We start from the raw sequence: 72089 nt of genomic DNA on the forward strand, positions 1-72089 counted from the left end.
CTTAAAGATGTGAAGAAGCCATTTGTTTACTACAGATTGCCAACAACTGGAAACACGTTTAACTGAAGAAATAGCAATAATGTTGGTCCAGCCTAGCAGAGGACCAATGATGGGGAATAAAACTTGTAATACGAAATAGAATGAAAGTGTTCATATAATTATCAGCATTTGCACTTGTCATAGCATGTGCCTGATTCATGTCTCAAGATAGAAACGTTAGTAAGACCTAAGTTATTTCTACAGTCTGTAAATTTGGTTCTTTCAAACATGAAATATAATCTAAGATAACCAAGTGTGAGCCAATTCTGTTTGGACATATCTGTATTTTCCTTTCCAAGTTTCTGCTTTAATGGTGGTTTAGTAGAGTAATCTTAAAAAGAGAGATATGCACGTCTTCACATGTTCGGAATGGCAGTCGTCAAAGAATCTGACAAAAGCAAATACCCCAGGAGTCCAGATCCTGATCTAACATTAAGTCTGCGTTTTCACCATCAGATGGTGGAAGCTGGGTGGAGCACGGAGGTAAATTGATCCCAGATTTGATGGAAAAGTCCTCTGTTGCTCGCAGGGATCAATCCAATGTCGCCTTTTGAAGATGTAGCAACACTGTTTAGCATTCAAAAAGCAGCTCCCTCTGAGAGAACAGAAGAGTGCAAATAAGAGCGCGCTTCATTTCTATGCCCCCCTAGTAACACAAATGCACCTTATCAAAAAATCCCAGACAAAGGCACAGCGAGAGGGCCTGGGGCGTCAATACCTGTCCCTAAACCTGAACCCAGAGAGGGCTGTCTGGCTGTCTAATTGGCAATCAATCTACACCCACAGAAATATTTCCAGGACCTTCCGTTCCCTTTTTTCCTCGCTCCTCCGTGTGATTGTATTTGGAAAAAAGAGGCGATGCAAAACCAATGAGTACATTGTCAAAACTGTCTTGTGCTAAATAATGTGCGTCACGTATCGTGCGAATAAAGAAGTCAATAAAACATGCTGCTCTCAGCTATGTGCGCTTAGCCACATCAAAAATAATGACACAGATTGTCAAATGCTGTAGGAAATGTGTCATTTTGCATTGATCTGACACCACAATGTCAAACAACTAATCATGCAAAGAGGTGAGGAGAGGCTGCTGGATATTTGGTTGCCTCCAAATTTCAACCAAATACTTAACAAGCCTCAACAGTGAATGTGTTTTTCCCCATCAGGGACCCATGATGAAATGGGAGATAAAAACACAACTTTAATTATATGATATCACTGCCACACACCCAACACCCCATTTCCAGCATTAAAAAAAAAGGATGTTAAGCCAATATGAACCCTCTCTGGATGTGGGCGAAGTTAGCGTAGCCACACATCTGGAGTGGAGTCAGGGGCCCCAGGAGCAGGGCTTAGGAGCAGCATGCCACCTCTGCTCTAAAGCCAGGACGGTACTGATGCTAATGGAGCAGCCCCGCAGCCCACCACCTGCATAATCTCCTCTAATACCCTCACCACCCACGGCTGTTTACTTTTCCATTTGCCTGAGTTATTCCTTCACACATCCACCGCGTTCGTGAGAAGATGCTCTCTGCAGCCACTTGTAGAAGTGAGACATTCCAGCTGTTGACACCGTAGAAGCAAGTTATTGTATTTTATGAGAGAGAAAGAGAGAGGGGGGGGGGATAAACCTAAAGCCACCTGCTCATGATTATGCATTTCTATGTGTGCCAGTGCTGCCAAGTGCTGAAAACCAAATAACTGTACAAAGACTTGTATAGTATTTCAAATCCAGACTGAACAGAGTTTGCATCGCACATGAATCCGTGCTTCAGGCTGCAGACTACAGGACACAGTATTCATCCTAATGTGCAAGCAGTAGCACAGGGAATAGTTAGGGTATTTCTTGCTTTGAAAACTTGAAGATGTCCATAACACTTGAACCAGTCGTAAAAGGTTTAATGGAGGCCACCGTGGTTAATGCAGGACATCTCAGTAATGTGATTGGATCATAAAAAGTCACAAGATACTAAGGTAAGTTAAAGCAGCCAATTAACTTTTCACTTCCACTATTTTGTTTTTATGTCCCCGCAATGTTACTGTTTTAAAACACTCTCTCTGCACTCCTGCCTTATTTTTGGCAGTTTTCAGCTCAAAAACGGTATGCTATACATCACCGAACAGCAGACACAATTAGCAGCTAGCTAGTGAACATAGTAGAGAATTTAACAGATAAAGAGCCAAACGTCCACCTTCAGCAGGTGGTGGGGACCAAAAATGGAGCTAAAGGGCCAGAGAGACACAAATCTTGTATCAAATAAATGTTGCTCCATATCTGCTGGATCATTTTTAAATAAGCAACCGAGTATGTCAGTTCTTTGTCAACAGCTTATTTCCGATTGGCCAGAATCAATAAGTCGTTCTTTACACAATTATTCAACAAAAGTCTTCATGATTGATTAATCATTTATCAAGCAAAATGCCATTTGTTTGTTGCTTTAACTAGTTGTTGCTTTTTTCTGCTTTATGTCATTGGCTTTAAAATATTGGTCATGGGATTCACCTCATAGATCAAGGTCTCATCTTTAAAACATAATCAACAAATGAATTGCTAAAAAACAAAACAATCGTAGCCCTAGTGTTCAAGTCATCACACATGAAAATGTCTGCATGTGTATAGTTTTTGTGCATGAATATTGTCTCTCGTTTCTAGAGGCTGTAGGAGCCATGAGAATGATGTGAAGTTTGTGAAATGAGCCAGATACTGTTCATTACCAAATGGGCAGACCAGGAGCTGTTCCCCTTTCCAAGGTCCACAGTTATTGCAGTCTGTTGTTTAACAGTCAATAGAGCAGGTAAGTGGCAGTGACTTGATGTCGTGGCACAAGCTACGTTCAATCCCAGCTGAGCTATACAACTCCTAATGTCCTCTACACACTTCTCGCCTCACTAAGCTTGTGCAAACATGTGTGTAACATTTTTTTGGCAATTATCCAGATAAAGAAATATGCTCACAACTTAGTTGAGAGGGTTAGTTTCTAAAATAACTCATCCTGCAGAGTCCAAGAAAAGTCTGTAATCGAGCAAATGAGATAAAATGGTTTTGTCCCCAACATCTTTGTTGTAAAACTTAATGCAATAATGAGACACGGAGCTTGTGGCTTTTGGCTTATAAGACACACATGTTGGGCTTGTTTGATGAATATATTTTTAGAGAGATCGAGGTATATAGGTAGGTGGAAAAAACAACAAGAACGGATTTTAATACTGTAGTGCCTTTTTTTATGATTAAAAAAAAAGCATATTCCTCTATTTACACGTCTGGGCCGATCTGCCTGAAGTATGAGTCGAACAAACAGAAAACAACTTCCTCCTTAAATTGAATGATGTTTCATATTCCTTTACTCAAGAAACATTTCCATTTGCTCTCTGCCAAACCCTGTTGTTGGGCAAGCTTTCAAACTGCTGCTGGAGAATCAGTGTGAGAGACGCATTGAGAGAAAATTGCCTCCTCCATGCTGAATTGGTTTTCTCTCATCTTCATCAAAGTAGCAACACATCTAAAGTCCTAGTTCTTCAGCAAACCACAGCAGATTAAAAAAAAGCCTGCTAGCACAAGGTAGGCTATACCAGTGTTTGGACAAAGGGTTGGATTAATATAGATGAGGCCTAAAGCTTCTTCTCAAACCATGCAAGACTTATAAATGAGAGTGACTGATCCAAATTTGCTTCAGCGACAGGAAAAACAAAACCTTGACGAACTTTGAAATGAAAAAACTACATGACTTTAACACAAATAGAAGAAATCTGAGGACAAAAAAGTCAAGCAATAATGTAATGGTCATTTTAAGTAACACCATTTGCAGACTGACCCAGGATACATCTTTAGGTTATGGAGTGGGTCAACAAACAATATCTTATCTGCAGGTTGGCACTATAATGTGGGTATTTGATAAAAGGGTGAATATGGTTATCTTAAATAAAGATTTGGTTATTGTATATTTATTAAAAACTGATACTGGCATCAAGCATTCATTTAGCTGTACTCATCATCACCATTGTTGTGGAATATGTGTGTTAAAGATGGGAGAGGAATTTTCCTTTTGGGTATTGATTCCAAAATACCCTTTCGGCATATTGTTATTCTCGTGGTACCCCAGTGTAGGCATTTTTTGGGAAAAGAACAGCCAATAAGAAAAGCCTCTCTCTGAAATGAACTCTGATTGCCCAAAGTCTCCCGTCACGGGCTAGATTTTCTAAAGCCTGAAAACAGAATCAAGGAGAGGTGCAGAAGTCTAGTTTTCTCTCAGACTTCTTGGATTAGGCCAAAATGTGCTGAGAGGTTATCATGGATATTTTACCCAATGATTTCCCCATTTTTCTTGATAGCATTGGTTATGAATGAATATAACTTTACAATCTTGGGTTTTTCAGAATCATTAGATATTATTCAAAGAAATTCAACCATGCTTTAGAGTTTCTCCAGCCATGTTAGCAGCTCTGTGAGCTTAATGCTCCGTCATCATGCGTACATTCTCACAATGCTAACATGCTGTTGTTTGCCAGGTATAATGTTAATCTTAAATAAAGCATCCAGGCATGCTAACATTTGCTAAATAGCACCAAGCTGAGGTCCTGCAAGGCCCTGTAGATCACTGAGCCTGCTATGTGGAGTTTGTGGCCATGCTGGAATTATGATTGCTGTGTTTTTGATTATCATTTAATGACATTTTAATTACATTTCCATGTCAATGTGTCTCAGTAATTGTCCCAGAGGCTTTCAAAGTATGTGGCCGAGGGCAGAGTCTCTGCAGATATACACACACCCCCACACGCTTGAGTGATGATTTAGAGGGATCATCTTCATATGAAAAAATGAAAATGAATGATTGAAAATCAGCTTTATTTGGTCATGTACACTTACACACATAGTGACATATATACACAAAATTTCTATACAATGTTTTTAAAGCAAAATCCTACTCATTATGCCTTTTCTAGTGTGTGCATGAAATAAGTATTCATTACCGACCACTCATTATGTAAAACACTTACCGATTCTGAAAAGGTGTCATCGCTCATTATATAAAAGATAGCTGATTACAGGCAACGATACAGGCAACATTTTTACATGGGTCAACAAACGTGTCATTTTGAGCGTGGGAGGAAAGAACATCCAAGCTCCTCAACAAAGTGCTAACTAGTAATCTGCTATGATGTCACTGTCTAAATCTCTCAGAAAGCTGACATATAAGTGGACATTTAAAGTGCTCACTCTGGGGCTGTCAGAACTGGCGGACAGAAACAATATGACTGAGCATTGTTGTTTTCCTGCTGTGGTCGAGATTATCAATCACATGTTCAGAGTTTTGTGTGGATTAATAGGTTGTTGACCCCTTTGACTCTGGCACTAAATCCACTGCTGAGATTACTGGCCTCCAATATGTGGCCTCCACTGAGCCACAGTGGAAGATTGCACATAAATCTCTGTGAGGAAATATTAAAGGGCTTCATCTTCTAATCTCAAAGCCTTTCATCCTAGCTCTGAAAAACTCAACCACCCACACAATCGCACATACTTACATACACAGAATCAAGCACCACGATCATGCATGTATGCAGACACACCCTAAATAACACCTACACAAAATGAGATTGAACTTTTACTGCGATACAGTAATCCATGAAGAGATTAGAAATGTATGAATTTCTGTTAAGGTTAAGGTGTGGCAGAAGATTGTCAGGCTTGTAATTCCAAAGGGCTTCAGAGGCCTCAGTGTCAAGTGTACAGATGACAAGTGGCTCTGAAGATGGAGCTGGTTACCAGAGTGCGTCCTCGCAAATGACTGTAGGGTCTTCCGACTGTGAAGAGCCAGAGCTGAACCTGATGCTGTTTTTATTGCCATATCACAGCTGCGCTCATGATCACTGCCTCACACACGCACACACACATGTGCAAAGCTAGCCAATATGGCCACCTGCACCCACATGGATCTCACAACATCACAGCTGCACGCTTCGCAGACGCAAGCCCACACGTGCAAAATTCACACGGGGCTGCACTCATATGCAAACACACACGTTTTATGTAAATTAAGGTATGCTTCGAATGCAAAAGGGCAACCAGTGGTGAAATTGAATTCCAGCCTTTTTCTCCCCCCTGCACTTAATGCACAGCACGTAAAAACCACTCAAAAGTAAAAAAACAAACAATATATATATTTAAGATGAAAAGGCATATGTTGACATAATTCCATGTGAATGCTCTTCCATTTTTTTTTGCATTAATTGCTGATAGTAATATGCTTACTTACAGTGAATGCATGCACATTCATAGATCAATGCATAACAGCTTCCAAACTGAAAAATCTACCTATACAGACGTAGAGTATATATGTCTTTTTCAATACAGGCACAACATTGTTCAAATAGACATGAACAATTTAAATGTAAAAACAACAAAACAATTTCTAAATGGTTGTTCATATTTTAACATTATTAAATACAACACAAAATATTTTATAAGACAGATTGTTTAGTGTACTGAAAAAAGACTATTACCCAAAAACAATGAAAATCCCCCCTCTGTACTTCACCAAAAATGGTGCAGTCTGAATTCCCTCTAAAGTCCATAGGAAGTTTCCACTTCCTGTTTGGCAGTTTGGACCAATGACCAGCAGGTAAGATGGATGGGTGCTCATGCAACAAACTGTTTGTCAATGGAAGAAACATAAAACCAATAAATTATATTTAGTGGAATGTATTATTAAGTTATTTGAGTGGTTATAGCATTAAGAATGTGATTAATAGTGTGCGTACTGAGATGACCAGAAGATGTTTTATTTATATTCCCACATGTGCTTTCCATGCTAGCATAACTCTACACAACTTAATATAGCAAGGACTACAAATCTTTAGAGTTTGCAAGATCGAATAGAACTACAAAAACTAAAATGTGTGCAACCCTACTCTTATAGGTTAACGGGCTAGCTGTGTGACAAATCACTTTTAGTGAGATAAAGAATTGGAGGAAGTCTTCAAAATCAAGAAGCTTGCCCTATAGTATATTTGGCTTTTTTGCATCATTGAAAAAAATGAAAATAAAATATGGTGGGATTTTTGTATGGATCTGTACCAAATAACAATCTTTTCTGAAGTCTGCAGTAAAGGATGTGCAGGCTATATTTAATTCAAAATGGTATTATTACAATGAAAAAAAATATCAAATTGCGATTCATTTGACAGGTGTAGCCCAACCTCGCTACACAGGTAATGCAATCACGATATGATTTGTGACATTTGAGAGATCGATGATTTTTAGATCATCATTCTTATTTTCATTTAAAAGCATATGACAATGATTATGGTGTAATTTTGGCATGGAGCTGTAACAAAAAAAAAGATGTTTTGATAATAGGATATGCAGGTTATATTTAATAAAGAATCGTATTTTGACACATCACATCTTTAATAAATATTGAGCATAGTGCGATTTGAAAATTGCATTGATCCACGTTGCAATTTTGATAAAATTTCGATTAATTGTGCTGCCCTGGATGATTTCCCTCCCTGTCATACAAATACTGAGATAATGTGTGTTTAATTCTGACACACTGTGTGCTGAGAGTTTTTCCCTGAGCTCTATGTAGGTGGAAGTCAATCTGCCCGTCTGAAGCTACCAATCCATTTAATATCAGGGAGGGCATGAAAAATGTGACATTGAGCTACTTCTAAAAATAAGGGGAGCCTATTATAACAGCAGCATATCCGAATGAAATGTGCTCACAGGTGTTAATAATATTTATCTCTGAGCGAGTGTGCGTAGGCCCCTACGTGTCCACATATCGGCATGTGTGTTTTCTAACATCAGCGGCCGCCTCGTTGCTGCCCTCCGGCCCCCGTATATGTGTGCACACAGTCTTTTGGGATCCCACCGAGTCAACAGAGCCAGACGTACCTCCATGCTGTTTGTCTGTCTGCCTGCTAATCCTGGCACTTCCCATCCCTCCCTTCGAGTTAGATATCAAGCATATGAAATGAACACACATCCCCAGTCGATGAACTCCCATTTGAAAGCGCGAGGCATTAATGCGAAGCCCCTTTTGCACTCCTCCCACACTCTAAGGCTGAGGAGAGAGAGAGAGGAGAGAGAGAGAAGGGAGGAAATGACAAGGCATAACTCCCATGAGATTCTACTCAAATGATAGATTTGTAGTGAGAGCAGAAGTTAGGCAGAAGCATAAGGATATATTTCATCACAGAAGAAATGTGTCAAAGTGTTTCATATGCCAAATATGATCCCTGCTGTTTCTTAAATAATGGAGGACCTCCGTAAGGCTTGAATTCCCTCTTGATAATGAAGGATGAAAGAATACTTGAATGGCATTTTCTCACAGTTACTAGAAAGATAAAGAAATGGTATCAAGCACTTTGCAAGTTTGTTTAGCTTTTTCGTTACTTGATGTTTACTTCCAAATGTATAATGTATGTTTTTATATACGGCATATTTGGGGCTCGAAATTACCACTTGCAAACCTGTCTTTGGTTGAGGTGGAATTTAAAGTTGTCTTCTCAGTGGCATCCATTGTCTCTCACCTTTTTAGGTGCATCAAGCCTGGAGTCACACGAGGAAAATGGCTCACCCAATGGAGAGGAGCGAAGGCTTCTATTGGAATTTCGTCGAAATTGGGAACAGCTCATCAGACGGCGCCACAAATACCGGTGTGAAACCAAATGCAGATGAAGTGCCTGTTAGGTGAATTTACATTAGTATGAAATATCGAATTCCGGTCACGTGTTTTTCATGCTTAATGATCCACCTGCTCTCTGTTCCCTCCAGTAAATGGATTGTCTGTGAGCTTCCCTGCAGGGCAGCAACAGGTTCACAACTGAAGCAATAAACCTGGTATGTGCTTTTAAATTTCTCTTTTTCCTGCATTCTTACAATCAGTCGGACCAAGAAGCAGGCTGACCTTTACCGCTTTTACCAGAAACCCATGGACTCCTTACAGATGCTACCTTCTGAGGTCATCAAGCTTACAATGGGAACTGACAGAGCTGACGTATGACACCCACTCAACAATAATAGTGGGCTTAGGTGAGTGACACATTTTTCATTGCACCTCTCACAGGCAAGAGTTCTCTATTCATACAGATTTGTTGTTGTTGTTGTTGTGTGGAAACAGGTGACCAATATATGAGCCCTTATGCTTTAGTCGAGTTGCTTGTTAAAGGTGACATATTATTAAAAAGTGCACATATATTTGAGTATCTGGAGTGGCTTCAAACCCACAAACTGAAACAAGACAATCCTCTCAGTTTTTGTTGGGCTGTCTATATAACATGTGATTTAACAAGCCATTCAGATTTCACATACAGATTCATCAGAATATACCACTTCTCCATCTTAGCATGGCCGATGGCTTGAGAACTACCTTTGCAAAGGTGCGCAAATCTTTTAGGGGCAAACTCAATCAGAGTGTGAATACAGGAATATTCAGGAGAGCAGTATTAGAAAAAAGAATGTGCTTATTGAACATGAAGAAGGTAAACAGTATGAGCCAGAAGATGAGCATAATACGACCCCTTTGATTTAGGCGGATTAGACAAACGGGGAAAATCCATCGTTTGAGGCCTAAAGCATCACACGTTAAATTGGATTATTTACCACATCATTAATGTCCAGTATTGTTTTTATTTATGTAGCAAATCTAAGGGTGGGTAGGAACAAGTAGGGGTTGGCTTTCTAGCAAGACAATCCAAAGTTTACATCCTATCACAGCCCTTGAATCAACCCTTCCTGACCTTATACAATACAATGCATTACTAAAATGATTCTGTCTGTTTATATAATATTTCAGTTATTGTGGATTTTTAAAGTTTTTTTGAACTTATTTATTATTCTTTATCTTTGTTATTACTTATTTACTTAATTATAATACTTGTTTTGATCTTGTTTTTTTACTTATGTCTCTTGTTTTCCAATTTTCCCCGCTGCGGGACTAATAAAGGATTATCTTATTTTATATACTTGAATCAACCCTTCCTGATTATCTTATCTTAACAAATATTTTTGCAATCCATACATTGTTTAGGAATCTTTCCCTAACCTTCACCATAGCTGCCATGCTGTGAAATTGTAAAAACTTAGAATTTGCAAATCCTACACATTGAGCAGTATCCAGGGTTGTGCAGAATTGTTCTATATTGACATTCATGTCTGGCGATGCGGTTGTGTTCTTCAATGCCCTTTTCTCTCCAACCCAAACCGGAGGAAGTGCAGCACTTTTGTCTTGTGTGTATGTGTGTTTGTACTTTGGCATGTTGTGCAGCACATACAGCGTCCCCGAGAAGCTCACAGCAGCTGTTCGTTTTTTTTATCAGAAAGAGCTTGTGGGCAAGACACTTCCAGCTCCGTAGACTGGCTACGTGAAATGGAGGGGGGGGGTTTGCGATGTCCTTATTATGACAACGTTGACATTATTCAAAGCGTTCTGCCAGGAGAATGGTGACTTTAGGGGCTCTGTTCAATGCAACAGCGATAGTAGACATCTGTGTGGAAGTGCCTCGGCCTTGTTCTGTAATCTATCACTATCTGCTGAAATGGAAATGGATCCTTCTGAGGGGTTCATGATGAGTTGCATCACTGGAGAAATTAAGCGGATATTTCTAAGACACCAGATTGCCCCCAATTTACTTCCAATTAGCTGGCGTGTAGTGAAATCCCATATTGTGCATGGAGTCCCTTTTGGTCCAAATTGATTCCGGCACATTTTTTGAGAGGACAAAATCTTAACCCTTTTATGACTCTAGTTGTATTGGATCACGGGGCTCCTTATAGGGTCAGCACTGGGGGAAAAGACATGTCATGATTTACTCAACAAGTACTCATTTCTGCAGTGGTCAGAGGACAATGTTTGTTCACATAGCAGGGTTGTAAGAGTATATGAAATTATACTTAGTGCAAGTTTTATATAGGCCTTTTTCTAACAATATATGGCACATATATTGGACATCATTCCAGACCATCGTGTTTACGATCATAGAGTCTGAGTGACTTAACATATAACCATCATATGTATCTCATAATACCATATAACAGAACATATGCCCTTAATTTAATTGATATGAACAAAACACAACTAAAGAGTAATGAGTCACGTCTGCTTTTTGATAATTGTAGAACTATAATAAAAGCACCAAGGTTGATTATATTTCCCCTGTAACAAGTGCTATGTATATTTTTTCATGTTCTTTATCTGTAACAATGTGATTCAGAGCTGATTCCAGCAACACTCAGTTTCCATCAAAAAGCTTCCTCAGGCAATAAAAGATGAAATTTCTAGATTGTATCAAAGCAAATATTGTGTGTGAATGTGTGTGTGGGTGTGTGTATTTATTTTAAATTAAATCACGTTATTTTTCATTCAAATGAGTGTGAAGTGCTGCGGGGCATCCAGCAGACACATACTGTAAACATTCAAACAAACCAGCGGTGGCAGTGTGAGACAAAAAAAAAAACCGACATAGGATTACGGCGTGTTAAAACAAAGCTTCTTAAATTTGTAAATACTCAAAGCGTTTATCTCGACCACTTTTCCCATATCTGGATTCCAACTGTTCGAAAAGGGGCCTTGCAGAACATTGCAAGAAGAGTTGCTGTTTGAAAGAAAAGGAGAAAGAAAATGAAAGAGAGAGTGAGAGAGAGAGAGAGAGAGAGAGAGAGAGAGAGAGAGAGCGAAAGGCAAATCCCCATCCCTCCCTCCATACCCTGATTAATTAGTTCCAAGTTATCCATGAAAGTAATACACTGATAAGGCCAGGAACAAACAGAAGCCAATTACTAGCGTTTCCCTGCTGAACACCAGCAGCACTGATGGAAAACATTTAAGGCTGGGTCTTGTTGGCTGATTGGACAGGTGTTGCGGGTTGTTTGTGAAAGCTCTGTCTCTTTGCCTGGCAGCCCGCAGCACATCTTTTCATTACCAAGCCAAGTACGCCGCCTTATCAAGCTGTTCCCGTCGATGATGGGGGGCATGAGATCTTGCATAAAACAGTCATCTACAACAACAGCTGGGAATGAAGGGGGTGGACCTGAGGTGTGTCTCGAGGACCAAAAAAAGATGCACAACACACACACACACACACACACACACAGCCAGCAAAGCGAGGCCTGGCTAACATTTCAGAGTAAAAGCTAGTTGTGTTAGAGTGCTTTATTTTGGTGCTGTGATCCTGCTGCTGCAGCCTCATCAATACAATCGATTCCGCTACCGCCATGCTTCACAAGCAGCCTTTGACTCGGGGATAAGAGTTTTACTACAAATAACCCGAACAGCTGGATTCTTCTGCCCACAGCATAATTAAGGATTGATTAGCAGCCGACTTTTCTGATAATGCATCATGCTCAAAACCACGAGGTCGGGAGCTTTCAGCAGGTCTCCATCTCTACTTTCTTGCCTAATTCAGAGCGCTCAGAACCTACAGTAATAAGAATGCGTAGATTTATTTTTGGAAACACTACAGCTACAGCTATATTCCAGTTCACATTCGTTCTTCAGACACTGTTTCCGCTTTTAAATCCTGTCTTAAGACACATTTTTACCGACTCTATTATATTTATTTATTTTTTCAATTGTTGATTTTTCTCTGTTGTGTAACCACTTGATTTTAAGTTTATTAAGCAGTTTTCACCTGTCCTACCGTATGGTTCTAAATGATTAATCTGTCAATGTATTTTAAATGGTATTTTAATTGTGTGCTTGTATTTTTATGTTTTTATTTGAGATTTTGTAATTGTATTGACCTGCAGCCTATAGAAAGCACTTTGTACTCCGAGTTTGAAAAGTGCTATACAAATAAAATTATTATTATTATTATCATTATTATATAAGCGTTTATTACATCCAATCTTGAGTATCACGCTATGCAGCTGCGTCTCCAAACCCGCCATGACCTGACATCCATTCTCCTCCTAGTCATTGTCATCCATGCTTCTGAAACATAATAATCAAGGCCAATCACCCAGCCTGCAACCGGTTTTGAAATTCAAAAGCACCTTTGTTCTCTTCCTGTGGTGTAGGTGTGTCCCCTCCCATACATCACTCACACACCTTTCTCCCTGACCCTCCAGCGCTGAGGGAGAATGTCTTCAAGCAGGACTGATTTGTTACCGGAGTCGAGCCTAGTAAACTTGCCCGTGCCCTGGGGGAGTCAACAAAGCCTTCAAGCAGACTGGCTCGCCACTGTATGGGGGCTGTCATTGGGGAGATAATTGACTGTCAATTAGGTGACGGAGACAACAACGTTAGAGTCAGCAGGAAGGCAGTAAATCACTACCTGTCTGTCAGGAGCCATCGGCTGCCCCGGCCTCGTCTTCATTCCCTTCACTCTCCATCTCTATTTCTAGCTCGTACACAATTCACTCTGAAGTATCCTGCTCTTTGGCCTACTGCCGTATCGTACATATGGAGCCCATTTTCGTATGACCTTGCGACCTTTCCAAGGAGCAACCTCTCCATTTGCCGCATGTCAGTACCCGATCCGTTTCAGCTGCCCGATCCTTTCTGCGCATGTGCGTTACTTTTTCCTGCCCGATTTGTACCACGCATGTGTGAACTTTTGAAGGATTTCTTCTTCTGAGTTGTTTTACGGCCATCGGCATCCCTAAATCCTGACATGGATCACCGCTATCTCCTGAACTGAAATGTAAATGCCAAATATTAGATAGAAATTTACATATATCTTTACCAACTCTCTCTATATGACTGTCTGTAGAAGACGTTTCTGCCAATGTTTCTCAAATAATGGAACATCTGTCTGTAGGGCATAGCTTCAAATTTGACCGGCCAAAAAAAAAAAAAAAAGTAATAAACTGACACCGCATCAAGACGACTGAGTGAGTCGCTAACGTGCAAAGACCCGTCTTGCTTTGCTTAAAGGCCAAAAAGTCTCAGTAAACATTCCCCTGGTCACACACATTGACTAATGTATGTAGCTGACCTGCCTTTTACTGCGTCATTGTGAGATCTGAGCTCGCTCGTGGCTCCGAAGCGGCATTTACCCCGGTAAGCTCTATTGAGTTGCCGGCTTTTGTCTGTGCTTACAGACCCAGACGTAGTGCTGTGAAGCAGTCAATACGTTTAAGAGAAATTCAAATAGACCAGACTATGAGCTTCAGTTGGAACAAACAAACAGTACACCATGTCTTCCCAGAAATGAAGTTTGCTTTTGCACACGAAGCGGCAAATTCCTCAGTTTTGTGTGTCGTTTGAGTCCTAATTTGTTTAGAATGGAGCGCTGATCCTAATCAAAGAGACTCTAGCGATAAGGCAATTATTCAGACTCATAATCAGACTGTTGAATCCAGCTGGAAAAAATTGAGTGCTAAGTGCAGCCTCCTGCAAACAACCTTTTGTTTCTTGAGCTGTAAGCTGTATGAACAAGTGAACCTGTTATTATTATTAGTCACATTTCTATTACTATTCCCTATATCATTATTACAATTCTACTATGTTCATTGTTGCTGTTATTATAAGTAGTCTTCATTTTTTCCTTCGTTACTCTGCTTACTACTCACATTATATGAATAATTTATGTCATATACATTGAATGTGTGTGTACGCATGACACAGAGCCGTGTGTGTTGTTAAAGATAATGACAGTAGCTAATGTGCGTGTGTCGGTGGGTGGGTGGGTTGCTGGTGCATTACTCAAAGTGTTACTGTTTCCATTTCATGTTGCCTATAGCTGCGTGCTCCTGTAGGCCTCATCTAGTCTACTCTACAGAGAGAGAGAGAGAAGTAGTAAAACTCCCGCCGAGATGCTGTGAACTCAATCAACCATGAGCACACTTGAAGACAAGGAGGTCCAGATGTCATTTGAAATGCTGCAATCTTTTAGGAATCATTAATGTGAAAGTTGTCTGGCTGGCGTTAAAGGAAGTGGACAGATTTATTAGTTGAGAGCTTTGCATGTCATCATTCTTACCATTCAGTGACATTTTATGACCACTTTTATTACAGAGATGAGTCTATCTAGCATGGTGGCTTATCTAATTGGCTCACACACACACACTCAGTGACATTTGATTATATGTGCAGATGATGGAAAGTTGTGTGAAATAATTGACTCTGGCCTCACTCAGATAGGAGTGGTATTCTTGCAACCTTGACATTCCAAAGTCAGTTTTGCCTTGTAGATTGCTCTCAATTAGCATGTGCAAATCGACACTATACAGTCATAAATGCAATGGATGCCCATATTTTTTTCCCCTGCAGTGAGTCACTGCTCGAGGCAAACTGCTGGTTTTGATTAGCAGCGGCTCTGCCCTACCTCTGACGATGTGAAAGGTCTGAACCCCTTTAACTGCTGTGCTGATTCCTTTTTAATGTCTCAGTTGATGAAATAGCATTTTAATACAACTTGTGACACATGGAGACCGCTGCGTCTTTCCTCCATGCTGGCATGAAAAGCATTCATTTTTTGAATCGAGGGAAGAGTCTACATCCTGTCCTCTTTATCACCAATGTGGAAGAAAAATTGGTGTGTTTTTTTAGTTTCTTCAGGGCCGGCATCTGTCACCAGACACCCGCAGCTCTGCTCTGAGCAGGTCTCTTTGAGTTTGTCCATTTTATTATGTTTCATCCCCGCCACGCTCCTCTTTGTCCTTTTAGGAAGATAGCTTTTGAATTTCATAGACAGTCGTGACTGCTCGGAAATGTTTATTACGCAGACAAACCTGAGCGCACACGGAAGCCAATATGAAGTGAAAAAAAAGAGATTAGTTTTCACTTCTGCTAAGACATGAACTGATGTGCTTTTGCCACAGGCAACAGATTTATATGGCTCTGTGTGTGTTTTTCGTGGCTGTGTGTGTGTGTGTGTGCACGGCCGTTTGCAACTGTTGATCAGTTGTATCTGACACATAAATTATCAAAAGAAGTCTGTACTACTCTTTTCGACTTATTATTACTGTTATAAACAGCATTTTGTCCCATGTGACTGAGTACGTCATTCACTTAATGGCTGAATAAGTCATTTCTATAGGAATAGATTCATATTTTGGGAATATCCTTATTTGATTCATTGTCAAGAGTGCGCGGAGAACATACTACATACGAGTTGGTTATAAATCATAAAAAGTAACATTTTGTTTCTCATTAGGGCTTTCACAATATCAGATTTTAACGATTACTGTGACCAAAATAATTCACAACAACATTAAAAAATAATAATGCTATTCGTCAAATACATCAAATATATACATGTTTATTGTGCGTTATATTTCCTTTTTTGGCAAATAAATGACTCTCAAAATATGAGGTGGAGAAAGGGTCTCTATTTTATTATTATCATGTGTATTATTACCATACTTATCACGTTAAAGTACACTCTGGTTGAATGAAGTTGAATAGTCCGTATGGTGAGCAAAAGAGACGAAGCACATTAGTCAGGATGCAATATTAAAACCCACCGGCTATAGTCTGACAAGCTTTTTATTGCTTGAAAAGTAGCTTGTAAACTGGCTTTTTGTTTAACAACCTGGTGGTACACTTCGTCTCTCACTGATTGGTTCCAAGATTGATATTGGTATATCGCAACACCCCTATATAATTGATCTAATCCATTAAAATAATTTACTGTAAAAATTACGAGTTGTGGTTTGAAACGTAGACGCGCGTATGTGGATTTTATAACCTTTGTATAGAGTCATGCTAGCTGTTTCCGCCTGTTTCTAGTCTTTGTGCTAAGCTAACTGGCTGTAGCTTCAGTGCAAATAAGCATATTTCACTAAATATTGAGCTATACCCAAGTAAAGCAAAGGCTTCGCAAGCGTTCCATTCTAACAGTCCGCAGGCCCGTAAAGCTGAATAATATAACTTGCAGTATGAATCTGTTATCCACATTGCTAACTGCTTTGTCGGCTTTTTACTTAATCGTGTTCCCCTCAGCCGCCCAGCTGCTTCCTCTGACCGACTTTCAATAGCTGTACATGCAAAGGTTCCTCTGTACAATCTCATGTTTTCCCCTCTCTGACTCTTCTCTTTCCTTGCTCTTGAGTTGATAAATAAATCTTAACAGAGGTATCTGGCTCTCTACAGTCCTGGGGGTTTCAAAATCCATAACATTAGTTCCATCTCGCCCACCTTGCTCTTGCTCACAGACAAACTGACAAGTGCCGAACCAAGATAAAAGCCGGAGTTATGTGAAAACATTATTATGTACAAATGCTTTCATTGCATTTGAACGGGCTTTCCTGGAAACGCACAGCCTATATACTCTCCGAGAGGTCGTGGATGAGAGAGTTTTTCTTTTTTCTCTGTATGAGAGGTTCCCAGGCAGACCTGCGTTATTCACTCGCTCTTCAACAGCTGTTACAGCCTGATATCTGCCTGCATAAAGAAACTGCTGCTGCAAGGTAAACAATGATCCTGATGCCGTACTGAGAGGAAGACCGTTTACATGTACTAATAATTGAACAATTTAATTTGAGAGCTCTTTCATGCATTACCCCCTGGACTCAAACTGCCACAGGTTTATTATTGTGAAGGCATTTCTGTAAGAGAAAGGTCCAATACGCTTCCATATTATTTCTTCAGATGCCTAAAATCAAAGTTACAGGTGCAATTTATGGTTACATGTTTCCAATGATGATTAGTTTTGTCTTTCTGTGCTTACAATATCTTAGCATTTTCTGACTTAAGAACAAAAAGCACCACTAATTCCACATTTGCTTCAGTGTTAACTGCCGCCAAACTACAGTGAGGATTTTGAAACACGTCTCTCAATCTAGTGCAGATATTTCCAGCTATTTCTCATACATAAGGGACAAATGCAGCACTTCTAATCTGTGTTATTCAGACAGAATTTTCTTCTCTCCACCGAGGTTTCCCGATGAAAAGAGATAAGTAAAATCAAAATATACCCACAAAGAATATCCAGTCTAAATATAGAGACTGGGTGTGGAGGTATAGGTACAGCTACAAAGCGGCGATCAATTTGAAAATGGAAATAAGTTTGTACCAAAGGTTTTTTTTTCATTACCAGAATGCTTTTGTGATCTATAGTCGTAGCCTTGGGAACTGCTATGGAAATGGAGCTGAAATGGCCTTGGGCCCGGCTAGTCCTGTCATCCAAGATGAGAACATTTAGAGAGCGTAACATCTGCGTGCTTTTGTTTTTTTTATGGTTTGGGGCTTTTGAGACATTTAGTTTTCCTCCCAGCAGAAAAGCCTGTGCCCACTAACAGTCTCGCATTAGAAATTCACAAAGGTATGTTAAAAACCAGCACCTGTTTTTGAGCTATTTTTAAAAAGTGCCTGAGTCGCATAAGCTAAATGAGCCTCTTTATCTGAGGTTGCAATCTGTCCAAAAACCTTTTTAATGCCCCAAGCTATTCCATTAAAAACCTAAAATTACCATATCTTTTCTATTTCTTTTTTTCTTTTGTCCTTCAACGAAAAACTAAAGCTGCATCATGAACCACCCCGAAACCAGTAAGTTAACCAAGTATTGATATTAGAAAACTTATTTGCATTGCTTCTTATTTTACAGCTGTAGGGAAATGACCTCAGTGGGAGGACAGTTACTCACTTGCTTTTTTTTTTTCACTCAGCTTCCTTCTTGGTATAAAATACTTATAGGGTAACTTTAAGGCACTTTATCTCGCATATTACACCCCCAGTCGTCTGTCTGGTTTGGAAAACATAATGGCTGCAAGCAAGAAACATTCTCTAACATTTGCAATCAGACTCTTTTCTCTTCTGTCTCTTTCTTCTGGGCTACAAAAGCTGTCATCTCCACCTCTTTTGGAAAAAGTTCCCAGCAGTGAAAACAATGATGGCTAAGAAAAGAATCAGACTCAGACAAGAATCAACTTGAGACATCTGCATTGCAAGCTCTAATTAAAACACAAATTTTAGCACCTTGTGGAAGCTGATTCACGTCACCTTCTGCCTGATCCACCTGTGAACAGTTCTAGTCATGTGTGGGCAAATGTGAGAGCTCATATAAAGAAGAGGCTTCCAGGATATTGCACCATCCTTGAGTGGAATACAATAATCAATCTCAACCAATGCACTTGCAGAAAAAAAGACTGCAGTTTAGCGTTGTAGCTTCCAGTTAGAAACATGCGGGAAGCAAATGTTTCTAGAGGCTCATCCCTCTCCCACGATAATCTTCAGCATGATCCACTAATGCGAGAAAGGAATGGTTGTTGAAATGAAGGAAACCGACTCACATACTGTTTGAGAGGAACTGGGGGAATCAGACACAATGCTTTGTAGGGTGAAATCTAAAAAAAAAACTCCATAATTCTGTGATGATTGAAAGCTTGTGATGTTTCTATTTGGAGCTCTGTAATAACAGGACTTTCTTCTGAAGATCTTCTAACTTCAAAAATATTTTTTAAAAGAGAGCATGCAAAATCCCTTTTGCACAAATCAGACAGACAACACCGGAGGACCAGCATAATATTTTCCTGCTCAGTCACTGAACGCTGGAAAACACAACAGTCTTCTTTTGATCTATAGTGCTTATTAATTCAATCTGCCTCTGTGTCTGGCGTTGAGCATGGCCTGTTTAACATATCCCATTGAAGGGATGAAAAAAAATTGAAGGATGCTCTTTGTTTTGTTTTATATGAGCATTTTTTCACCCCTGATGACACGGCAAGCTCAACGTTTTCTCTTGTGCTTCAGCGTTCGCTGACAAAGACATCAACTTGTGACTCACTCCTTATTCACTGATGAGTAATGAGAGCTCATCTCCAGCTGGTGCTGCAGTCACTTATAGTCTCGTAGCGTGTAGCATTCACCTGCCGGCCACGTTAAACCTACATAACCTGAGAATCAGCTCTGACACAGAACGATTTGGCTGCATGTAGGCTTTAGTTCCTACCTACATATTTTATGAAGTTATTCAATGCTATAGATCAGTGATTCCCAAGCAGGGTTTTGTACCTCAAACTCAAAAAGTATATCCATAAATTTGTGTAAAAGAGAAAATAAAACCGCCAGATTACAAGTTGGTTTTAACTCTGATCCTGAATAGATTTTGAATAACCAGTAAGCTGCCCTTCATTGGCTATTTTATGCATGTTATAATTTAGAGTGCATAACTGCAAGCAAGCAAAGACGTTGAAGTAGTTGGCTTAAAAAAAAAAGGATAGAGAGCTCAAATGCTAACTACAATGAATGAATAAACTTTTAGCCACTTCAATTTAGCTAAAGCTTTTAAAAGTAAAGGATAGACGGGTTTCTGTGCAACGTCATGACAGAGACGTGCATGCACGGTATTCTTGCAAAGTCAAGCTCAAAAGCTTGGCTAACAGTAAACGGCACTGACCAAAAAGGATGGATAAAAAATTATGAATATCATGTGCATTTGTAAAGACGGAAGGAGGTATTCAGGCCATTAAAAGGGCGGATCAGAGTCCCGGTGGTCCTAAAGGAAGCTTAATGCTATCATCAGCTAGCTAGGTTATAAGTAAGTTAGCGCTGCGTGTGATTCATAGTAATGATAAACTGGAGACAGCGAGTGTGATTACTGACAGTGACAGTTAAGCTGTGCCCGACTTAACTGAACCAATATTATTTAGTTTAGCTATCGTTGGTGTGACCCCAATCCGCCCTTTTAATGGCCTGGATCCATAATCTCCTTTTGTTCTTAGCGAAGGCACGTGATCCTTCCGGAATATTAACAATTTTCCATTCATCTCTTCTGCTGTTGGTTCAGTTTACTGCAGCACTAGTTGCAATCCCACGGCAGTTGATAGACGTTAACTCGGACTTGGTAATATTTGTAGACAAGAAGCCAGTCTATAAGGTGTTGAAATAGCTAAAAATAATGAATTATGCTAACGTTTTTTGAACTTTGAGCATAATTAACTACTTTTAGCTATGTAGTTGAAATAGTTGGCTGAAAGTGACCTAATGAATAATGCTAACAGATTAAATAGTTTTGGTAAAAGTAATGGATAAATGGTTAAAATAGCTAAAAGTCGGCTGATGGGTTGAAGTACTGAGGTAATAAGTATGCTAATGGATATAGTTTGGAACTAGCTCACTAAAAATGATAATATACAGTTGAAATCTTTCATCCGGATTATTAACCATTCATAAAAAGAGGTACCTTAGCTTTTCTGATATAACTGTGGGTGTACAGACAACCACTGTTGTAGATAATACGCCACATACCAGACAATTGCAGCCCACTAAAGCTCTGTTGGACTGCATAAATGTGACTATCAAAATAATATAAAGGGACAGTGTGAAATGTCAGTTTGTCCTGTACCTGCATTATACAGTGTGTGAAATATTGAGCTGAGTGCGGCTCTGCATTTATGCTCAATAACCATGATGGTGACAGCACAGAGAGAAAAGGTGCACTTTACTGCACGCAGCTATGAGAACACAGCAGCAACAATTTTTTGTCTGTCTTTCCAGCGAAAACCACCCACACTCCATGACTCAGTCTGTGTTTGCTATTGCTTTAAGGACAATTCAAGCATCTCAATTACTGGGCCAGTTCTCTCAGGTTGTGGAGTGTTTTTGGGATATGAATCCGACAATAGAGCTGCAAGTTATATAAACCACAGAGAAAAAAAAAACATGTTTTGCTTTTAAGAAAGGACATCCTTCCTTTCTGATTTATTTGTCATTACATTTGAACATGTCTTTATTTGCACTATGTACACGTTGCCTTCACACAAGATAGGAAAAAAAAATCCCCAAAACATAAACGTAATTAAAAAAATGTCATCTTCTTTAATTCGGCTTAAGAGCAGGACACAGAGAGAGCACTATCACCCTGGCATTGAGCGAACGTATTTGTTGCGTGGATGTGTACATGAAATCATCACAATGAGAAGGAAATAACAGCAGTGAAACCCGCATACCGTTGTAACACATTGCACAATACCAGGTTGCCAAAGAAGCCAGATAAAAACACATCATTTTGAATGACACGCTACATCACATAAAGCATGTTCATCGTTATCAGCAATAAAACTTTCTCCGAGAGATGAAAGCAGACGCACATAGTCTTTCAGTATAGTTACAGTGGTGATGGTGATCTGTGCGTACGCTGACGTGGAATCAGAAAGCTCATGAGATCCCACTGGAACATGTGGTTCGAAGGAGCCAAGGGGTTGTAAGGCCATACATAAACAGTGTAATGACCAGTTTTTCAGCATGAGCAGAAACTCAATGAGGTGAATGATTGGGCTCCCCCAAAAAATACCAAGAAATCAATCAGCACTCAGGTTCTGACTGCCTTATTGTTTATTCATACAGGCAGCCAAAAATAAAATTTAAAAGAAATGCTTGGAGTCTTAGCTGCAGTTTTTTTATTCAAGCAAAGCACACTGGAAACTTTTCTCCCTTCGTGGAGAATTATGGGCAAAGAAAATCACTCTTCATTAGTACAGCAGAACCAACTTACATGGTTATTTTAAAGATGTTCACAGAGCCGAGGATGTTTTAATGGATTGTTTACTTGCAGGGTTTGACAGCAACCAGCGACGCCAAAAGTGGCTTATTAGTGAAATTAATGTGGTTGTGCTATTTTAGGGCTATGCTCCAGAGAATACACATTCCTTCAGAAAAAAAAGTAATTACGGGGAAACTAATTATGCCCCATGAATGTCAGGTATGACTAATGCAGGACCTGACGTCACCTCCTCAGGCTTAAACCAGCATCTGCTTTTGTCTACAACACAACAACACAAACTAAAAGCCTCTGTAATCAATAAGCCCTTCACACAAAGAGAATCAGTGAATTTGTCTACCGAGTGTCTGTCTCTCAAATTGAGTAATAATTCTTGAAATTCTGAAGGAACAAATTGAAGTGTCTAAAATAGTTTATTACTATGGAATACCCTCTGTTTTAATAGCTGAATTGGGTAATGTGAGTTTCTAAGCGTTGCACAAAATATAAGCCCCTTCACAGCCTGATCAGTTTTAATTGAGGCTTTTTCATTTTTTATTATTATCTGACAAAACAAGTTCTACATCCAATCAATCATGCGTAGCAGTATACTGCTGGCATAGCTAGAGTCATGCAAAGAATAGTTGATCACAGCTAAAGTCAAAGCTGTCAGACTGCGACACTTTGTTTATATGCCCAACCCTGGAGGATATGTAAGGCCTGCCTTTTAATGACATTATCTACCTGATTTATAACTTCCTCGTCCATTGTGATGGCTGCTGTTTCATGTCACACTGCCTTTCCAGATGCAGCGTTTTTGAGGAGGCACCACGCACCTGCTTCCCCTTGAATTTCGGACCATCTGGCCACCTCGCATACAGTGCTTTACTTCAAAAGCTGTAAATGAACATTCCTTAAAGCGAGATCAATCCAGCCACCTTTAGACATCAGGGAACACAAAAAGACAAACATAAACACAAAGCACATTTGCATGTACGCAGGCAAACCGTATCTGGCGTCAACAGATATTGTTAGATTTCAGGGTATGTCTTTTGATGGATGGACACCTCCTCAGAGGTAAAATACGGGCCTGAGGCTCCATCGAGATCCTTGTAATTCATGCCAGTGCAGCCTCTAATCCTGTTTGATATTTTTTTTTCTCTTAGAGCTTTATTCTTCTTTGATATAATCACTAGTTCTGTTTTTTGAAGTTTCTCCGAAAATGAAAGCCCTCCTTGGTCATGATTTCAAGAAAACGTAGGCGTGGTCATCTACTGTGAGTCAGGTAGCCCAGGGACAAATGGCAGCCTTTGTGTTTTTGAGTTGATGAGAGCAGCTCACGGTCTATTTAAGACAGTCCTGGGTGGCAAACTGAGATGACAGGAGATCCACAGAGAGGCTCCATTTTTAACTGCTGCTCAAATGGCGATGACAAAGAGTTGGATTAAAAGTGATGTGCGTTGATTTCTAACCCTCCGTAACCTCTGCTCTTTAATAATTACTTAAATGAGCGGCGTTATTGTCTCAGTCTTTCCTCCTCAGTGGGGTCTTGGAAGTTAAAAACTAGCCAAAAGAGGATGGGACCAATAGGGGTTAAAGTCAATGGGATGCAAACTGGACTCCAACATGGAATACATCCATCACTCAAGACCTCTTCCTGTCTCAACAAACAAACAAAAAAAACCTTTCTCCATTCCCAATTCCCCCCTCTTCTCACCCTCCAGCTTGACCTCTCTCCAGTCAGTGTGGCTAATCTTGGCTGACGGAGGGCCTGTAGGGAGAGAGAAGCTGGAGAGAAACGAAAGGCGGAAGGGAAAGACTGTACATCCCCCCCAAAAAAAAAACTTTTCCTCGAAGTCTGCCGGAGCAATGCCGTTCCCTTGAGGCGTTTCTTCTCTTCCTGGACTCCCCGGAGGTGTGATGGAGGGAAGGTGGGGCTGCTATATGTGTCCTGGTTTAGAAAGGTAGGCGATGAGAGCTACCACCACCCCCACATACACACCAGTGCCTATAGTGATGGAGAGGGCGGCGAGGAACAAAGCACGTCTGGAGGCGATGTTGGCCATTGGGAAGTCACCTTTGTTCACTGCCTTGGTGGTCTGGGGAAGGAGGAAATGCAAGAGAAGGAAGAAAGTCAGAAACAGTTTAGATGGACCTCAAGAGAAAGGGGTGACCTATTTTTTTTTTTAAAAGAACCATAATTACAGAAGCTGTCTATTATTTTGTGGCTGTGTGAGGAAAACATGCAACTGGAGGAGGGTGGGCCCATCGACCGAGCCACTCAACACAACCGAGGAGAGCTCATCATGCATGGCGGGACTAAAAAATGGCAATTAGTGTGAAAATGTCAAGTACTGGAGGTTATGGTTGTATCGGCTGCTGGCTCAGAATCATAACTGACATCTGAGAAAAGCAGATTTATCGTAATTTCTCATTAAAGGGAGAGAAAAAACTGACAAAGAACAGCAGAGAATCAACTATAAAAAATCTTTCATAGTCAGGTGAAAGATAAACGTTTTAATGCCTTTTGACACAGGTCATTAAAAGGTGGGTTCTGCTTGTTGTGCTCTTTAGCATTAGAGTTTTTCCACTTATTTTTCCAGATAACAACCCCCATTAGCATGAGCCACTTACCAAGAATATTTAAGGTTACAGTTCATTTTTACAACCCACTATAGGCGCATATAATTTCTATATTGCAAATTTCCCCGCTGCGGGACTAATAAAGGATTATCTTATCTTATCTTATATAGATCTTCTGTGTGGGTTGTTGTATTAACCATTACGCTTATGATAAAACAACTGAAATCTTTTAGTGCAGAGTCGGCTGATGGTTCTCTCTGAGTTCATCACTACTAGTGTCCCCTTTAACATTATATGTAAACTATTGCCAAAGCTATTGATTACAGCATGCTTTTTAGTGCATTTTAGCGCACGTGAGTCTCTCCATTGTGCCCCACTGGCTAACTCATGGCCATCCAGACCAACGCCGGTGTCACGGAAGAACAGCCCCCACCCTATTGATCCCCTCCAAGTTAACACTGTTAGCACCGTTAGCTGCGAGCTAGCAGCTTAGCCGTCTCCATTTTTAGGGCCGTGTGGCGGCTATAGATACGCTCTGAGTTTTCGAATCTAGCAACTTTTAAATCATTTCATACTTCATAACTTAAAGGTGCCCTGTCGAGTGTTTCTTGTAAACAGTATTTCTAATATGTATTACTATTAAGACTGTTCAATAAAGCATCAAATCCCTGTTAATGAGTGAGAAACGTAACTGAGCAGACCTTTATCAGCTAGATAGGACACATCAGCTATGTAAGTGATGCTTAAAGGGTTCTTGCTGCTTCTATTATTACATACTGGATGTGAGTCCTCTGCTTGAAAATACAACAATCAATAGTGGTTTCTCTTGAATATCCTGCCCATTGTTGATGTATTTACACGGCTGCTTGTTCTGAGTATCTTCTAGCTGTGTTATTCGAATGAACTTGCTCGCCAGGGGGCAAATGGAAAGAAGAGAGTCGCTGTTTTTATTTGTTCCATCTCCTCTGTCTTCCCCTGGACTCATTTCTGTTCCGTTTTACTCCAAATCACATACTATTCTATATCTTTTTTTTCCTAGTAGATGAGATTCAGTGGTGCCAATGCACAACTATAATTTATTGTACCTATAAAACATAACATAGGCAACACTAATGAGCTGAATGTTTGCCAGAGCACTTTGAAACGTAGCGTGTAAGTATGCAAAATGACCTTCATTACTAATGATAACGGAGCTGAAGTGAGGAAGCAGACATCAGACCTCCAACTCGGAAACATTGTAATTTCTTACAAAAAAAATATCTGCTCCATTCATTTTGGAAATGGAGCTTGAAATAAAAGACAAGGTTATGTTTTGTTGTTCACGGCTGAGGTTAAGCGGGATTGTGACGGCTAGTTGGATGCAGTCAGCTGTCGTGTTTTGTCACTGGCAGTGGTGATAAATAGAAAAAACAAGTCAAAGCAAGGCTCTACTCAAACCACAATTTGATTTAGCTCACAAGCTCTCAGACTTTGGATAGTAGTGGCTCAAAATGAGGTTTCTTTGCATGATGCGTAACCTTGCTCATCATCACAGAATGAGGACTTTGGATCCGAGCCACTGCTTTTCCTCATTGAGCCGAGCCAGCTGGTTCAGGTATCTGACCCTGTTGCTCCTTTTTATTTTTAGCTGTGCTCTGCATGGCTAACTGAGGGGAGAGCCTGAGGTAAATAGAGAGACTAACAGTCAGTGAGTCTTTCAGTATTCGGTAACAAACAGCTCAAACACAGGCTAAATGTCAAACTTTTTCTGTTTTCAATTTCTATAAAGATGTTTTAATATTTAATATTTACGGACATCTCTTCCTCTGATAATTGTACCTAGAATTATTGTAAAAAATACTGTATTATTCATAGCCTCTGCCCATTGGCACTGCAGTCATGCAGTGACACGCCCCAGACAGCAAACCAACTCCCATCTGGATCTGCTTTTCTAGCATTTTAATTCAGAATGACAGATGCAAATTACAACTGACACAGTGTGATGTGGCCCGGGTTTTAATTTAAGAATAATAAGACAGAGATGGCATATTTCCCTGCAAAATCCTGTAAAGCAAAACAAATGCAGAAAGGACAGACATCTCTCTCACTGTGGTATGGCTACTTACTCATTTCAAGTGTTTTTTGTTAGTTGTAGTAGAATGAGATCTTTATTGTTACGTTGCATGTCACAAAAAAGAACGCAGTTAGAAAATAGTGTCTTGTTTACGCTGTCAAACTGCCTAGATTGGCAGCTCTGGCACGGACTCAGCTGTCTGAATCTTTTTTTTTTTTCGCACTGTGCTATAGGCACGATACCCAATCCTCATGAAAGCAGCCAACTTTGCATTTCACAGCGTCTATAAGCGCAGCAGTTTATCAACGGAATAATAAATAAATAATAAATGTTAAAAAGCTACATTTTCCATTTTCAGTGGCTGCTACGTCTTGAAAACCACTACACATGGGGTCTTTCCTCCTGTGCACCAAATGTTTCATTAGTGCCAAGAAGGTTTTCGAAGACAATGCCTAATAGTCTCAAGACAAAGACAGCCAAATGAGAGCCGGAGAGGAAGACTCTTTAGACAAAAAGCCTCGAAAGGTCAGGAAGCAAATCTCGACAAAGGACAAAGCCTTTAGCTTCCATTTCAGTGCGGTAATTATTGAAACAAAAGCCCAGTTAGGGGGGCCTTATGGGAAATTAGGTTGCAGTTTGCTTTCAGACGTTGTATTACGACCCCACAGCAAGGTCTTTAGTAAGAGAGAATCCTAAACAGAGTAACAGTGGACAGTTTAAGTGTCCGCACAGTTGAAGGGCAAATTATATATATGAAATTTCTCCACTGGTAGCATTTATTAATCAATTGCAAAGAAAATCTTTTTCTCCACCTAACACAAATACTTAAATAACAGCATGTTGTTGCTCTTGAAACTTTCAATATAATGATGCTATAATGTGGACGACACAGATAGAGCGTTGAAAGTGTGTGTGCTTATTCTCTCTCCTTTATCAGCATCAGCTTTGTATAATGTACCGTATATACAGTATGCCATTGTGGGGATTTTTCCCTTTAAATACCCTCGAGAGGAAAATGGTTAGAAGCATTAACGCTTTATCTCCACAACCTTGACAAAATGATTGAAATGTGGTGTCATAGAATAGCAGATAACATCTCAGACTTAGCCGCACGGAGACTCGCAGTGCGACGCGCTCTCGGAAGTCAATTCAGCACCCTTCAACAGGTTCCAAATAAACAAAACACAAAGCCTCAAATGTCTTTCTCTCTCTCTACCTCTGTCTGCGTCTGTCTTTCCACCTCCGTCGCACAGACCCGCATGCAAATACATTAACTATTTCAAAATGATAAGCTCATCAATTTTCATCCATTATGTCTTATTAAAATCGAGAAATAAAAAAAATCACTGCAGCTCCTCTTCTCTGCACTCTCCAGCACAGATGTCTCGGAGCTGAGAGAAAAAAAAATTCATCAACATCTCTAAACAAAACACTCACCCTATTAGTGGCAATAATTGGAACTCTATTCTGCCTCCTAATCAAATGCTTTAAGCTAATTCCCCCCCCCAGATATTCCCGTTATTTTAGTCATTATCAGTTGTTTGTGTGTGTGTGGGCGGTAAATGCTGCATCCTAAAAACGGTAAAGCACATTTTGCCGTAAAAATTAAAGATCTGTGGCAAATGGGATATGAGCATATTCAAAGCAGCATATGAATGCAGGTCTATTTTGTATGCAGACGCCCTCAATCAACTTCTTCTCCTTGGGAGGCAATGCAGCGTCTCCTTCTGTTTCACCAGGTCTGACCTTCCATTTAGACAAAAACACTATTGATCTGCCGTCCACAGACTCTATTACAGTCGCTAAGCTGTTTGTTTGTAAATGCCCTTCGGAGCAAGTGGCTAAGCTGATGCGTTATCAATTCTAAACTTTTCGTCTCGTCTCAATCAGCCGCCCTTGTCTGATCCCATAATGCATCTGCATTCACTGCCCTATGAAAGCAGAGAGTAGTGAAGATAAAAAAACAGAAAAGTTGGGATTGAAGAAGTTAGAAGTTTTTAGGCTAGTTAGCCGAAACTGTGCAGAAAAGGTGTTGTACCTTAATTCTATATCATTGTGACGTGATCCAGATATTTCACTTTGATTTTCTTTCCGACTCTCTTCTCTCAGTACAGATGGTGCAGAGTTCACAAGTTTTTCTATTAAAAACGTACATTATCCTTGCCCTAAATCCTGCAGAATTAATTAATTTAGTTTGGGGGGACGGGGGGGCTCTCCCGGAACAATTGAATGAAACGAAGACTACTGAAGTGGGTTATTGAGCTATAAAATAAGGCGATTCCGGACTCCCACTATATCTTTTTCCTGACAGCTCTTCTGGATGCCACCTTCTTAAGGAGGGGAGATTGGCAGGAAAGCCATCCATCCCTAAACACAGCCATCACTTCCCCATAATTACCCAGGAAGAATCAAATTAGCTCCTGACAAGATAATTCACTGACTGCCTTCATCTGCCTAGGACTACTCGCCCCCGCCCCGCGGATAAGTCTGCTAAATACTCAAGCTTTTGATAAGAATGTATAGTCAAAGGCAGGACAATTTACTAAAAACGTTCTCTGTCTTTAGTGTGTGCACATTGTGTGTTTACATGTGCCTTTAAATACGTGTGTGATGGCTGGCTGTTGTTGGTGCACATAAAAGAAAAGGAATTGATTAGCGACAAGACAAGTACAAAACCCTCTGCTCTTTGTTTGACTGACACCTCATCATCGGAGTTGTTGCTCACATAACTGAAAAGAAGGAGGAAGTCCGGTTGGCTTCCATTAAGACAACTATTATGTGCAGATTGTCAATGTCAGCTTCAAAATGAACAGTGTTGCCTTGTCATACCGTGACAGGTCGCACTCTAAAATCACACTGGCTTGTTCTCTTAGGTAATAACTGCTGTCTCTAAAGTTCATAATAATGTGGCATTATCTCTCTGTCAAAGTAAACCTCTCTGGCAAGACATAATTGTGTGTCAATGAAGGTATTTAACATCAAAGCTCTGGATAAGATCTGATATCTTAACCATAAAGACATCAACATTTGGTTTAATGCCTTTACAGTTATCATTCAAAACAGTATATTTTTGAACAAGAAAGCCAGAAAGATGGACAGTTTAAAAGTTTCCTGGGGAAAATCCCCCAAATAAAATGTTGTGAAGTACTTTAAACCCTTTTAGTGTGTTTCTTTACACTCCTTCCCACAAATACTTCTGCTTAAACGACAGCGCAAGCAATGATGTTGAATGCTTCTGAGTGCTCATCACCTTTAAAACGTCGGCACACCTGTAATTGCGTTCGTGTTGAATCCTCTTGAAAGTGCCCCTAGTTCAAAGGCTCTCTATCTTCTTAGTATTCTTTCCACCTCCTCTTTTTGGGAGTTTGCAAATAGATGCTTGAAAGTGATTCATGTGCTCTTCCGAAAGGTGGCTTTCAGCCTGTTTACAGAGCATGAAGCAGCCATTACAGATTGGCCTTGAGTTATTGATGGCTTGCCCAGTAAAAATGAGGCCTTGCGTTGGCAGTAAGAGTCCTTTTTTTTTTTTTTTTTATGTGTGATAGGCCTTCATCTTTTTGGTGATGAGTCATAGAGCTGAGTATGTGCATGTCTACAAATTCCTGAGGATGTGTGTGTGTGTGTGTGTGTGTGTGTGTGTGTGTGTGTGTGTGTGTGTGTGTGTGTGTGTGTGTGTGTGTGTGTGTGTGTGTGTGTGTGTGTGTGTGTGTGTGTGTGTGTGTGTTTGTGGGAGGATGCACATGCTTTATGTTAGACCTCGACAAACAGATGCAGTATCATTCAGCAGCATTTCGGGGTGTCTGTATTGTATGCATGTGTTCGTGTGTGTGTGTGTGTGTGTGTGTGTGTGTGTCTGTCTGTCCTCACCCCCTGTGAGAAGTAAAATGCTGCGATCCCCAAAGGCCAGAAGCAGCAGAGCATGGAGAAGATGGCCAGGCCCAGGTGGTCTCGCGGAGGGACCACTATGAAGTTGTCCTCGCTCTCGCTGTCGCTGGAGCAGTCCGTCTGCAGAGAACAACTCAGGTCAAAAACACACATCTGTTTTTTGCCCTAAACATGAACAAATGTCCCAATTCATGACAGATGATATAGCAGTGAAAGAACAGGCGTGTCTCTTACACAGAAGCAGTTTGACATTTTGGGGAATTGAAGAGACCACCGATGCCTCACTCATGACTACACGGTAGATATAACACTACAGCTAGCAGCCGCTTAGCTTAACTTGGTTTACCATAAAGACTGAAAAAATCTAACCTTGCTCTGTTCAAAGGCAAGAAAATATGCCCATCAGCTCATTTAAAGCTCACTAATTAAAGGGATAGTTCATCCCAACATCAATTAAACATGTTTTTCACCTTGCCTGTAGTGTTATTTTATGTATCTATATTGTTTTGAGTTGCCTAGTTTTGGAGATATTGGCTGTAGAGATATCTGACTTCTCTCCAATATAATGGGACTATATGGCGCTCGGCTTGTGTTGCTCAAAGCGCCAAAAGAAATGTTCTTTCGACCAAAGTTCCTACATGAAACTGTTCACGACAAAGCCTGTTGATTATTTTGAGTAACTGGGTCATGATTCCTGGACAGAATCTTGCATGATTCTTCTTCCTGAATCTTCTGTTGAGTTTTCAAATGTATTTTTTGTGGCGCTTTAGCAACACAACTCAAGTGCCATATAGTCCAATTATATTTGATAGGAAGGCCGACATTTCTGTGGCAGAAATGTCTAAGACAAGGCAACTCAAACAAGAACAGTCTAGACTGAAATATGTTTTTTGTTGTATTTTTGTGTTTTGGGGGTGAACATGTACTTTGAAATTATATTCATATGTGGATGGATTAGTCCTTAAAAAAGTGTAAAAATGGCAACCTCACAGCCAGTCTGGCTGCTTTCCCCTGTTTCCAGTCAGATAACTGGCTACTGGCAGAAGCTTCATAATATTAGCATACAAACAGTGGTCTCCATTTTCTCATCAAGCTCTTGGCAAGAAAATTAAAAGGCGTACTTTCAAATATCAAACTATTAATTTACAGTAAACCCTTCAAAATGAATTGCAACTTCAGAAAAAGCCCCCATTCTATGTACATAGTTTGGTAGTTTCTGTTCTTCCTTCATGTCATATCTTGTATTTTAATATTTGCAGCGGCCCTTTGGGTGAATCAGAATCAGTTAACAAAAGTTGTAGCACCCTCTGTCAACACGGTCACTGCATCCATTTCCTGTGAAACTTTGAAAAGGTCTGTACATTGGTCAATTTGATGTGCAGACAGACAATTGGCCTGAGGCAGATTTCCCTTTTAAAAGATGAGAGGAAAAGTTTTCCTTTATCTGTGTACAGGTAGAGGTGATTTGAGTCGAAATAATCTGCATTCACTGAAAATGAAAAAAACCATTTTGTGTAATGGGAAACAAAACAGAGGCGAGTCACTGCATGCCGGATCATTTCATTCCCCGTAATGTCACAGCTCATATTCATGGACTTTTTGTGACGGCCCATTACTTTCTCATTAGTTTTGAGATATGCAGATTCTTACATTTTGGCATCCAAACAACAGATGGCATTAAAAAAAAAAGAAAAAAACTACTGTGGATACGGTTGAAGGTACACTTCATTTCAAATGTGAAATAGTTATGAATCAAACACACCTCCTCCCTAAAGCTTTATGAAACTATTTCACGCTCCACGCAACGTTCCTCACATGAAACTGAAATGCCTTCAGCATAAGAGATTAGACACTCGTACATCTACGTACTATATCGGGGGTTCTCAGTCGTGAACCCCGGCAGAAAAGATCAGGGTGTATTACAAATTTCAAAGTTTGTTTTTCATGACTACATTTGGCCAAACAACCTTAAACATTCATATAAAGTGTATTTTCCCACCCACAACAAAGGCAAGGCTAATGGAGAGATTTCTTTTCCGAGGTGCCTGTAATGAAAAGACATCTCATATTGAGGCCGCGGTTTCTATACAAGCCATTAAGCTGCATCCTTCACACATCATCCTGTTTGAAGGATGATCCACCATGAGGCTGGAACATGATAAATAAATGAAAGAAATCAAGGCTAACAATACACTGTTGTGTCACAGGAAATGAGTTCAATATGAAAGCTGAATATTTCAATCAGACGGTGGAAAATTTGGCAAAAACATGGGACATTATCAAAAGTCCAATCATCATATTCAGGATAAAGACAAAAGGAAATGCTCTCCATTCATTTTCATTGAGCAATCTGTTTTGTCAGTGGGTTTATTCCTCTTAATCCCTTCAGGTGTTTTTGTGCTTGTTGTTTACCTAACGAGTTTGGATTTCAAACACGAAGATGACAGTTTATCCCCTCAACCATATATTGATATCTTACCAAGATAGAAGCCAAGCATTTTGAGTCATCTAGCAAAGCTGCAGCCTGCCCCTGTTGTGTGCTGGCCTCGGGCCTGGACTGGGATTGCCCACGTAAATGTTGGATAGAGTTGTTGTTTTTGTCTCGTCCAGGTGTTGTTGCTCCAAAAAACAGTTTGCCTGGCACTGGGCTTGTGTCTCCCTTTTACTAATTATTTTTTAGACTTTTCTGAGTTAAATGAATGCTAGAAAATCTACTTTCTGTCACTGGTAACACATTTTAAACACACTAACAATATAAGCATACTCTTATAATTTGCATAATCTGCTTTGCTTACAGTTATGAGCACAAAGTCATTTATAATAACTTTAATTTTGGGATGAAGTATTATTATTATTCATAATGGAAGCTTTAAGAAAAGTAAAACTATATTATATATAATACATTATATAGCATTATTATATAGTAACATTATAAAGTGCTATTTTGATTATTGTAATAAAGCATAATGAATATTTATCAATACTAGTATAGTTACACATTGCTTTAAGCAGATTAAAGAGCATTACAATTGTGCTTATAATGCTTTATTGACATTGGCATCATATAAAGTTTTACTAAATAAGTTATTGTTTTTACTGTTAGTTTTTTGGGAGTTATGTAATCATTAAAGAAGTGAAGGGAAACAAAGGGCAGTAAGGCTTGCTGGATTTTGAGTATTACTTTTATCTTGTTAAATTTAAAACTACAGCCAATTTAATACAAAGGTTCATTTTTTGAGGCTGAATAATTTGAATTAACAAGGGCAATACTTTGAAAAACATGTAATTCTATTGTGTACAGTGGGATTTTTATTTCAGTAAGCAAGAGTGCAGTGTAATGGTGTTTGTATTAAAAGTGAAATTACTCTGGGTGAGAGTTTTGGGAATTAATTTGCTTTGAGGGGGCAAAACATTTTCAATTAGTTTTAATAACATGTGGCCCTTATAGTCATGTTGCCTGATTGATAGCGGGGATTAGTGGGTGGGTGGTTTAAATGTGTGGGGGGCCTGCCCGCTAATGTTAGGGAAAACACACACACACACACACACAAACACACGCTCTCTAGTTTAATCCAAAAATAGGCGTCCCAGAGGACAAAACAAGCATAATAAACTCCAAAAGTGACTGTGCAAGCAAAAACCTTCTAATCCGTCTCTGCAGCCTCAGACAATACAACTCTGTGTTGTCAAGCTGTGGAGCTTATGAATCTGTTAAAAGCTGTGAACACAGACCCCTTCAGAGATGATCGATATATTTTCATTCACTTCATAATTCAATGCGGAGGGGAAAAAAAGAAAAAAAAAAAGGTCATAATACACGAGCATAATGCAGCCCACATTCTGCATAATGTCATTGTGCATTCATGGCCTTAAGCAAGCGATGTAGTGCAATCTCTGCAGAGCGAGCCCTGCCCTGCTCTGTGCCTCAGAGCTCACTGACAATATCTGTGCAGCCTTCTGGCTGTTTGGAGAGTGAAACCATACATCATCTAGGGATGCTAGCTGTTTAGTTAGCTCAGGCTATCGGGGAACAGGGAGAGGGAGAAGCAGAGGAAGTGAGTCATGCGAGTGAACAATGAGGTCTGCCGGAGACAGAGCTGCATGTACATCACAGGAAGCTACATGCAGGCCTGTCTGGATGGACAGGAAGGTCATAAATCATGAAACTTTTCAAAAGGTTGCAGGGCATCCAAAGCAGAATGAAAACAGGCCACCAATCCCTCTGCAAAGCTGTCTCGTGGAACATTAAGTACGTTTGTATGCTGTTTGTAGCTTCTTCCCCATGGCCGTCACTCTCATGAACAGTTAATCATTCATCCTCTGTAGGGTACAAATCCAGGTGCAAAACCCCGGTAACTTTAAATTGAAATTGTTTATATATTTATTCAAGCAGCCTTGCACTCTGCATATTTGCACTTTTATCTATACTTCATTGTCGTTTTTTGTGTTTTTATGTTCATATATATATATATATACTTTTGCATTTTATATTTCCGTGTACAAAATAGTTAATGTTTATCCTTTTTTCCTCTTGGACCTCCTTGATTTGTTGTTTATTTGTCTGTTTCTGTGTCAAATTCCATGTATGCATATATATGCAACCAGTAGTCACAGGTCAGACCGACAGGCTTTGGATTCACCAAGAAGCTGTTTGATTTAAAGTACACCAATTTCCTACCTGACTGATAATGAGCATGTGTGTGTGCGTTGTTTGACAGTCGGTCTCCACATACCCGAATATCCTAATGACTATGCATGCCGGTGCTGCTCGGATATGTCTTGTGGGGCGCAAACCCTGTCAACATGTGGCAACAGGCTGACAGGTAATGAAGAACTAATGGATGGTTTCACCACTCAGCCATGACAGCATAACCAAGAGGAGGGCTCATATTATTTATTTGTTGTCAAATTGCCTCCACAACATACAGGAAATGTGCCCCTGTCCACTTTTTTTTTTTTTTACCCTCTGCTCTCCCTTCTCCTAGGAGATTTGTCTTTGTGCCTTTATTCTTTTGTCCGGATGTCAAGTGAATGTGTTGCACCTTACCTCCTGTATGCAGGGCAGGTAATCATATGAAGATGGCGTGAGGTCGAACATGAATTTTAATGTTTTATGGGATTTAGCCACTCCACTGTGTATATAGTTAACAGCATGTCACATATATTTGGTTTTCTTTTTATTTGTGATACAATATGAATTCAAACTAAACACACCAAGAGTGTTCATAATTTACTCATGACAGGGAAATAGATAAATAAATATCGTGATTGTGCACATAATGTGACTGCAAATAGACCCAGTTACTCCGGCTGGAGCACTGCAAAAGCACTGTTATACTGCATTTACTACCAAATATCTAGGCTATTTTAGTCAAAGAAGCCTGTTGACATTTTTTTCTGTACCATTTTAAATAAAAAAAAGAATTAAGATATCTTAAAATGTAACTTTATGTGAATGTTTTTGATTGGCTCTTGAAAGCAGATCTTTGTTGTGAGAGCTGACTCCTTAAATTAGATGCCACAGGCCTCCATTGGGAAAAACATGAATATATAATTTCCCCTTGCCATGCTATGCATAACAACACGGTCAGTGAGTTGATAACAAATGTACAATTAAAAAAAAATCTATCTTGTCTCAATGTATGAGAGGAAAAAAGCAAACTGCAAACCACAAACACAAATTACTGAGCACACTGAATAAAGCACCAACAGAAATTAATATTGTCTTTTCAACCATTTCACGAAGCAAAAACCAGCCGTTGAGATTACCTAAATGAATTGCTTTACTGTGCAGCCACACAAAGGTAGAGGTCTGGATGCTGAAAGAAACTACGTCACTTCCAAAGGGGAATTCAATTACTTGGCTGAATGCATAAGCAAAGTTAATGAGCGAACGCCATTAAAGATGCAATACGGCACAAAAAATGACATTTTCAGCACATTTACAATCCTGATGGAGGAGAAGTATTCACTCTGAAATCACAAAAACTAAGCCCAATGTCATCTCATGGCTGCAACAGTGTCCTATGTCCATTAGAAAAACATGCCATTTAGAAAGGGAGCAGGCACACATCATTAGGATATGTTCCCCTTTAATGGTCCCCCTCTCATTTAATGATATTTCTACAAAAGATGGTGCATGTTCGCTTTGCATAAGTGTCATCTGCAGGTCATCCGGCCTCCCTGTCTGTCATGACGCAGTTCTAGCCAAGACCATATTCGGTCGCCCCCTTTGCATCCTAATTTAGCATCAGTGCAACATACACTCTGTACCCGCCATCCACATGGTTAGGTTAAGTTATTCCGGGGTAGGAGCCCAACCCCAAGTCGTGACTAGGATTTTGTCTTAAAGTGGCCCTATTATGCTTTTCCACTTTTTCCCTCTTCTTTAGTCTGTTATATATGTAAAAGGTCCGTAGAGTGTAAAACCTGAAGTCCACGTCTAAAAGGAGTTACCCTCCCCCTCAGAAGCTCCTGAGCAGCCTGAAACAGCTCCATTGAATTCTCTCCTTCACTTCCGCAACTTTATGAGGTCACAATGTTACAGAAGTGACGTAAAACTCCTTCCAGCTAGTTTGGCCCTCAAACAACAAAAGAGAGAGACGGAGTTGAAGCTCCGGAGGAAGAGTTTTTTGAAATGTGAAACGTTGACCAATCACAACAGAGTGGGCTAGCTGACCAATCAGAGCAGACCTTGCTTTCTGGAGGGAGGAGCAAGCGCTGCAACGGAGAATTTCAGGGAGAGGGTGAGAAGAGGTGCTGCAGGACAGCCAGGATGATAAAAACAAGGAGAATTATGAGCATTAACGCATGTAAACATGTTGTAACTGTAACTTCAGATAAAAATATGCATAATATGCATAATAATAGCATAATACGGCCACTTTAAGGGTTTGTAAATTATCAGGCATAGTGGTTGAGTCTTACCAAAGAGGGGACAACTGGTAAAAAGGAATACAAGCTTTACCGCCTGGTTAATAAGAACCCTGTGATTTACACAGTGCCTGGACTAAGCAGCCTTTTGAGGCCCACCACACTCAGGAACCTCAGAGGGACACTCAGTCACGGAGTGTGTGTGATCACAATGATAAAAGCCTCGCCATGATGCAGTCCTCTCAAAACATGTACTACAGACGTCGGGGGAGATGTGCTACCTGCTGTGAATTAATGAACAGAATATTTGTTATTTCTCTCTCTCTCCGTTGCCCTGTGGCCTCTTGTTGACAGGTGTGCAATTTAGGATGGTGTAATGAGGCTACAACAAGGGAACACTCATCATGTTTGGTATTCCCATCGTGCTCTGTAAACAAGTTGAAATGCACAAGCAAAACTGCGTTGTGATGAAAATCAGGGATTAAATCTGACGAAAATAACAAGTCGTTCTTGTCCTATGAAACCGGAATGCCTCTTGTATATTCCATGTTTATTTAGATACAGTTGATCGGGCACACTTGTGGCCTATAAGGGTTTAAGATGGGGTTTATCTGGCCTTGGATCTTTTTCACATGTCCCTGCCCACCTCGATCTACCCTCATTTACTATCATTTCTCTACTGTTTATCTCTTATAGAAGAATACAATTCCCCAGAAACAAAATGAAAAAAGCTTAAAAAACATTTGTTGTAGATCAAAAGAAGGGTTAAGCTCTTATAAGCTGTAGTTCACACTCAACACATAAATAGTTTGCAAGCAGGAGGACAATATGTACAAATGGAAGAATCTCACACATAACCCAAAAGCTGCAGATGGGACTGGATTTAACAATCTAAATATTAGCTTTAAGACTGTATTTCCACACAACAAACACCAGATCCAAAGATTTCCGCTACACTAGAGGCTAAAACCTTCCTATATGACGAGATAAATGTCACTCTGACTGAGATCAAAGCATTGGAGTGAAGCAGCTAGCATCTATAATTTATATGGCAATCGATTAGCCTGTGCAAAAAGCCATTTAATAGGCTGTATTACATATTCACACCCAATGAGAAGGTGACCTGCTTGAGTAATGTAAAGAGTGGCGATAAGGCTGAAAAAAACATGTATTGCAACAGCTGACTGATTGTACATACATCAAAAAAAAAGCGTCATCTCCACTTAGTTTCTTTTTTCAAAATCAAAATCAAAATCCAACAGACTTTACATGACTGGCCCCTCAAACTGCTGGGATATATAACAAGTAATCATCCACGAAAGGGCTGATATTACTGAAAACTCGTTGCATTACAGAAGCCTTTCTCTCATTATTTACTTTTTAATACTCTGAGCTGCTGTTCAGGCGAGGATTAAGGAAGCACCAGTGAAGTTTGGCAGAGAGACAAAGCTGTGCTACTTTGGTTTTCATTTTCAGGAACTTCATTCAAAACCAAGAATAAAGATTTTTTATATTCAACTGTTACAAACACATTCATTCATTCATTTTTTTTTTCTTTAACTGAACAGCCCAGTTATTCACAGCAGCCCTTTTAGCTTTCATTTGTACAATACAAATTTAAAACATATGCTTCTTAAACATTACTGATGTAAATAAGAAAACGAAGAAAGGAGCCAGGGTTTGAACTCCTCTATTTAACTATTTCTGTTATTATAATTATGTTTTGGAGTATGTTTAGAAGAGGGGTGAAATATGCTCAGACTGTGTTTAATGCATTAGAAACACTTCATTACTGGATACCCTAATGACTGCTACAGATGCAGGTGTTTACTTGATTTAGTTATGTGAACAGGTGTGACAATGGATATATTAATAGTGGAATGGTGCCCAGATTTTTGTGCTGCTAACTCTCACTCAATCTTGGAAGGGTATAGACAGGAGATAACTAATCAACCTGCACCAATCACTACAATTGTGACACAAATCACCCTCACCGGTTTCCCACCTGGGAACATTGCCAACTATGGTCCATGGTTAAAGAACTAACGCCGCCATTTAATCCAAAGTCTCTGCATTGGTGGGCGAGAGGCAACACCATTTTGGTGCATGTACTGAATTAAGTGAACTCAATTGCCTATCATTGGTTGAATTTGGTCCTTATACTGTCAGATACTCTTGTGCACCTTTTATTATGGATCATATCATAAAGGATTTTTCAAAACTGTGAAAACTCATGTTTTCTTTGAGATTGACCATTCAAGGTCTAAGGGAGGGAGTAATCGTTGATGGTCATCAAATGGCATGAAAGATATATGCAGCATGAGCTTTCATCATTTCCATCTACACAGTGCCGACAGCATATCAAGTGTAACTAATCAATGTTGAAGCAAACAGCATCTTATGTTTTCTGAAAAATGTTCAATCTTAAGGGCAGAAAGGAGTCAGGGTTTGAATCTATCTAGCTTTCTTTTTTAATTAGTTGAACCGTGAGATTCGACTAGTAGGCTATGTGAAAAGAAAGAGAGACATTTTAAGGATTTTATTTGACTTTTGTCTCTTATCTTGCACCAGGCGAAAATGGAAACGTAGAGAATCATATTTATTTTTGTCTGGAATTTTCATCAAGGCTGCTCCTTTGAACTTGGATTTTTGAAAGAGTTTAAAATGCCTGACTGGATGGTTGACTATTCAGCTGATATAACGGTATGAAATAAAACAACAAAAAGTATGTGTGAAATGTTTAGATTCTATATGGTGATTACTTTGATTAGATTTCTTAAATCAGTTTTAATTACGCAGGTGAAACTGTGATTTATGGGATCTGGAAATAACATCGGACCCAATCTTCTTGGTACGTTTAGAAGTAATTCAGCAATAATCTTACATTCTCTGACATGTAAAATTTTGTTTGCTTTCTGGAGTCATAATGTGCAAGTTTATGATTTCTGGAGCTCAGAGACAAGCACCTAACTACGGGATGAATATCCTCAGTCAGCTTGGTGAGAAAGCTTTAAAATCCAATGGACAGACTCGCCTACCGCTGAATTGAAATGATCCAAGAGATCGGTTTGTCATTCACTACTAAATGAGAAATGGGATATCTCTGAAAGATTATATGACACAGGCTCATATTGGGTGCTGGACCCTTCAGGAAAGGAACAATGTGTGTGCACTGAACTGCAGCATGACTACGTTGTAGAAATAATGAAGGCCAAAGCTCCTGTCCCCTCAGATTTAGTGAGAATGAATGACCCTTCTAATCAAACCTGGTCATTTAAAATGCTGCACAGGTGAGGCAGAGGGCAGTTAGAGATATATTTCTTTTAAAACTAATCGATGTATTTGTTTTCACATCCAAGCTCATGAAGCATTGGCACTACAATGCCTGTGCCCAAAAAAAAAAAGAAGGTTCAATCAGAAAAGCTAAGCAAGTGCCATTTTTATTGAAATGTTGCAGAGTGGCACGACTACCACATGTTCAAATTATTATGTGAATATGAAATGGAATGATGAAATGCAAATTTCATGCACTGGAGATGGTGTAACAGATGGCAGACAAATAGAAACGGCGAGTCTTATCCCCAGCTCAAGTGCTATTTCTTATGCAGGTGAAAATACATGTTTCAGTTTTTAATGGACCGAATACATGACTTCTTGATCAAAGCGTTAGTCCTCGTATTTATTCTGCTACAGCCATGACATGTATTTCCATTCATTAGTTACCTCTAAATACAATAGTTTAAATCAGGGGTATTCAATTAAAATTCAGCAAAGGCCTAGTTAGAGACAATTTCCATATGCAAAGGTCCGGAACATCACAATAATGTCTAACATGCACTATTATTTAGTGCCATGTATATTAAAGTAGCCTAGTATTATCAACGTCTGTATGTAGTCAACAACTGACTGTTAAATCAAATAAATATTGTTTAATTGAATAACATCTCAACAATATTCATTGTCAGCTTTCAAATTGAACTGGATGAATTATAAATATTCTAATAATAAATAAATGTTCTTCTCTCATTTCAAGTAAAATAAGGGCTGAATTAAAAAATAAAATACACAACAGAAAGCTTTTGAAAAATGTACCTCTTAAAAGAAAGTACTTTGTTTTAGAAAAAAAGATTTACCTGGATTGTCCTTGCCCTGCAGCTTTCAATTCATTTAATTCCGATGTGAAGTGATATAAATAAAAAAAGCCACATTATTATTTCTTCCCATCTACTGAAAGGAGATATGTTTTTGTAGGGACTACATATCTGTGGTTATTGATACCACTTGTTTCAGCTCTATTCTCTTCTCTGTTTACAGCATTGTTAGACAGTGAATTAACGTATTAGGATTCTGATAATATTGGGCTCTTAGGTTTATTTTTCTGTGCCTTCATTTTGAATTTGAGTGGGTACGTTTGCTCAAAGGAGTTGTGCTTTGTCTCGTAGTGGCGCTTCACATTGCCTCTTTTAATACACAGTCTCTGAACATATGAGACATTCTCGTTTTGAACTGACCATGGGAAGAATGAACATATAAGAATCTGTCCAATCCATGGCTCATAAACTCCATTAAGCTCCCCAATCTGTGTCTAGCAGCATTATTCACAGGGATGAGTGGTTTAAACTGATGACTTGTTAAAACCGTCTTAGCTCTCTGGAACTATACTCTCCTACTTCTGCTGTTAGCTGTACTGACTTTGCCAGTTGAGTCCAGATATAGAATATAAAATATCTGCTGCCTGACACAACTCACAGACCCACAGGTCTACACCCACGAGCCTCTGGGCTTATTATGGTTTAGCAAGAAGCAACAGCATGCTTTCTCACTTCAGCTAGAAGTTTGTCAACTCCCAATGTCAGATAAATCTTAAAACCAGCATTGTTTGGTCATTTGCAAAAAGAGCTTTGTCACACTTGACACTTTTAACAACAAGACCTGAGTTCTTACACCTCCTACTCTCCATGATCACTTGTATAGCAATACACACAATTTAGTTGTCATTGACATTTTTCTGATTCTACAGCCGGACAATCTGTCCATTGCTCACAAATTGCACCTGTTAACTGTCAGTAATTACGACATTTCGGCACTGACATTGATCGAATTATTGTTTCATGCTTGAGATATAAATACAGGTTTGCTTCTTTTGTGTCTTCTGCTGTGTTGGCATTCATTTTTTTTTGGACACGATCTCACGGACAGAGGGGGGTCCACTTGGCAGACCCCCAGTGCTCATTGTACACTTGTTAAGGCTGGAGCTGATAAAAGGAGACGGATGAGGTTGTCTGGGTTTTCCTGCACAGAGGCCTCAACATTGGACAGAATTAGCTCTGTGTTAGTCTTGTTGGCCTCTGAAAGCAAAATTCTCTCGGCTTTAATCTTCTTCTCGCAGGGCAGGGTGCACGACTGCGACCTCGCAACTGAGAGCGATCCAGCGCCTTGCTTGAGGGCGCTTCAGCAGGGCCACTGCTTATCATCACGGGCGCTCTGTTTATTAGACGTTCTGCTTACTAACTGCACTGCTGTTTTCCAATATTCCGCTCAAACAGAATAAATGCAAGTTCATGAAAAAGAAGGAAAAGAAAGTGGTTTTACTTGAGGATACAACAACATGTCTCTTACTGTATGATTTTTAAAGTAATAAAGGGAATTGTTATGCGGAGAAGTAAGGCAAGAAATGGTTCTTGACAAAGGGAATACATTTTGTATAAACACTTTCAGTAAATCTTACAGAGGATTGATAATTGGATGTTTTTGGTGTTTGCATAAAAGATTTGCCCCTTGCAGCTAGAACCGAACTGCAAAGTGAGAACGTGGGGGTTTAAATCATGGGAGGATTGCAAATTTCTCAAGAAATACCATAAAAATCTCCCATTTGTTTCTTTAAATGCACTTTCAAGTTTGAAAACAAAGACGTGTTTAAATCTCCTTGATGAAATTGGTCTACTCTACTGATCCCCCCCCCGGAGGCTTTATTTAATGTGCTTTGATAATTGGATAATTTATGCTGTGTTTAATGAATCCATTTAAAAATAAAATGCTTTACTACACTGCAGTAGTTTCACCTTTTTAATTTTGTTTTTTGTGATGATTTCTAAAAACAGCAGGCGTTTAATATCTGCAAGTTACAGGGAAAGCAGAACGAGCACATCTTGTACCGCCTGTAATGACCTTTAATGAATTGGTGAGGATTTAAAGCTGATTATTTTACACAGTTTTTAGCATTGTGTAAAACACCCGGTAAGCAGTGGCAGTGCTCCGTAGCAGTCCGTATCTCTTAGACTCTTCTGATACTTCCTGAGGCCAAGTCTTCCTCCAATTCTTAGCGTGGCTGACAATAATAACTCTTATTACCGTAATACTTCTAATATAGCAGGTTGCATGTTGAGCTGTGTATATGCTGCTGTATGGAACTATGAGGGATGTGTTTTTTTTGTTTGCTGTAGGAAAAGTTTGCTAATCTCAACGAAAGCTAGATCAGGTAAATCAGGCATCTGGCATTGCCACTATTTTAATCTCGTCTAGTTAAAAAGTGCTGACGAAAACTTTTCAGATAATGTGTGTTATGCATTTGAAATGTCTGTATCACTACACATTGCAGGATTATGATGATTGATGATTGGACCCAAACTCCTTTCGTGCTGAACACTTTTGAGCTGAATTAGGCAAAAGCCATCACACCCAACAGATTCCTTAATTAAATCAATATGACTCACTAAGGATGAGCTGCATATGAAGAAAAAACAGTCAAGATAGAGGAGGATTTAAAAAACTTTGTAAGCATGTGGTCGGCATGTGGAGTATGAAACAAGAAGCAGCGGTTAAATTCCTGAAAGATGTCCCCGTAGGTCAGCTACATTTTGTGACAAATTTCACACAGTTTATTTAAAAGTTTACCTTTGTCAAAAATCATTTTTGTGTGGCAGTTTATACTTCAGCTGAGGAGAAACCCAGCACATGCATGAGCACTGTGGAAGGATATAATGAACAGCAACACCTTTTAAAGATGTACCGTTACTGCTATTATTCCTTTAATAGTAGCAAATGTTGCCTTCTCATGTCATTGCTCTCGAGCTGTCAGTGCCTTATAATGTGGTACAAAGCCACTTGCTGTCAGACTGCACCCTTAATAAAAAAAATAAAAACATGAGAAATCCTGCTGTGCAACAACCATTTTTTCCTGAAAAAGAGAGATTCCTAAAAATCTTCTTTCCACTGATATAGACACCTGAAACCGCTGTGTATCTACGAAGTACTGAACAGTTTAGATTATACTAGAAAATTCCCTGGATATAAAGGCATCATGTTCCATCCTTTTGTCACAATCTTTCAGACGAAAGCCTCCACTACTTAAATCTTTTTTCTTCTTCGTGCCTCCCTCATGACGAGGAAAAGAGATTGGATTCTTTCTCAGCTCAGTTGTGCTTCAGAGTTTTAAAGTGAAGGTTTTTAGGAGGTAAATTCAGTATTCTGCACTCAGTTATCTGAAACACTACAATCGTGAATGTACACTGGGATATGTTAATAGTTGGAATAGTACAACTCAATTATCCCACTCTCACAAAAGCAAATGAACACCCATATTAAACTTTTACCAACAGATGTAAATTAAATCAAGTCAAACTGTTCATAACCTGAGAAGCAATAATTAATCACACAATGCAGAAAAAGTCCATGTGAACTTTGTCACTTAAAAAAAGTTTGAAAAAACAGTCGAAAACTTCAAAACAGTTTGAAGTGCTTTGTATCATTTCATACAGATTTTTCAATCTCACCCTTTAATTCATAACGAATAGATTTGGGAAATGAAATAACCCAATGGAGAAGTGAACTGATTTTGAGCTGTAGATTGTGATTTTACTCCCTAAACTATCTTCCAATTATTGTTTCTTGCTGAAATGTACCTCGGGAGTCATAATTGTCTAATTTGGTACTTTTGAACTTTTTTTCAACACAGACTTGTCCCTTTTTTTCTTTTTTTTATCAGAGAAACATATTGTATAATGCAGTTTTGAATATTTTCATGATTTAACTAGGAAAAATTCATGCCCATCCAAGGTGTAAAAGTATCCGAAATGTTACGTAAGTCACATAACCTATTCTAAATTGGCCTTTTATGTTACGGCACCAAGGACTCCCTAAATAGCTCTTTTCAAATTTGTAACTCTACTATAATTTAAGTAACAGTCCGGATTAATTGAAGCATTTAGAGACTGTTCGGACTAAAACAATGCATCAAAATAGGGTAATTCAACTGTCACCTGATGTCCTTAAATTAAAAGTATGAAGACTAAAATTCTGAATGAAGCGGGTGGAGTGTACCTTTTATGATGCTGTGGAGCAATGTTTTAACAAATGTTCGTTTTTTGCATCATCATCGTTTATGCAACACAATACACATTCCTGATGCGAATGTCAAACTGTTCTGCTGAACACTTAGTGTCAATAATGTGCAAAGCAAAGGCAGCGAAGAACAACACTGCAAACTACAGTTGCAAACGTGTTAATATTGCACAAATTTAAATAGTCCAGAAAAAATCTTTATCTTTATTAATGCATCCACTATGTTTGTTAGAGCTCCAGGGTACAATCAATGCATTTGTTAACATAACCTTTGTTTGTTTACAAGAAAACTCCACGGGGCACCTTTAGGCTTATTCATATTATTGTCAAACAAACCCACAAAATGATAAATTGGCTCTCAATATGTTAGGTGCATCTTGTGGTGTCAAAGGTCTACTGCTGGGAGGCTACATAATAAGTCCCACTGTGTATTTTCCTCTTTGCATCCTGACACTGCAGCTGAAAGTACTGATGATGTTTTTTTGTGCATATTAATTTGTGAACAGGAAGAGTGTGGAAGTGTAGGAACAAAAAACAGTGTGCACTTAACCTTTGAACGGCTAAGAATAGCCTCCAGTTGGTGCATTATTGTATTAAACATTATTGTTATTGTGTCCACCTACGTTTACTAGTGAGAGAGAGCAACAGAAGAAGCTTTATCCCACCAGAAAATGCATTTATTCAGTATTTTAAAAATGTATTTAGGCTATTTGTTCTTTGGCATCTGCAAAACAATGTATTTCTTTCTCTAAGTGAAGTTAGTGAAGAACCATGTTTTCTTTTCTTTATTCATGCTGTGAAATGCACTGTCTCTCTGCAGAGCCCCGCCGAGCTATATGTACCCATGTCACGTTGCATTTCAGCAGCTAGATGTTTATCACAGCAGTCCATGTTAATTCTAGCAGACTCGCGGTTGTGTGCTAGCGGGTTCATTAGGTCTTGCAGGACACTGGTTGTACCAAAAACCCTATTTCAGCCAGTCCAATCCCCTAAATCCTTTAGAGTGCTTTGTGCTATTGGCCACGCCAGTTGAGGGTGAAAACTACTGTAATGCTGTTGTACTTTAGCAACTAATATCCCTGGGTGAGGCCAGCATTGGGTGATTTATTATTATCTGACGTGGAATTTTACTAGAGTTGGGAATTGAGGCCAAGGTCAGTGGATCAAATGGGATTTGTGGTTAGTAAAATGTCAATCTGATCCAGGCGTTGAGCCCAATCATGTGATGATACAAATGTGCAAATACCGCAGGGACACAAGCACGCTCGCTCTGTCTCTCATTTAACACAAATACAATACAGATGTCCGAGCCAGTTCTAGATGGATACATCGGCCTGATATGGGCCTTTCATTAAAAAACGCCAAGATCACACAATTTTCTCCCTGACCCTTGCAGAAATGTACCTCACTTGCCATCAAGTATCTTACTAAGCTAAAATGACATTCTGTGTGGATCTCTTTGGGAGATTGTTTAGCATACTTTAAAGTTTATACACTGCTTTGGATGGTTGTGCAAGCATAAAAGTTAAAGTTGCCCTATTATGCTTTTCCCGTTTTCCCTCTTCTTTATTGTGTTATATATTTCTTTTTACATGTAAAAGGTCAGTCGAGTGTAAAATCTGAAGTCCACTCCTAAAAGGAGTTACCCTCCCCCTCAGAAGCTCCTGAGCTCCTGAAACGGCTCCATTGAATTCTCTCTTTCACTTCTGTAACTTTATGAGGTCACAATGTTACGGAAGTGACGTAAAACTCCTTCCGGCTAGTTTGGCCCTCAAACAACAAAAGAGAGATTGAGTTGAAGCTCCTGAGGAAGAGTTTTTTTGAAATGTGAAACGTTGACCAATCACAACAGAGCGGGCTTGCTGACCAATCAGGGCAGACTTTGCTTTCTGGAGGGAGGAGCAAGCGCTACAACGGATCGTTTTGGAAAGAGGGTGAGAAGAGGTGCTGCAGGACAGCCAGGATGAGAAAAACAAGGAGGATTATGAGCATTAACACATGTAAACATGTTGTAACTGTAACTTGGGATAAAAATATGCACCCGGAAAATAGCATAATAGGGTCTGTTTAAGGTTAAATGCTGCATACTTTACTTTTATTTAAATATTTTAATTTTAAATGACCTAATTTGACAATGAATATCACAAAACAGTTTTCACTGCTTTATTTGTTCTGGCCAAATAGCTGGCTTCTCTCATTATCCCACCCATGCATTTCCTCTCTTACCTCGTACTCCACGTACTCCTCCTCCTCAACCTCGTAGGAAACGGTTTGGATCTTGACGTGTTCGCCGTCCTCCAGCAGCTTCGCCTGGGGATCCTCGGTGGCGGGCGTGTCCGCCCCTGCTGTGTTGGACGCCTCCTTAGCTTTCTTCTCTGTGAATGTGGTCTCGCAGCACTCGCTTTTGTATTCCTTGGCTTTGATGCTGCCACTGTCCTCCTTGTACAGGATGAAGTTGGGCCTGTAGAACGCCTCTACCGCCAGGTGCAGCGAGGTGGCATCCAAAAGCTGCTGGGTTTTTATCTTCCCGTTGGTATTGTAACTACCTCCACTCACTACGTTGCCGTTATTCACCTTTCCTCCTCCTCCTCCTCCTCCTCCTCCCTCTCCTCCTCCAGCAAAGTAATTAATAATGTTTTCCTGGTACTGGTTATTAGGGAAGTCGCCCCCATAACCGTTGACCACGTGCTTACTGTTTTTGTCCAACAACGGGTTCTGGAGCTCGCTGAGATTCTCCATAGCAACCGGGGTCAAAGGGCAAGCGGGTGGAGTTTCTCAGTGACGTTTGCTCTTGCAAGGAGGCGGGAAATTGGCTGGTAAAAGAAGACAGGATGTGGTCCTCAATGGCGTGCCTTGATGTCAGCAAAGATGTTAATGGCATTCAGCATTCAGCACTCAGAGATCTAGAGAGGACACAGACAGGGGGAGATTTCTTTTTTAGATTCCATATTCTAAAACATGAAAGGATGATTTCGTTTGACATCTAGCAGCAGGTAACAGTTTGCCAGACACTTGCTCGCATTAGATCAAAGTTCAGCTGTCGTTCCCTCGGCAGCAACAACTTTTACAGCATCCCGCCTGTCAAGAGCTGCACCCTGCAGAGGATTCAATTAAGTTTAATTTGCTTTCTCACTCAAGACACATAAAGTCTCTCTCACACACACACACACACACACACACACACACACATACCCATACTGTACCGAGGTGGCAGCAGCAATACATCAAAGTGTTACCATCTACTACAATATAATTAGATTATTATTGCTCATTAGGTGTCATCAGCCTGGCTCTCTGATAGGGATCAGTTGCGTTCTCCTACTCCTAAACTTTGTGAACATATGATAGAAGTTGAAAAAAGGTTGAAAATTAGCATCAACATCAGAGTTGGCATGGCTTAAAAATATATTATTTGTGTATTTGTAATATGACCCTCTTTTGTATGTATCTAATGGCCATAAATATTTGAATCTTATAAGCAACTGAACAATTAATTAAAGATTTGGCACTTGATCATTTACTTGAAATTGACTATTGAGATTTTCAAAGAGGGAAATTTAGACCACACAAGTTCATATAAATGTTTTTTGAAATAAAAAGATTTCAGTGCTATTAATGTTATCATTAAGCATTCAGTGTTCATGGGAACATAATAATTGTTTTTTCCATCTTTTAGGCAATTATTACACCTGAAAGAATGAATGATTGGTGATGATGTTTCCGACTCCCACGGTTGTACTAAGATCTACTCTGATGTCAGATTTGTTGTTATAAACTCATTAAGTTTGCTTTATTGTTTACCAAAGTAAAGATTGACCAGAAGTACACATTTTGCCACAGAAGTAGTGATTCATCATCGGTTCCTGATAGACTTGCCATCTTTATGGTCATTATGCTTAGCAACATTTCCCCTTTCTAAAATAATATACGCAAAAAAGGTATTTCTTTTTTCTTCTCTTTGTTTGCCAAAAAAAGTCATAAATTATCTCAAATTGCCCATAAATGTAAACCAAAAAAGGAAAACAATACAAATAGACGGTGGCAGTCTTTAGTAGTTGCATAAATAAGCCCCCATTGATCAATCTCCTTGGTGTTTGTAAGACAGAGGACACCCTTTGGTGCTCAGTCCAAGGACTTGCTCACTGATTCATAGGCTTAGATCAGCTCTACATTTAAATATCACAAGAATAAAAACCAAATGATAAACTTTATTTACCTCCCAGCTTTTTACAAGTTGCTAAAAATAACCCAGAGTTCTCTGCTTCTCAGCTATCACCCTTAACCTTAGTCTGATTAATCTGCGTTGAAAAATAGAAATGTTCAAAGCAGATTATTTCTTGGGGTTCTGACCCCAATCGTGCATATCTGGTTTACTGCATTGTAAGAGAAGGTATTTCCAATCGAAGACGACAAGATTACACATAATGCCGAATAGCATTGTGGTGATGGGCTATGGATAATAGCTTGTTGGTGCACAGGTTAATCACTTGTACATTAATCATCTTGTGGACGATTCATTTTTTTCCCTTCCTCCTTTCGTTTGGTCAGGAACCTCTGCTGATTCATATCCACAAACAAAATATAAATATCTTTATTTTTAGGAACCTTTAAATTCTGTGTCATACATTTATTTAAAAAGCACAGATATCCAGTGTACTGTACATGGCTTTCCACAGAGGTTCAGGACAAGTAATGAAAATATCAAGATCTCCACCTTATTTCATATTCTTAAGCTCCATATTACATGATGTTATGGAACTGTACTCGAACAGTCTCCCATTGGACAGAAGCATGAGACCGACTGGCCAATAACCTGCAGTGTGATTCATTCCCTCTCTTCCTCTATGTTGAATCCTCTGTCAAATTACGGTTTCACTCCAGTTTTAAACTTTCATTATCTCCTGCAAGCATGTGGGGAGATCAAGTGTTCAGCCGTGTGTGTGTGCGTGTGTGTGTGTGTGTGTGTGTGTGTGTGTGTGTGTGTGTGTGTGTGTGTGTGTGTGTGTGTGTGTGTGTGTGTGTGTGTGTGTGTGTTTATCAGTCAGTCTGTCCACAGACAATCTCGCATACTACTAGACCAATCTGCTTAATATTTTTTTTGTGCTTATTTATGACCCAAGTACCTCTTGTGGTTACGTTGATAAAATATTTTTTTATTCCAAAACCTATTTTTTGACTGTTTTTTTACCGTTTTGGACCGCTGACTCCTCCCTCTTAACCATCAGGTAGGGGCTGTAAGGGATCAATAGCTGCTTTAGTAGCAAAAGGCATCTCTGGCAATTGTCTAGGCTCAAACATTCATAGACATCCATTTAAAAGGTTGGTCTCATTTTAAACTGGAGCATCTGCAGATTAATTCCATTCCCGATATGTTATGATCCACTCAAGTTAGGCACGAATAAATCCACATTTCTTTTATCTTCATCCCTATCTTGACTGTAATTATTGTGTGAGATTGAACTCTTCTTTGGTTGGGAGCGGAGAGGCAGACACACCTTCTAATGAATTTCTGCACTCTGCTGATTGTACCTTTCTAGTTTACAGCGTAATCATCACTTGCTTCTCAGATACCCTTACAAAAGTTATCTCATTCTCTCTAAATCTCGCTTTCTCGTCCTCAATTACCCCAACGTAGGATGTTTTTTGTTTGCTGCACTTTTCATGTTTTCTGGCCCATGAATAAAACACAAGCCCCAGAGCTCCCAGGCTTCCTAAAGCTCAGGAAGCACCGGACAGCAAACAACGTTTTCACGGTTCCTCCCCGTTGGACCTCCTGCGTCTGAATGTGCTGATATTGATGTTCCACACCAGTGCGCCCTTTGGTACCACGTGTAGATGCAGTTATCGCACACACTGCAGTTCTCGAGTTGGCTGAGTGAAAGTGTGATTTTACGTTATGAAGAAATTCTCAAGAAAAAGTAAAGATGAGCAAGTGCTGAGGCTTCTATCTACTATCAGTGCTATTTCTGCAGCTTTTCTGGGGTAGGATGTTCTTTGGTAAATACTTGAGGCATGAGGTGGCATCTGCCTGGTTAAAATGTCCTTAAATACTGATGATTTGTTGCTGTGTTAGCTGTGATTTGATGAATAATCCCAACCGATTTTGTGAACATGAACATTTTTTGTGTGCTGCTTTCTATGCAATTGGTTCCAACTGGGTGTCACTGACAACTTTTACATAACAGACCCTTGTGAGTTTTTTTAGAATGTCAGAAAGCATCATTTTCAAATCAGAGGATGGCGACTTAAGTTGAAAGGGTTAAAAATAGCGCTTTAACATCAATAAATCACTACCGCATTAATACTGAAGCTCCGCTGTGATTAGCATAATCAAATGCGACAGCCGGCACGAGGACAAGCTACTTCTGCTGGATTCTACGCCACGGTTTAGATTGGACGGTGGAATTTTACAGCTCAAACAGATGTTGCCTCGACAACACAACACACGACGTTGCGGTTCTAAAAGGAGCTAAAGATTTCAGAGTTTTCCCGCAATGGCAGACGGTGGACGGTGATTATTTAGTTTTTCTCTTCAGTAAGCAAACCGCATCAGCTGTTGCAAACAGATCAATGCTAATGATCTCCCTCTCTCTGACATGGAACCAAACCCAATAGCTGTCATGCATATAGTCCTTAATAAGTGTTCTTCCAAGTAACCAACTTTCCTGTTTCTGCAACCATAACACTCCTGCTCTGCACAAAGGCTTGGAGCTGACAGCGGATTACTTTTGGTGTCATTACTTAGGGATGCTCTGAGAAAATCTCCTTGGTGTTGTCATGCTTCCTAATACGTTGCTGCCGTGTTGCTGGTGGTGCAGAGAAGGGCTTTTTTTTTTTTTTTTCACCAAATGGGAATTTAAGTGTGAATAAGCTATTTCAGTGAGAGCTGAGTAATGTAGGACACCGGCGAATCAGTGGAGAGTCATAGAAAAGAAATCAGTGTTCTGCGTGTTTGTTTGTGTGTGTTTGTGTTCTGTGTGCCTGGACAGCTGTGAGTAAATATACGCGTGTACGAGTGGGTGGAGGTGTTCGGGCGAGAGAACGAGAGAGTGACAAAAGAGAGACAGTGAAAGAGGTGAAGGAAAGAGAGAGATCATACTTCTATGCTATTCTCCGGTTGAATGCTTTTTTCGGGCATGTTGGTAGACAGCAGCTGCCGGGAGGCGTTAAGAGCTGGGAGGTACAGCTGAAAGCGAATGAGGCAGAGCAAAACGCTGTTCTGAGGAAAAAAAAACGATCCAGCATGACAGAGGTGGAAGACGCGAAAGGCCGGTGTGCTGCAGTGCTGCTGTGTGAGGGAGCCCAAAGGAGTCTGACAAAGGGGGCTAATAGATTAGTCAACAACCTGTAAAGCATCCAGGTGCGCGAGGGTGAGAGTGAGTCCGTGGCATTGCTAACATGCCAACCACGCTGATAACGTCTGCTCGCCTCAACCCCATTAGACTCCAGTCAGCACACTCTATTTCCCTGTGTCAGCCCCGCTGCCAATCAACTGCGGACCTCTGACCCCGAAGCAGAAAGCCGGTATTATCAGCCAGGCCTCGAGGCCAGCGCGGCGAGACGCAGCTGAATACCAATGTGTCTTATCTGTCGGCCATGTTTACCAACCAATTTCATCCGGGGTTGACTCTCTCGCAGCTTTTTTTCTCTTTGCTTGGATGTCGCATGTCGAGATCTGCTCGCTGCACTCCACAACAACAACAACTTCATCTTTCTGTAATTTCATTTTGGAAGCGGTGGCTGGCGTATAATGTGCATAATGAGGTAACGCCAGGTAGTTATTGATGATTGCGGAGCGGGATAATGCATGGGAGATCATTGCAGAAAAATGCAAATGCATCCCAGAGCACATTCGTCAGCGAACCTTCACCCCCTGGCCTCGACACATGAAAGTCCACCGACAGATTAAGCAACGGAAAAGGATGAAGTGAGTAATGGGTTTATAACCGTGTTGACTGATCCTTTTATGAACTATTATCATCAAAGGAGACTGTGTAAAAATGTCCTAATCCACTTGAAATTAATCTGACTCCTATTCCTGAGTGTCAGCAGCCACTGCTGATAGTCTGTCCTCTCTGTCTACACGGTCTGTCTGTGGAGCTGATAAACCATTAAATCCTTAGGAAGAAACCTTCCACAGAGGATACAGCACTCCTCTGGACCCTTGTCTCCTCTCGTGTGCCGCTACACTCTCATGACTCTACTTAGTGTTTTCCACACCTCCGTCAGATGTTTCTTGATGTGTAAATCCTCCGTTGAAAATCTCCGCCACATGTGTAATATACATAATAATCCAATGGGCTGCTTCTGTCAATAGCAGCTATGTACATATGTGTTGCTAGAGTGATTTTTCTTTTTTTTTAAGTGAGAGGCAGGCTCTGGCTAAGTTGTCTTCATCGCCTATTGATCATGGTCTCCAGTAGTTGTTGGCAAGAATCCAGAATCTAGATTGTGTTTCATCTCAAGCATTCCTTTCTTAAAAGTGATTCTGTTTGTAGATAGATGGATGGATAGATACATAGATGGGTGGATAGAAACATCTGTTTTTTCAACAACAACAACAACAACAACAAAAAAAAAATACTGCTGAAGCTGTGAGTGGAACACCAGCTACTTTCTGGCTAAGGTTTTTTCCTCAATCTGTTAGAACTGCAGCTCAAGCAGCGATCAGACCTGACATGACTTGTGCGGTCCCAATTGTTGCAGACACCAGGGGCAGATCAGAAGGGAAAAGGTGGGGATTGATAGCTGTGTGTGTGTGTGTGTGTGTGTGTGTGTTGTGTGTTAGAGAGAGAGAGAGAGAGAGAGAGAGAGAGAGAGAGAGAGGGGCATAAGCTCCTTGCTGCATGCCTCTTTATTTTTGCCCAAGCTGCTTAATCTTGGCTGCAACATTCATCCCTGTCATCACCTTCAAAACAACAACTCACTTTGTGCATAAAAATAAGGATAATATTAACACAATATCCTGAATGTAGACACTGAACCACTCCTTTTTTTTTTTCTTTTTCTTTTTTTAAAGCTGTTGGATCTTGGATTTCTTTGTTTACAGTGAGAAAAAAAAAAAACATCTGACAAATCTCCAAAATGCATTGTGTATAGTCCCAGAGCCCCACAGAGAGACTTGATGACTTCACGTTAAAACGCATACCTCACACCACAACACACAAAGACAAGGGGATGGGGTGGCAGGTGGGAACTGTGTGCAGAGTTCTCCATCAACAACATCCTCCTCCACAACACACACATGCGATGCGACACTTCACCACTTGTTTCTGCTAAACACTCACACATATGTGCGTAAATCCCCCCAAAAACACACTCTGCGTAAAAGCAATTTACTACCCATCAATTAGACAAATACTATCAAACGTTGAACAGCTTTAAAACAGATAATAAAACACAGATTTGAGCCTTTTTACTTGATGAATGAATGTCCTACCTTTTGAGTTCTTAACAATCCTAATGTTGTTTGGAGGACGCGCACACTCCGCCCGTACATTGTGGCTGCTCTGCTGACGGTGTCGCCCGGGGAAATAGACATTTTTCTCAGACTTTTTTTCATTTGAAGAAATAGCCAATCATTTCGGGCTGAACAGGTCTCCTGCTCGGCAAAAAAACGCCGCCGTCACAGTGTCGTTATCTCTCTCTTTCTCTCTCTCTCTCTCTATATATATATATATAAATGAAGGTCTCCCTCCCCAGTAAAGCGTTTTACCTTGAGAGTCGGAAAGTTAAAACACCTTCTCCCTTTGGTCTGTGCAAGAGAGAGAGAGATAGAGGGAGGGATGGAGTTGAGTTCTAGTGATGGGAGGTTCAGAGAGGAGGAGAGTCCGGTACGCGCACAGAGAGAACACAGCGCGCTCCCTGCCTCCCTCATGCATGCGCTTACTTCCACTGAGTGCATGAAGGATGTTTCTTAGAAAGGATGTTTTTTTTTTTTCTTCTTCACTAGGCAGCAGTATCCCAAGCACCGGACAATAACAGTACAGTCATTTCATCTTCCTATTTAAATGAATTATTGAACAGTAGGAGCTACAGTTTGGAAGCAGATGGCAAGTCTGCAAACTATATAAAAAAACATGTTATAGAAGGAGATAGTAATGTAATAGTAATAATAATCATTGCCAGTGCAAGTGAGATTATGATTGGGTGGCTGGATTGTCATCTCTCATGTATCTCTCCAAGGACAGATAGCAACCCCCCCCAAAAAAGGACGTTTCTTAATAAGCCACTACAATTACTCAGAGTGGACCAGTGATGTCTGCTTTGAGCCAGCTGATTAGATTAGTTCAAGTGAATGGCGATAGTGTCAGTGAAAGCCCTCTCTGACATTTTGTGGCACTCAAATTAGTCACTTTAACTTTCTTCAGTTTTAAAATAGACCTGGAGAGCCAAAATGAAAAACAGACATTACCTCAACCAGCGACAAGGCACGTGATCATAAACGCTTCCTGCCATAGTTAAAGCAATGTTATTTTGTGAGTGGAGAGGGTTCAGTTGGATAAAAGTGATACTTTGATGCACCAATCAGGTTTTAGGAACATTTTAATCAAAGTCTGATGACGGCTGTGGGTTTGCTTATGTTGCCAGGCTCCTGTCTGGATCAGCTTCGATCACACAGTATTTAAGAAGTGGACGTAGTGACTGTGAAGTAAACCATTGGTTTGTGGATGAGGGTTTTGAACCCATCGAGTTGAGTTTTTTGGGCCGCCACCATCCTTGTTTTTTTGCAACCATAAGTGATAGGGTGGAGCTAAGTACAAATGTATACTGAATAAGACAGCATGCATGTTGTATGATTTTTAGGCATCCAAAAGGTTACAACTTACTTTCGTTAACAGAAAACACATTATGAAAGAGTCAAAGTTCTAAATCGAAAACGCTCACAGATTAGACATCGCCTTGGTAGCGACCTGTAAGTAAAGCATACCCTGTTTAATTGTCTATTTTAGTCTAAATGGAACCATAATTTATTATATGAACATCATGCTGTGTTGAAGAAGACTTGAAACTATCAACTGAGAACATAAACTCATGTTTACAATATTTACTGAGGTATCAAGTCAAGTGAGAAGTAGAGACTTCTGATTTATTTTTGCAACAAGAAGTGTCGCCCCCTGATGGCTAACAGAAAGAATGCAAGTTGAAGGAACTTCCGCATTGGCTTCACTTTTTACATTACACAGTCCTGAAAGAATGCAAGTATTGACAGGACCACAGAAAAACAAAGAAGAAGAGGGAGACTCCGCCATGAAAGATGGTCAGTGTACTTCAAAGGACTTTTTTGAATTTTATTTTTGCTCTGTGTTAACTTTGTTCTTTGTGTCCAATTTGATTCTGCTTGTTCAGCACTGTTGCCATTACCTTTTCTGCCACCTTTGATCAAGCCACACCAACACAGTCCTGAGATATAGATAGAGTCATATTTACTATATATGGCCAGCTGTCTTCTGGTCTTAAACATGAAGTCAAACGTACACACACTTTTGTCTGTGTATTTTGCTAATTTAATGGTCTGCCTCCGACGAAGGAGTGGGAGTTTCCAATGAGCTGCCGCAGCGGTGCACCTGCTCACCGGCAGACAGAAACAGCGGGTAAAACAGCGGGTAGTGCCGGCATATTTTCTCTTCTTTATTTCCACCAAACTGTTTGAACATTGTTTGAACATTAGAAAGACTAAAGATTTTAAACTAAAGTTTCTGTGAGTTTATTTTGTTTCTGTCCATGTTGACTGAAGTGTGTTTTACGATGACTTAAGGCAATGGATCCTGTCAGAGTTTGGTGTAAAAGTGAAACTGGAATTGAGAAGGTTTCCTGCTGTATTTTTCCAGCCTGGTCTCACCAAGTGGTGTGTGAATGACAAAACAGTTTGTAAGTCATTAAGCATGCAATAACACGTCATGTAGTCTGTACTGACTGCAATGTAAACACGTGTAAATATGCTGACGTACTATGCTGACGTAGCATAACAAGTGAGAAAGACTACATATGGTGGGTGGAAGAGGATGGTTGGATGGGTCAAACAATCACAGGACTTTTAACCTGAGGCATGTACTACAAAGCGAGTTCAACATACCCATGGTTTCTTTTCGTTCTCTGGCTTAACTGACCCTGACAACCCCAATCACCCTAAACGGTCCTACAATGGTGGTTATCAACTCGGTAAATCAACGCTTTCTCAATCTAGCTATGAGCGTGTTCACATAAAAGGGATGGCGTATGCAGTTAATGGCCAAACGTAAACAAAGACAAGTCTACTGTCCAGCAGAGCGGCATATTTTACAACGAAGAAAAAAACTGTAATATTAGAAGTTCAACACATAATCCAGGCTAAAAGCCATTCAGTTGCAGCTGCCAAATGCAGGAACGACAGCTGGCTGTAGAGCTCACTATGATTACATTTGTGTATTCTGTTCAGTTAATAGGTTGGTAAGATGCATTCTCATTGAACAGAATGAAATCACCCACATATTATAATCACTATTATTATAATTTATGGTGTTGTTAGATTTCTGCTGGACCGCCCCATTAATACTGGTGTCTGATACCAAGAGACCAAAATGGGCTGTTTTGTTTTTTTGTTTTGTTTTTTTCCTCAATGAAAATGTGTTTTTTGAAAGGCTAAACTCCAATAAAACATGCATTATTATTTTGTTTGATAACACGTGAAGTTTGGAAATAATTACATCTATCTTTCTATCTTATAAATGTTCAATAAATGTTGATTGAGTTATATTGCAAATGTTTGGTTCACACAAGTCAAAACCAATCCTATACGTAGCCATCACTCTGGAATCTCATTCTACTAACGATATTTATAATACAAATAACAGTATTGTAGCCTAATCTTTATCAAATTCATATCCCAACATTAGGAATTGAACTAATTGGTTACAGCCCTGTATGAAAGTTAGCATACTAACTTCTTTTCATTATTTTCTTATATTTAATATTTATTTGCTGACAAGTCTGTTTCACACCACCGGCTTCACAATGGAATAAGGCTAAAATATTTTCATACGCTCCTTAAGAATACATCCAAAGCAACCCATGACATTTAACAGAATACGCACAGGTAATTATAGTCAGATCCAGTGATATTAGGCATTCACACAGGTTGGGTGTGCAGCTTAAGTTACCGTGGCGATCTACTCTAAGAAGAAGTAAACCACCATCAATGAATTTAAACCCAGGGTTAAACCTGAAGTTACCTGCTGCCTGGTTGCCCCGTCGCTCAGAGGTCCCTGCGGGAGATCCACCCGGTCACAGCTTCTTTCTGTCCTGGCCCCACAGTGGTGGAATGAACTCCCCACTGACAGCAGAGTCGCTGCCCATCTTTAAACTCACCTCTTCATGAAGTACTACCCTGAGCCTTCCTCGTAGCACTTATGGCATTCATATTAGTCTGTTGCACTTATTGCATTCGTATTAGTCTGTTGCACTTATTGTATTCGTATCAGTTCATTGCACTTATTGTATTCGTATCAGTTCATTGCACTTATTATATTCGTATTAGTTTGTTGCACTTATTGTCTTCGTAGTAATTTGCCTCTGCACTATACCTTTGCTCTGGTTTATGCTTTTAGATGCTTGTTTAAGAAAGGAGATGCACTTATGACTTCTGGTGACTAGTAGTTCTCTTGAATACCTATGTTGAATACACTTATTGTAAGTCGCTTTGGATAAAAGCGTCTGCTAAATGACTGTAATGTAATGTAATGTAATGTAATGTAATGTACCTCTCCTTCATAGTTAAGGGATCAGGAGACCAGCGTTTCGAACTGTTGTTTGCGTCCAAAAGTGTTGAGTTTTTACATGAGGGGTGTTGGTTAAATGCTTTTCTTACTTGTGTTACATTGTTTATGGTTTACTTAGTTTATGTACTTATTTTAAGACCAACTATGATGTTTTTCTTAAACCTTACTGCAGCCTTTTCAATGTAACGATGCGGCGTAAAATGAGACGCATAGCCTAAAATGCATTTATCATGACATGTGAAATGTCCTTTTAAATGTCCTGCTAATATATAGAATTTTCTGTTCAGGTGTAAGAATATTTCCTTCTCTGACATTCTGTGAGTTTATTTTATCTATTTATCAGATGGAGCGAAATCGCCGCTTGCTCATAATGCTTCCTGGTACATGAAGGCACAGCTGGCACGGTCAATATAGCACACTCTGGGGAATTTAATCCATCACTGGACTACATTTACCATCAGCACTAATTAGACATCAACATAAAAGGTGCTCAATTTTACTTTTAAGTTCAAGACAGCCTCCACGGGGTTAATGCGTAGTTCAAGTAGCTTGTTTAAGTGCATAGCTTCAAAGGTTGCCTTGCACCAGGTCTGAACTTCTATATCAGTATCTTGTATCTAAATCTTCTTTAGCAGTACGTTAGAAGAGTCCCGTCCACAATCTCCAGATTTTGATCTTTAAAGAAAAATGCTCCTACATTTTGCGGCAAAGGGATCTGTGGTATTGACACTTCCTTCCTTTCATGTGCAATGTATTGTGCGATTTGGCATTTGACCGTGTGCACCACAGAGCAAGAGAGTGAGAGGATCAAATACAGTCTTGTAGCCACAATGATCATTGCTTTGGTTTGACCAGGGGATGGACAACAGGGGGGTGTCTCTGACAGACTGTGTAATAGCCTGAGTGTTCTGAAACACGGATCCCACCTCCGTTTCCACATTTCCCACAAACCACCCTCTGTTCTAACCCTGCGGTGTGTGTCATTTTCTTTCTCACTCTCTCAGTATGTCATTTTTTTCCTCCATATTGTCATCTACTGTCTTCTTTTTTTCCCTAACTCAATATCTCTGCAATCATATCTGACAAATAGATCCTGATCCTGCTGGCCAGCTGCACTCGGGTCCCCATCAGAAACCCATCAATCATATATATCACACACAGCTTTCTTCCTTCCTTCACTCTTTTTATTTCAAAACCTAGCTCGGCCATTGAACCGCTGTCACGCCAGAGAATGTGGCCGTATCCTCCTCTGCTTTGTCGTAGGGCGGTCATTCAGCACCCCACCATACCTCCAGGCATGACTTGCATTACAGATGAGCTGCAAGATCCAATTTGTTTGTGTTGAGATGACTCCAATTCCTTTGCCACAGAACATTAGGGCTGCAAATTAATATCCCAAGGCTCAGCGGCTCACAGGTCTGTTTCGAGACAGGAGACAGGCACACTGGGATGAAGGCAGACGCACGGAGAGAATTCTTTAAGAACTGAGGTACCTCGTCTTCATAAACCCTTGTACTCCCATCCCACCTTTTTCTCCCCCTTGCTTTCCCCTCATGGTTTCATCTGTCACCTTTAGAGACCTTCTCCCAAATGAGTTTAGAAAGTAGAGGTCTCATCTACAGTGTCGTGCTCAGAGTTACAACATCTAAAGTCACTCTTACCTCTCAGCAGACATTCTCTGGGAGCAGCAGGAGGGAATACAAATGAGCAATAATGTGAAAATAAAGTTGTGAGAAACTTCGATACAGCTGAGCGAGATGATGGTGATGTTGACAGATGCTGGATGGTAATCACCGATGTATAGCCTCCTATATTAAGCAGTGTTTATACTGCATGTACTAGGTGTTTAAAATGTGTGTAAGGTATTCATTTTTCTCATTTATTCTTTGAAAAACATATTTGTTTTTGTACCACATATGCCTTAATTTAGTTGAGCTGTTTTGCCCTGGTTCCAGTCTTAATGCTAAGCTAAGCTAAGCTAACCAACCAGCTGAATGACAATATGTGAGTACGGCCGTTTCCAGCTACATATTTACTACACAGACGTGAGAGTGCAATGTTCTCAATTAACAACTACAATAATACCAATAATATACAACAGCTGCAAAGTGTATGTGATATATTCAATTAGCAACCCGCAATATATGCATTGAAAAAAGTTTGTCCGCTCCGGGCTACTGTAGAAATGTTGTGGCCATCTCCATGAAGAGGACCTGCTCTGGATGTAGATATAAAGGGCTAATTCCAAGGTAACGAAAACACAACTAAACTTTTTTGCAGGTGATTATGCACAAAGAAAAAATAAACATACTTATGATTATCACATTACATTTCTGCAAATAGATCCCCGTAAATACTACACACTGTTCTTTTAAAGTAATGTTAAATTCACAACAATATACAGTATATTCACGACTTCAGGCTAAAGTGTTGTCTCATGGTAATAGCTGCATGCTGGTAGAGTCTAACCTTTGCTTCATGCTGCAGAAGAGCTGACGCGATGGCGGCATACTAAAAAACAACCACCTCGAGGTAAAACAAAAGAAAAAGATTTTGTGGGCTTGAAACTCTCTGCAGAAGGTAAGATCAGAAAGTAAGAACATCAGTCATGTACACTGTATAGCACAGCGCCCTCACACCAATGCTGCAGATTCTAGGAGAACTTCAAGCTGTGAAGAGAGACAGCTGTTGCCTGCATGCTATCAACAAACCATTGTCATCCCTCTAAACTCAGCACATAAAGCAAACCAAACTAGTATTTCTTTGTAATTGCTGTTTCATATTTTGACTTTAAGTCAGTTTGAATGCAAGACACTTTCATCTGTGATTTAAATGGAATCCTAGTTATTTTAAGATGTGACTAACTTTATTTGCACATTCATGGGGTCGTACAATGAATGAGAGCAGATCACAGTGGCTTTTCAAACAGAGCTTTCTGTTCTTTCTCCAACAAACAAAATAGAGAAAAAAAGTCTGAAAAACAAGCTTGAAGTGGACCCATCCTTGGTGCCGAACACACACGTCTCTAAAAATGACTTTGAAAGTCTTTCATGAATTGTGTTGTTATTTGAATATGAAGAGAGCAGTCATAGAAGATTATTGGAGAAAGCATTGAGGCTGTCAAGACATAGCTCTCCTCTTCATTCATGGCAAGTCCTCAGTGCTTTCATTCTTGCCCACCTCCATGTCAAACAGTAATTGTTTTTATGCTTGCAAGCCCCCTTCTGTTTATAGTAACTGGCTTTTTACTAATAAGCTTCATTGGAAATCCATGAAGCCTTTCATTTTTATAGTTTCTCTGTTTCTTGTTGGGATTAACAATTTGCCCACTTATTGCCTTTTAAAAACATGCAGTAATTTCTATTTTCCACCAGAGATCCATACATGTTCTTTGTCTATTATAATGCTATAAATAATTATCTTCACTGTTCTTTCTGTAGTCTCTGTAATACCTCTCAGTATTTAGGGTAAGTACTTACCTTTGCAATTAAAAGTAATTGCTAAATGCTAATAACATCATAGTTTTGATATTAGATATTTATTTACACGTCCAAAATGGTCCAATGTGAAGGAACTATCTTCTCCTTTTAACCACACACATACTATTAGTAAGTCAATCAAATGTTCAAAACCTTATTGAAATGTTTCAAAACTGTTCCGATAAAATAATTATCTTGCATTAAAGTGTAAATAGACATTAAAAGCAAAAGAAAATGAGTAGAATTAATTCCGGCAGTTAGATAAATCCTTTACCGAAAAACCTCTTGTCAGAGCCAACTTAAAGCTAGGGTGGGTCATTTCTTTTACTGTAATATTTGGCAAAACTGCAGTTAGATAAATCCTTTACCGAAAAACCTCTTGTCAGAGCCAACTTAACATGGTGTGGCTGTCCAACTGTGCATAGTAATGTTTCACTCTCATGTTAATGTAAAGTTTTCAAGAAAAGTCAAATAATCACAGATTGGTTTAGTCACAAATGGAATAATCCTTTTTTAGTGGAAAGGCTCATAGTGTTATGACTGATGAGGGTAAAGTAGCCAGTGGCTGGAAATTACGGTAATTATGCTGCTCAGCTAGATCAACATTACATAAATAGTTTGTATGAAGGAGATCCGTAAAAACGTCCCATTGCATGGATGTCTGACAAACCATGCATGTGTGTATGTGTGTGTTTTTCTAAGACATACTATAAAACTTGTCAATGAATATAAAGTTTGCGTGTTAAATTTGCTAATGCACTCTACGTACCAGTCTTAATGGTATTTGGCCTTCATTTTACATTCATATCAAGCCAGTGCAAAAATACTACTTCAGTTCTTTGGGACTATATTCCATGGATGGCTGCTCTCAGCTCATCTTCCTCTTTGATCAGGACCCTTTCCATCTCTGTTGCATCACTTCAGCCTTTGGGTGTCCTATTAAACATCTCTCTCTGGTTCTTTGATTCCACCACCTGCCTGCGCTTGTTGTGACTGTTTCAGCCACCAACCAGTCGGCATCTCTGCGTGTGTGACCATGGATAACCCCTGAAGAATGCTTTAGAGTCCAATATACCGCCCCCCAATGAATGCTGGACAGCAAACTGAGCTAACGATGTTTGAAAAAGAGTCTCACAACAAATGCCTCGGCCAGGCATTATAATGCTTGGAGAAGCACAGTGTCCTTGACAATTAATTTAACTGTTAATGGAATTGTCTTAATGGAAATTTGTAAGAATCTTATTCTGTCATATTTTTTATTTGTTGCTGTCCCATTCCTCCTTAAAAAAAACAGCCTCTTCAGGGGTTTAGAATCAGCACGGAAGCATTATCAAACTCAATTCAATATACAGTTTCACTCTGTTGGAATGGTATCATAAGAGAAGGCTACCTGTCAGAATACCAGGCCAAATTTCACCATCCCTTGGTGCTCAGCAAAGCCTCCCGTGGCTGACTCTGACTTGATCCTGGCAACGTGATTGGCAGCTGTTTAATGAGGCCCTGTGTACCTTTGATTACTAGGCTCCACTAATGAACAGCATGTCAGTTTTGCCCTATTAGGAGAGAATACAGCGCTGGCTACACTGGGTAATCAGTAGAGCGGCGTGTCCAAATGCCAGTCAAAGGGCACAATTGATATTTCATTCGGCTCCCTGTGGAAAATTCAAATCATTAGTTCAGTCTTTAAGATAATATTTCTCTGAGGTGATGTCATCTGCTCTGCATAAGTGTCTGGAACTGATTCTAACACATGCTGTGAATAGCATGGTTTTATTCATTGATGCCCTCACAATATTTAGCACACACTTCAACAACCTTGCTGACCTAATGTTTTTTTCTTTCATGCAGGTATATTTCCAGCCTGTGTTGGAAAACGCAGCTTGTATATAGGGAGTCATGACAGACAGTAGTCTGAATAGTCTAGACAGGGTGATATCCAGATACCACAGAAGGCATTGATAACATCCGACTGAATCTCATATCCCATCCATCCTTAAAATCCTTGAATGTTTTGTATCTTACCAACTGCTAGATTACCTTCCTTTAACACCCTTTTGGAGCATTTCAGTCATACTATCAGACTCTCTGAAACGGCCTGTAATCACCCAATCCATAGTGACTGAAAATCAATTTTTCACCACTTCAGTTTTAGTTCTTCTTGATCCAAGCAGTTTTTCACTCCATAAATTTTAAAATGTTATTAAATTACCTTTGAATTAAATTAGCGTCAGCACTGTTGTGATTTCATACCTACTAAAAGAGGTAATAGTATATTTTTACCAAAAATATTAGCTTGTCACTCCATAGTGTTAGATCTATTATCCTTTAATATGTATATAAATTCTTAGAGATGGCATGTTTGGCATCAATTTCCACTTTTATGCAGATGACACTCAGCTGTGTGTTTCTATTAGTTGTAATGATCGCTCAGAGCTATGTGACCTGTTGGCTTTCCCATTACATGGGGTTGTGCGTCTTTGCTTCCAGGATCTTCTGCTACTCTTCTTTCTTGGGCTTTCGAGCTTAAATTTGTCTTTTAAAGATTCTAACACCCTCTGCAATGTAATAAATACCCAAGTTAATATTGTTCTTTTATTTCGTTTTGTACAATCCTTTTTTTATTACAACAAGTTTGGGCCATCAACATTTAAGTATTGAAAACTATGGTGAAAAGTCTCCCCTTGCAGTTAGAAACAAAGGCATGAAGACATAAAGCCCCCATGAAATTGGTTTAAACCAATTAGCTAATTTGATATGCTGAGTATATTTTGGGGAGCATCAGTAAGGACTGAAAGCCATGAGTTCTAACTGTGCTAATATTTAGCCTACACTAACAAATACTTTTGACTTGACTATTAAGTTTAGGCAAACACAAACTTCAAATTCAAGGGGTTTGAAATATCCCGTATATGTTTAGCATCCTTATCATATACTGACAATGCAAACTAGACTTACTTCTGCAGAAAGATGGTTATTGGAGTCACCTTCTTCGTGGGCAGACATCTGAAGAAATCTCTCTATGAGTCAGAATGCACAATGAGATATTGCAGTAGGAATATTCACAGCTGAGTGCGGATGGAGGCCAGGCAGTCTAATCAGCAGCCAAGACTGAGTTCTGTAACACAAACAAAGGCGCACACACACACACACACACACACACACACACACACACACACACACACACACACACACACACACACACACACACACACACACACACACACACACACACACACACATACCTGGAGAGACCAGAATTACTGCAAAACAAGACACAGTCAGGCCCCATGCTTCACTGGTCTCTGGCTCAAACTGCTTCTGGTGCTGAGCTCATTTGGACATTAATACAAAATTTACGAGTTTTACTTGCACAGCTTGTACATTTTTATTTCAGAAAATACAACAAATTGTTACAACAAATTGTTCAAAATATATATTTCCAATGTATTGGCATAGTAAAGACAGGTCTGCAATTATTCGTCTATGTGACTTTATACTGCTGTAATGACAATTTGTGCTAACAAAAGGTCGATCAGAACAGCAGTCGATATTTTTTTCCAATGTTTGCCTTGATATTCAGTTACTTGTTAATTGATTATTTGATTTTCTGGAGAATTATCAACCTTCTATTAAAATATGGGTGGAAATTCATATCCATTTATTTGTATAATCATTTACTGTATATTGTGGCAAATGTACATCACTTCACTACATTGGGATTTAGTGCCACAGTTATAACAGCAGATATGCACAATTGGATTCCATTAAATATGGTGTTCATGGGCACGAATAGGTTTGTGGACATATGCTTCTTGTTAAATCCTTCAATTAAATTAAAGCCTCATTTAGTACGTCTCATATATCCTAATCTCTTTGTACAATATATTGACGACTAAAGGGGGTTGTTCGTGGAGCAATAAATTTCCTCTCGGTTTGCAGAAAGTGATGACACCCTCCAGCTATGGAGATTATGACTGAATGACTCAGCCTGAGGTTTGAGGATATTGGAAATAAAACTTAACTTGGAGTCACTATAACATAGTGAGAGAATCTGGCTATCACAGCCTTTTCTTTGTAAATTCAATTAAAATGTCAGACTTTGTGTTGGTCCATGCATAACGTTGGGGTGTATTAAAAATGTTTGTGACAGAGGAGTGAAACGAGTGGGTTGGAAGACTGGAGATTCAAGTAGTTGCCCTGTAAGTTAATTACTTTTTCTATAAATCAGCTTGCAACAAGGTTTGAAATTTGGAATATCAGCCAGCAAGTTAAATGAAAGATGGTTGACTTCTCAATGTGCTGGACTGTAGCGCATAGTACTTGGATCACATGACCGTTGTTGCATTTTTTATTTCATGCATTTTTCATAGCAACTCGCAGTCCTATCCTTCCACTATAAACTCATTTAAGTCCATTTATATAAATCTAAAGAGGACAGATTAACTAGACAGATAATTACTTAGTTGCAACATGTTGTCTTACTTTTCACTTTGCCTGTTGCTAAATCAATGTCATCATTTAATAGAAAACAAAAGCAAAGAGATCATACAAGGTAACGAATCAATAATTAGGAGGTCTGCATGTTGTTTTAAAAAACCAGATCAATTGCAATTTCTTACACATCATTGTTGGTTCAGTAGACAGACGGAGACGAAGCACAGCTCTGTGTGAGTTTCATAAATCTGCCATTTTTCACAGATGAGGATTGATTAATACAGCTAACAAAACCATTAGTCCTGTCATGGGAGAGATTTATTCATCCCTGTTGTTGTTTTTTTACTTGTTCGATAACAGTCAGATGTTATCAGTATTCCGGCACCACCCTGTTCTAGATATGTCGTAGATTATCACTGAAATGATGCTGAGTGCTCCGACATTATTTCTGACGACACATACAGGGAGTGACTCACAGCCTGACTAATTTGTATGCGAGAGCAGAGTAAACATACAAACAGGACAACACATCCAAAGGGCCGCATTGTTCTTTTTAAATAACATATTGACACCAGAACTTTCCCAGCGCCCTCAGAATAAAAAGTATAACATTTACTCTTGTAAGTGGCTGGAAAAAAAGGCCTGGGCTCATTCAAAATAAAATAGGTTATCACCCTGGGAGCATGAATATGCGAAACAAATGTGCATGCTGGAAGTGAACAAAGCTGACATTTTGACCTCAGGGTGGAGCAAGATTACAGCTAAAACAGGATCCAAAATGGAAGGATACATCCTCTAGGAAGCATGAATATGTGCAATGAGTGTCCATTAGATTTTCATAATTAACAATACATCACACTCAACGACCTACAAGAAATGCTTTCAACGCTCCCAGGAAAATGTTTAAACTGTAAATAAATCCCTCATGAACCAACAACGTAAAGCATATTTATCATATTTAGGATGTTTTTCTTCTTTAAGAAATGAGCATTGAGATGTTAGTAACTTAAATTACTTAACCTCTTAAGCTCTCACTGTAGCCCTTGAAAACATACAACCTAAACTTACATACCCAAAATGAATCACAAATAGCGCCTAGTCCATAAGGCATATATTTGTATTTTTGGTCTCATTTAAAAGGTAAGACGCAAAGCAATGCAAATCCATTGTAAGTAAACTTATTTCTATTACCCATTCAGAGTCAATGGAGATGCAATAAACAAAAAAATACTATTTATCCAAGCCTACTGTTCTACAATCTTAATTTTGCAGGCAATATCATTGAAACCTGATTAGGATAGCTTCTGATTGCTCCTAAGGTAGTTTCTAGAACGTGACCCACAATTTTCCAAAACTTGCAAAAACTTTTCCGAGACCTGCTGCCCAGCAAACTATCCTAACTTTAATTTCAATTTAATAACCCCTTATCATTCGAGAGCATAGATAGATGTCTGCAAGACTGTAAAATGTGAAGTTCTGATTGCTTAGTTTAGCCCAACAATTCCAGATGCTGTGCGTTTCAATTCATGGTGCGTTTAGGTGCTTCAGAAAGCTATGAATATATAGTTTTCAGTAATTTCAAACACGTTATTGTGGACGGATACAAAAAAATTATCCCGGAACTTTAAACTTTCAACTTTCTTGTTAAAATACTTCGCAATAAGACATAGTTATGGACAATATACAGTGGGTTTACGGATTCTGAAAACTTTAGACCTCATGTTTTCAGCATAACAAGCATATATATTCTATAAATAAACCATTTTCCAAACATTACAATCTTAACGGAGATTTTAAGATACATTGACACTAGTGAAATTTAGACAACAGGTCATGGCAGCCACTGTAGATATAAATGGGTCATTCTAAGGTAATTAAAACACAACGGTAATAATTATTAGGGAAGAAAACATACTAGCTTTTCATGTGTGTGCTCATATTTTTCAGACAGTAAGAGTTATATATAGCATTTTCCCAAATCAGCACAATATTAATATTGAGCAAGCCTGGACAAAAATAAAATGATGTTTGTGTGTTTATTCCACCACCGTCCCACTCTGCTCCTGCTTTCCAAAATCCTCATCCCTGAGCAGGCAGAGGCAATTTTCGTTCCATTATGCTCTGAAAAGCTGAACAGGCTAAATGAATGCACCCAGAACAAGCCAAGCCATTTAAATGGTTTTACATGTAAAGGCTATTTTTAAAACAGGACAACATTGTCTACCAAATTGGCTGTTCAAATCAGCTTGTTTCTCTTCTAACGCTGTATTTCACCAGTGTTTGCACAGGCTGCAAATACACACTAGGATCACAACTTTGCCTTCGCCTCAAATGCTGTGTTTTCCCCTCTCTCTCTCACACTTGCAAAAATAATGACAATAGTCAGTAGAAAGCACATAAATGCTGGCTTTTCTGAGTGACAGGTCGTGATTGACAGTGTCTGCTTGGAATAGGATGTCATGAGAGGCATAGTTTTTGGCATCTGGGTTTGATGTGTTTTGTTTTCTTGTCTGTCTCTCCTGTCTTGGTCTTTGTGTGTTTGAAGAGCCTGCCCTTTTTTCCAAGAGATGCTCTTTCATTACAGACTTTTGTCAGAGGAATCGCTACTGATGCAAGCTTTCCAAACACTCATTCGACTCACAGTGAAGTCTTTTTTTCCCTTTGCCTTGTTCTTCACGGTTATCTGTATTGTTCTGTGCATATTGTGAATACACATTTTTTTTGATGATGCAAGACACGTAAATTAATAATTGAATCAATGACTTGAAAAAGAAGTAATTGATGATTCTTTTTTTCTTTTTCAGTTTTTGTGCTCCTGCCCAATGACACTAATGGAGAATATGAAGTATTGATCATTGCAAACTTGTTGGCATGAAACTAGTGTTCAGCTGAATGCAAAATAATCAGGGGCGTTTCATTCATTGTAATTCCAGCAATACATCAAAAGATAATTGTCAGGAAATAAACCTCTATTTCACTGCAGTTGTCAAGAATTGATGCTGGGTGTGTACAATCAGTCATCTTATAGGCAACACCATTCATTTTAGTTACCACTTTAATTTTCCTATTAAACAGATGTTCTGTTTACTTTGCAGGGGATCAGTATTAAACTGTAGATCATTACAGATTCATTTGCATGAGCCTCAAATGCTAAATCTACCGATATGTTTTTGATCTCAGGATAAATTTTCCTGTAACGTCCTGTAAAGCCCAGTTGGACATAGGATAACTGAGAGAGCTCTAAAGTTTCATTTTAATTTTCTCCATCTGACAAGTCTATGATTAAAACAAAGGAGGTGTTTTTTTTTTCTGCCGTCGCTTGGCATTTCAACTAAGTCATAGGGGGCATGTTACAGGAACTGACAGACTTCTGCAGGAAAGAATGAGCCTCCAGTGTTCTGTGTCTGGAACAAGAGGAGGGAGTCTCTGTGCACGGAGATAAATTTAGTAGAGAAAATGTCAACTTCTGTTGTGAGCTAGATTTGAAATGCACCGGAGATGAGAAGGTGAGGCTGGAGCAGCATCTTCACATGTACACACACACACACACACACACACACACACACACACACACACACACACACACACACACACACACACACACACACACACACACACACACACACACACACACACACACACACACACACAGAGGGAAACAACCTTCTACAATACTTTTACAGTTTTTGATTCTTTCACCTATGTTGTGAAACAAGAACCATGTATCCCAAATTTTACTTATTCTGATGTTATGTTAGAGAGAAGTGAACTATTATCTTATTTTTCTGTTTGGTGAATTGTAAATCTGCATGGTAATGCTCACCAACTGCAGATATTTGCCTGCCTGGAATGCACAATGACTACTAATTGCATTAATTAAATGTAAATGATGAGAAATCTTGGTTAGCTGATCAATCAATTAGCTAATTGTGAGAGGACACTTTATTCTCAGTCCTAGGAGAAAGGGACAGAGAATCACATTTGTCAAATGAGAAAAATAGCCACAAATGAGGTAAAACAGGCTGGTCACAATAGCAACATGTTGTGACAGGAGCTATTTTCATACCAACCGTATGCTCGCACATAATACAGCACACTGATTAGTTTAATGGAATATTAGCATAAAGACGGCGGCAATGACCCTGGATGAAATGACTGGGTTGACACGGTGGCCAAATGTGTTTTCCTCCATGATTAAAGGGTGAGATCTCACTGGACTCATAAAGCTATAAAGACAAAACATTATGAATATAAAAAATACATTATTTTAGCATATCACAG

The 72089-nt window shown here is 39.5% G+C and overlaps 1 protein-coding gene across 1 annotated transcript; it reads right to left on the bottom strand.

Annotated features, from left to right (window-relative positions):
• Positions 1-24344: 24344 nt before the first annotated feature.
• syndig1l (synapse differentiation inducing 1-like) lies at positions 24345-48877 on the bottom strand. The gene is made up of 3 exons (XM_054618993.1): positions 48365-48877; positions 30908-31045; positions 24345-24503 (listed from the first exon to the last, which is right to left on the bottom strand). Exons 1-3 carry the CDS (start codon positions 48875-48877, stop codon positions 24345-24347), a joined length of 810 nt encoding a protein of 269 aa, XP_054474968.1.
• Between the last annotated feature and the right edge of the window lie 23212 nt (positions 48878-72089).

This window comes from Anoplopoma fimbria, chromosome 18, assembly GCF_027596085.1.
Source record: "Anoplopoma fimbria isolate UVic2021 breed Golden Eagle Sablefish chromosome 18, Afim_UVic_2022, whole genome shotgun sequence".
In the NCBI taxonomy this organism is placed as follows: Eukaryota; Metazoa; Chordata; class Actinopteri; order Perciformes; family Anoplopomatidae; genus Anoplopoma; species Anoplopoma fimbria.

Bases quoted from the DNA above. Each gene is read 5' to 3' on its own strand.
- syndig1l (XM_054618993.1), bottom strand. From the start codon at position 48,877: ATGGAGAATCTCAGCGAGCTCCAGAACCCGTTGTTGGACAAAAACAGT. The intron at 31,046-48,364 runs GTAAGAGAGGAA...TGTTCTCTGCAG, and splicing joins AGGAGTACGTGGAGTACGAG to ACGGACTGCTCCAGCGACAG. The intron at 24,504-30,907 runs GTGAGGACAGAC...CTCCTTCCCCAG, and splicing joins CATTTTACTTCTCACAGGGG to ACCACCAAGGCAGTGAACAA.